Below are 72,089 nucleotides of genomic sequence, written 5' to 3'. Positions count from 1 at the left end.
TAGAAAAGAGGTAATTGGACTGAGTAATTCCCAAGTATCTTTTTTTGGATCCTTTGGCCTTGACCACGGTTTCCGGGTGGTTGGTGAACGTTTGTTGTCAGTCACCAGCAATGAACTTCCACGGGGCGCTGGTCGCCCTGGTGAGAACAAGGTGCCAGAGTCAGACTGAAGGGCTCAGATCCCGGTCTGATTGTTTACTAACTACGTGGCCTTACTCAAGTCACTCACCTTCTTTGCTTTCTCCATTCCTCTGTCTGTAAGAAGTGGGGAAAGTGATAAAGCCTCCCTCAAAGGGGTGCTAGGGAAACGGAAGGGGATGATGTGGGAAGGGCTTGACGAGGGTGAGTGTAGCAGTTGAAATGGCTCTTGCCTTTTCCGAGCGACATAGCGTATAACCTGGGGGCCGATCAGAGGCAGGGAGGAGGCTTCTGATAGAAAAAAAGACCTTCATGGTGCAGCCCCTTTGAAAGACAGTTCGACAGTGTCTTGCAAAACTAAGACATTCTTCCCACACCATCCAGCAGTTAGGCTCCTTGGTATTTGCCCAAAGCAGTAGAAAACTTGCGTCCACACAAAAACCAGCACATGGGCGTTGATAACAGCTTCGTTCATAATTGCCCCAACTTGGAAGCAACCAAGATGTCCTTCAAGGGGTCAGTGGATAAATAAACTGTGGTTCATCCAGACAATGGAGTGTTATTCAGAACTAAAGAGAAACGACCGCTCAAGTCATGGAGAGACAGGGAGGAAATCTTAAATGTGTCTTGCTAAGCGAAAGAAGCCGATCTGAAAAGGCTGCATGCTGTATGCTTCCAACTATATGCCAATCTGGAAAACCTAAAACAGTGGAGCCAGTAAAAAGATCAGTGGTTGCCAGGGGTCGGGGAGGGGTGTCAGTGGGTAGAGCTCAATAGGTAGAATTTTTAGGACAGTGAAAATACTCTGCAGGACACTTAAATGATGGATGCGTGATATTATGCATTTGTCCAACACCAAGAATGAATTATGGTCTTCGGGTGACTCTGATGGGTCAACGCAGGTACATCAGTTGCATCAAAAGTACCCCTCCATGAATATGACGGTCACGGGGAAGGCCATGCCCGTGAGGGATGGGGAACGCATGTAACCTCTTCACCGTCCCCTCAGTTTTGCTGCAAAAACTGCTCAAAAAAGGTCTTTAAAAATCTCCGGCATATGGCCGATTTAGCTTTGCATGGTCCTAAATAGAAAGGCACCCAAGGAAAGAGAATTCCTCCCCCATCAAACCCCACATGATTTGCTATTATTTTACTCTGTGTGCGTGCGTGTGCGTAATGGGACGGGGCAGGGGCGGGGGCGGGGAGGGCACTCTCCTCACCTCCTTCCTCAAAGCCTTTTCCCAACTAATCCAGAAGTTCTGTTGGTTCTGTACAACAGAGACATCGAGGAAACCAAGCCCAGGGGGTTGGAAGAAATTCCTACGTACGCAGTAATTTGTTCAATCCTATCTTCCTTCCTTCCCTCGTTGTCTGATTCATGATTAATGGATAACAACTTGGTGGCAGGTGTGGACCCTGGGCCTGGGCTTCCCAAGTGTGTCCATGTAGCTCACTGACCATATAACACACACACACACAGGACTGCTGGCTTGTCCCCTGTCATCACCCCCTGCTCAGTACCCCAGCCCTTCCAGACTCGACTTTGAACGTTATCTTGTGGGCGAGAGGAATCGCTATAGACTTTAGGCAGAGGGGTGATTTTGAAAGATTACGCTGGAAAGACAACAGCACTGAACCAGGGGGCAGGAAGACAGCTTGATCTCAGTTTCAAATTCTGGTTCTTTCTCTCCCCAGATGTGGAGACTTGGAGAAGTCACTCGGCCTTACTGACTCCCAGTTGCCTGATCTTTAAAATGGGGGGGGGGTGGGTAATTGACCCTATCTCCGATGATTATCACCTGACTTCAATGAGAAAACACACAAGACGGTGAATACAGTGCCCAGCCTGGATGGGGTGTTCAATAACGATTTCACAACTTCTTTCTTTTGCAACACTTTATGCTTTATTTAGGGTGAGTGACGAGAATTGAGACTCACCGTGGTCCAGATAAGAGCAAAATGACTGTATTGCAGGTAATCTTGCAATAAGACGGAATCAATCAATCATTTTCTCAGAGTTCACGATCCTTGATTTTTGTTGTTGTTGTCATTGGCGGTGGGGGGCGGAGGGGATGGCATGTGTGAGGGGATTTAGTCAGGACGCGGGATCTTGTTCATTTAGCATTTGGAAATTCCTCAAGACGGGTGCCGCTGGCCTGGGAAGCAGCCAGAGCCCTGAAAGGAGCTGGGGACTCTGAGCCCAGCATTTCCAAGGCACAGATGCCAGCGGAAGCCCTGTTCTTGGCCTGGCCCACCTGCCCACCTATAATTAAAGTCGTGTCTATGCTGAGACAGATTATAAGGAAAGAGAAGAAGCATGTCAACAAGTCATAATTTCCAGAATCAAAGCTCCTTTTCCCTCCCCTCTTTTTTCCCCTCCCTAGTTTGGATTTGGCATCAGGTTTCCTCAAAAGTAGGCCATGGTGTCCTTTCCTACAGTTCATTACAAGTGGGCAAGGAGGGCCCCGCAGCCTGCCAGGGCCTTCATTCCGGGTTTCACGGGCGGTGGGCAGGGAGTGTTTCCCGAATGCACACCTCCAGCCAAGGAGGCAAACACTGGTCATGGAAGACTTTTTCTTCTTCCCCAAACGAGGAGTTGTCATAAATGAGGAATCATTTGCAAACGTCTGAACAGCCAGCCCAATTTTATTTTTAATTGTACAGTGCGGGTAGGCTGCTGCGTGTTGGATGTAGGAAACTGTTACGAGATGTCAGGTTGGAAGGATCTTTTCTCTTGGGGTCTTGGGATTGGACGGTTGCGTTGGAACTGTCCGTCACAGCCCTTTGGTTACAGAGTTCATGAACGGAGAACTTTCCAGAGACAGAGTGCGTGAGAGGGATTGGATCGAGGCTGTGACTCCACTGTTACCTCACGGTCCTAAAAATAACCACGGAGCTGACCTGTTGCCGCGGGGACCCAGGATTATTTCCTTGACAGAGGAAGACAGAGGAAGTCTTGGACAAGGACTGAGATGTAAAAGTTATAAAACAGGTTTTGAGAGAAATTCGGGTGGGAAGGAGATGATCTAGGGATTGTGGAGGTCTCCTTTGTTAAATGACTGAGCCTCTTCCAAGAACTGGGAGTTGAGTTTTCTCCCATGTCCAGTCTGACTGGCCAGTAATGGCCGCCTGGGGGATCACCTCGCATGTCTGCTGTGGGGATGGCTGGGGGCCGAAATGGCCCATGTGCTGGGTGCCTGCCTGACAGGGTCCCACAGTTCAGGCCGGCGTGCTTCCTGACGCTCGTGGGGTCCTCCCTCCCACCAGGGGCAGCCTTCTGGCGGCTGCAAGCCCGCCATCTTCCCCTTCTCCTCTGCCTGCCCCTCCCCCACCCTCATTCCCCTTCCTCTCCCTTGTTTGCCCTAGAAAAGAAAATGCTTTAGTCCTTTCACGTATATGATCTTATTTAATCCTCAAGCAACCCTTATAATTAGAATCCCATTTTTAGAGGTCGGGGAGCAGGAGCGCAGAGAGACCTGTCAGGGCGACGCAGTGCCAGAGCCGGGAACGGGGCCCCTGGACCGTCGGAAGCTGAAGATTTTGCTCACCTCTGTGGTGTCTGTGCCCCCCACGCCCCAGCTGCCCTCTCCATACACCCGAGGCTGTTCCTCCCCCCACCGCTCCACAGCTGGCCTCAGTTCTTGACTCATGAAAGATTGGGCTGGCTAACGAACTCTGTGAATGGAGGCTTACTATTCCTTTTTTGATTAAAAAAGTTTTCCCTCTTGTGTCTTCTTTGCTCCTATTTAAACAGTCCTGTGAACGGTAGACTTGGGCCCAAATTAGCCCCGTGGTGGGAGCTTCCAAGAATATTCTGGAGCGGCCTCTGAGCATCTGACAATTCCCTGGGCAGCAGAGCTAGAGCACGACGCTGACCTGAACTGCCAGAGGTCGGACTTCCCAAGTCTAATCCTCTAGGGGACAGTTGGGGGTGGCGGCTGGTGGGGTAGAGAAGCCTGGCGGAAGCTGGCTCTGTGTCAGGGTGGACTTTGGGCCAGGGGTGGGCGGCTCTGGGCTCTGTCGGCTCGGAAGGAGGACAGCTTGGCTGAGCTCTGATCTGTAGAGGACTCACGGCAAGAGTGGTCCTATCACCCCCGATTCTGCCCAGCCCGTGGCCCTGGCCCCTCCACCTGGCAGCTGGATTCCCAGCTGCCTCCGGGGAGCTAAGTGACCGCCTAATTTTCCTTCAAGGCCGGAGAGAACAGACCGTGTCCTTCCTCTTGCCAGCATTCTGATCTGCAAGGGGCACTGGCCCAGCATCTGAGCCATGCACACGCCCATCTCTACTTTCCCAGTTGGCGGGACAGCTCAGTTCCTTGCCAGAGACATGGGAAGGGGCTGCAGGACAAGGGGGCGTGAAGGTTGTTAAGGCAACTTATCAGGATGTGCACCACCGAGACTGGTTGCTTCTTTGCTTGTTTGCGTGTTTGATTATTTTGATTTTCTGCCACAAATCAAGGCTCGTTGTTGCCAATAGTCTAGCTCCAAGAAGGTAGACTAACAGGGGAGAGAGCCATCACGGACCTGCTTTCTGAGCACATCTCCGCGGTTCTTAACCAGAAATGCGTATTGGAATCACTTAGGGAGCTCTAGGCAATGCGGATGCCTGGGTCCCAGCCCTGGAGATTCTGATCTGATTGTGAAGATCGAAGCTTTGGCAACACGGCATTTAAAAGCTCTGCAGGCGGTTCGAGGGCTCGACTAAATTTGACAACGGATGGTCTATTATGACACCTGATATTTGGAGTCAGGCAGAAAGCCTAGCAGCAAGTAGTCAGATGTTCTGCTGTTATAATGATATAACCTATCATTAGGTTATAACGAGAAGGTGAATAAATAACCTTTATTGAGTCTTTGGGTTCCAGATCCTGTATGAGGTGCTTTGCCTCTATTGTCTCGTTGAATTTTTGAACATATATCTGAGTCACCTGGAGGGCTTGTTAACACATGGGTGTCTGGTCCTCACCCCCAGAGTTTCTGATCCAATAGGGGTGATAGGCAGCCTCCAGGACGTCTCTCCCTCCTGTTATGCATGCTCTGGTGTGATTCCCTCCCCTTGAATGCCAACTGGTTTTATGGACTCGCTTCTAAAGAGAATAGAATATGGTAAGAGAGAAGGGATGTCACTTCTGAAATAAAGGTATAAAAAAAATGTCCGTCTCTCCTGCATCATTTGTCCTGAGGGAAGAAGCTGTTCATGACTCAGGTCTTCGGTGAGGTCCACACGGCGGGTGTGTCTAGATTTCTGATTCAGATAGGAGATAACACACGTTTGATGTTGTTGGCTGCTGAGTTTTGGGGTAATATATATGTATATTTTTTTTTTCCAGAGATAGATAATGAGTACAGTAGGTCTGGGACGGGGCCTGAGAATTTCCATCTTGAATACACTCTAAGGTGGTGTTGATGAGGCTGGCCTGGGGGAGGGGTCACACTTTGAGAACCACTGCCTTAGATCAATCAATACTAAGAAGATGCTATTACTATGCGATTATATCGATGGAAAGACAGTAGAGTTTTAAGTAACTCGCTCAAGGTCACATACAAGAGTGGTGTTGTAGGTGTTAAATGCAGGAAGTCTAACATCCATCCTCTTGCTCAGAACTATGCTATGCCACCCTCTCTCCTCACTGTGAGGCACGTCTGTCCCCTTCTGCATTGAATCGTGTTGATTGAATCGTACCTGATATCGGTGGTTTCCTGAGAAACTTTGACTTGGGTCTCTACTGGGGATCTGTAACTGCAGGGACTTTCCTTTAGGACATAATGTGCCCCCCAGATTAGGGTTTGGGCTGGAACGAGCTCAAGGACCGGTTTACCCTTTGATACCGAGGTTCTCAGACTTTAGGGTGCATCAGAATCATTTGGAAGGCTTGTTAAGAGACGAATTGGTGGGACCCATCCTTAGAGTTGCTGACACATTGCAAGTATGGGGGCGGGGGGGGGGGGAACTGGAGAATTTGCATTTCTAACAAGTTTCCAGTCAATGGATCCAGGGACCACCGGGGACCACACATAGAGAACCATGGCTTAAATCAAAGGGCCAAGACGCTTCCTGCCTGGCAGAAGTGCTCTTTCACTAAGTCCTCTGAGCTGTTTAGTGCAGAGAGAAGGGCAGGCAAACTCTGGGTTCTGTGCTTCTCCTCCTGCCCTCCCCATGCCTGTTTCTACCCCCACGAGCCTTTGTGCTCTGGCTGGGACTTACGGTTGGAGGAACCATCCTGCTGGGCTCCTTCTGCACGTCCCGTGCATTCCAGGGTGAGCTCAGATTCCATTCTAATTACGGAGGGCAGAGCGTGGTCACGGGCAGCCCACAGCACGGCTTCGAGGGAGGTGTTGGCATGTGGGTTAGGTCTTGAGAAACTGAAGGAGGAACTCCGACAGGCGACAGCTCAGGCATGCCTCTGCACGTTATCTGTTGCTACAGACAGAATGAGGGTGGGTCACCGCCCGGCCAGGTGGAGGTAATGAATGGCGGTGGCCGAAGCCAAGGTGGGCCAAAAGCCAAAGCACAGAAGAGCTCTTTTCACATTTTGGATGCCAAGCGGCGTTCGTTCCCCTTGCCAATGGGGCCTGTGGTTTTCTTTCTTTTCTCTCCATCTCTGATCACCTCCTTCACTCAACCTGAGGCTCTGCAGCCAATTCTAGCCCGGCCGGGACGGGGCCCAGGGTGCTGGCTTGTGGTGGTTGAGCCTTGGCCGTGTTGGAATGCAGAACCGTTTCAACACATGTGGGGAGGAGATCTTACCTTCCTTTGCACCAGCGGTGAACGTTTGTAAGAGCCACAGCTGGGGGACTCAGCTGGGGATGCCAAAGAAAGCTTGCCGTTTTGTACTGTATCAGCACTTCCCCTGGGCCCAGAGTGGCTAGAAAGCTCGATTTTTGAACCCTCTTTAATAAATACACCACCAGCCTTCTAGTTTGAAAGGAGCTGCTGTGAGAGAATATGTTATTTGTTTATAGTATTTCTTGGTCTTGTCACCTTTCTCTGCAGACAAAATATTCTCTCTCTCCTATTGACTCTGGAACTGTAATGTGACTGACCAGAGCCATTGAAAGTTTCCACCAACTTTCTTGTTCTACCCCTCGGCCACAAGGCCAGCACATGGCAACCAGGTAGAGATTGTGCCTTCAGCCTGGTCCCTAATGCACAGACCGGCAGATCCCCTACGGCTTGGGGCAGAGGCTCAGAGCCATGGCTGAACTACAGCTACTGTGTGATGTGAGTGAAAAACAAAGGTTAGTTTTGCAAACCAAGATTTGGACGCGGATTATTACACAGCAGAACCTAGGAAAAGCTCTCTAATGCAGAGGCAGAGCCGGATCCTGGTCTAGATCTTTCTCTGATTTCCCAAGCGTCAGGCGCTTCAAGTACAGAGCTGAACTTGCTCTGTTTCGTTAATTCAGAAACACTTAATGGAGTGACCGCTTTGAAATGTGACCTAAATATTAAAGACACGATTTTTCAGCCTTCAAGAGAAAATAGAGGAGAACATCCGTATGATCTAGCAGGAGGAAAAGTTTTCATAAATAAAACATAAAAGATTGGTAAGTCGAGTACAACGATAGGAGCTTTGGTATATGACAAAGGACATGTCAACAAAAAGCAAAGAAACATCAGAGATAGAGCAGGTATTTTATGTCTAATTATATGTTATATATGCACATGCTATTTACGTATTAAGGGTTTCGTATAGAATGAAATCAGATTATACAATGATGCAAAGAGTTCCTAGAGACCAATAAGAAGACAAAGCAAAAGGCCAAAGGACAATAGTTAGAAACTCATGGAAGCGATAAGAAGAATGGCCCCCCAAACATGTACAATATGTTTAGTAATTAGGAAAATGGTGAACCAAGCCGTAATGAGACATCATGTAACAACGAGCAGACTCGCAACCTGTAAAAAGTGTGACCATACCAACTGTTGGGGAACATGGACCCTGTGTCAGGACCAAGAATGGCTGTGATCCAGCCTTGATCTTGAAGGACGTAGCATGGACTAGAGGTAGAAGGATTGAATGTACATTATAAGCACAAAATAATTGATTTGGCAAAAACTCTTCTGTAGCACGAGGGCAAAAGACAAAGACGTCTGCATTAGCAGAGAGAAGGTCATGGCTGGGGAAGAAATCTTATAGGCTCATAACTGGTACTGCTGAATGAGAGAGCAGTGATGGGAATCACAAAAATAATGGAAGAAAATTTCAGGAGGTGAAGAAATATTCGAAGTATTGTCTAATTGGCAAATAGCATGAACAAGGTAAAAGGAAAACCAAAACCGATGGAAACCTAGACATTTTCCGCTTTTAAACAAATTCAAGGACTTTTTTTTTTACGCCAATTAGTGAATTTACTCTTATTTTTAAAATTTTAAAATACGTACTTATTTTTGAACATGAGAGAAATATACAATAAAAAACCCATTTTCACTACCGATAGGTATTACTATTATTATTTGTTGTGCCCTTTCAGTGTTTTTCTATGCTATTTATCTACACAGAACAGAGGTTACGTCGTGCACGTGAATATACATGCATACATGTGTGTATATGTATGTGTATATGCACACATGTGTGCATATGCATATATGTATTTGTACAAACAGTTCATTCTTTTTTTTACTTGTTTTTAGAGGTACATACAAGGACCAATAGAACAATGTTGAGAAAACAGAGGCATTTGAAATCTCACCACTTTTAGTTATATTTTCAAGTTTTATTATGCTGATTTTGTTATGACAATTTTCAAAATGTTCTGAATTTGCAGTTTTGATTTTCTTCTCAACCTAATCATTACTTTGGAGAGGTTTAGTATATTTCATATCCTCCTATGTTTCCTCCTGAGAGGGTTTTACATTCTCCCTTCGGGATTTAGGTCATATGTCCAAAGTGGCTGTTTTCTTGGTTCCTGTTCTAGAAACAAACCTCTGGTTTTCCTCCGCTGTGGTCGGAGAATAGGCTGTAGGAGACTTTTCCTCGTTGGAACGTTTTGAGGTTTTCATCAAAGCCTAATTATGTAATCATATTTTTGTAAATATTCGAGGACCCTGGGAAAGAAAGCCTTTTTTTTTTTTTTTTTTTTGGCTTGATTTTTACAGTATCTTCACTAACCTTTGGTATTATTAGACTTGATAAATTTGTGTATATCTGATGGTTTATTTCACGTCTCTTTCATTGCTTGAGATATTGATCACAACTCATGTGCTTTTTGGTCCCTCTTGCTTAGGCTTCCATGAATCTTTGATCAAAACCTCTGACCTTTCCTTATTGGTTTGTCTTTTTTTAATACTGATTTATAGGCATTCCTTATATGTTCTGGATTAGATTTTTTTCCTATTCTAAGAGTTAGAAATAACTTCCACATGTCTGCAGCTTCTCTTTTTGCTTATGTTGTCTTTTCTCATAAAAGTTTTTTATATTCATATAATTAGTCAATCTTTCATGTTTCGTGCTTTTTATCTTTTGCTTAAGAAGACCTTCCTTTCTGTTAGCTTGTAAATATTTGTTCCCATATTTCTCTTTCAAAGGTTTTCAACTTCTACCTTTCACAATTAGGTTTTTAATCCATAAGGAATTTATGCGTGTGTACGGCATGAAGCAGGGATTACATTAATTTTTTTTTTTTTCAATTTGGATGGCCGGTTGCTGCAATGTAGTGAAATAAATTCTTTCTTGTCAATTTTTTAATGCCGCCACATATCGGTAGATTTTTCTTGTATCAGTGCCACATTGTTTTAGGTACTGTGGCTCCATAGTGATAAATAGTAGGACAAATCACCCATCCCTATTCTTCAAAATTGTCTCAGTCCTCTACTCTTTCGTATAAATTTTAGCATCAGCTTATTGATTGCCATGGAAAGCCCCGTTGTGATTTTTATTGGAAACACGTGCTTATATATTAATTTAGAGGCTATTGCCTGCTTTATAATTTGAGTTCTTTTATTCAATGACATGGCGTATCTTTCTCTGCGTTTAGAATTCTTTTTATGTTCTTAAGCACAAATGCATAATTTCCTTCATAAATTTCTTAACTTTTTCATTTCCTTTGTTGAATTTATTCTTAGATATCCTGTAACTTTTGTTGTTCTTAAGAATGAGATTTTTAATTTTATTATAGTTTCTAATTATCGATCGAGGAATGATATTAATTTTAATATATGGCCATATGGTTGGCAGTAATGCTAAATATTTTCAAAGAGTTCTAATATTATTTTCCTCTATTGTCTTATATAGTCAGTGTTCTCTATGTGACTAACAGAAATGTTTCTTAGGTTTCTTTCTGATCCTTCATACTTCTTCCTGCTTCTCCTCTCCCGCCTGCATTGACGAGGACCTTCTACATAATGCTGAGTAGGTACAATGATCAGAGAATTTCTTTCCCTTTGTCCTGACTTTAAAGGAAATGTTGCTAAATGCTTAGCAACATAGGATGTGTGTTGGAACTTGTATCGAGATAGGCTGTAGAGGCTGTTATCAGGAGGTCCCCTTTCCCTCTCCTGCCTCTGGTTTACTAAGACTACTTAAAAAAAATCAGGGACCGTCATTAAATTTTATCAGATGCTTTTTGGGCATCTTTTGAGATGCTCGTATGAGTTTTCTCCTTTAATATGCTAATGAGGTGAATTTCATTATAGGGCTTTCCTAATGTTTAATCATGCGGGCATTCCTGGCCTCACTCCAACTTGATCATCATTATATATTATATGCATCATAATAATTACATTATTGCAGTCGGTTCACTAATATTTTAACGAAGAGGCTACTTGACAATTCGTTGTATTTTTAAATTCGAGAAGTCAAATTCTAATTTAGTCTGGAAGTTAGTCTTTTCCAAATTTGCTTCTTTTTTTCATCTGTTTCATTCGTTACTGTTTCTTTTAATCATTTGTAATATATTTCATTGGATCATCTCCTTTAGATAACAAGCTACGACTTCCGAATTGTTCTGTTTGCTGTGCCCGGTAGCTTTCTGTAGCTGTGCTCCCTTTTTCCCATCTGGTTTGTGATTCTGGATTCTGAGCTCGTCTTCTGCAACGATTGGCTTTTCTGTCAGAATCCACTGGGTCTGTGTTGTGGAAACTTCCTTGCCGACTCTTCATGGTGATGCTCGGGGTTTCTCTGGTCCCCGTCAGAATTTTGAACAGCTCTTTGAGGATCTCGGTTTTACATACACGGCTGATTCCACTCCATGCCTTGGGTGGACCTTGAACTGTGTATAGACGGTCCCTGACAATGTGAATTGTGTATAGACGGTCCCTTACCTTCACAATGGTGCAAAAGTGATACGCATCCGGGAGGAACTTGGCATTTCAAATCTGGATCTTTTCCCCAGTCGGCCTACCTAGATGGGTAGGATACTTTCTTGTCTTGCTACACACTGGCAGTGAGCCTAGCTCCCAGTCAACCACGTGATCACAGGGTAAACAACCCATACACTTATGGCCGTTCTGTGCCTGTACAGTCGTTCTGTTTTTCACTTTCAGTTCTGTATTCAATACACTGCATGAGATATTCAACACTTTAGTATAGAACAGGCTTTGTGTTAGATGGTTTTGCCCAACTGTAGGCCAGCGTAAGTGTTCCCAGCACCTGCAAGGCGGGCTAGGCGAAGGTTGGGTAGGTTATGTGCATCGAGTGCGTTTTTGACTTACTATATTTTCAACTTACAACAGGTTCATCAGGATGCAACCCCATCATAAGTTGAGAAAGACCTCTGTTCTGTGGACAGTGAAACCCCTGGGATCCTGAGGCCTGTTACCTAAACCTGAACGTGTCCTGGTATGGGTCAGGACCCTGGTATGGTTGACCCTGAACGTGACCCTGGTATGAGCAGGGTCAGCTCATATACTCCCCTCCCCTATTTCACTCTTGGGATTTATTTTTCTTTTCTCCGAGGACTTTCATGCACTTTTTAAAAATCGGGTAATTTATCCAGGATTTCTATCAGTCTGTAATGGGAAGGAGTAGCTTTTTGTCACCCTTAGACTGTCATTGTTCTAGAAGTTCAAAATCTTTTCATTTGATTTCAAAATTCTGTAATCCTTGTTTATCTGTGCATTTTTTTATCTCAAATTATCTTTGTGTCTGACTGCAATACTTTGATAAATCCAATGTCTTTTCAATTCTTCTTCGAATAAGAACACTTCTTTTTTCTGATTCTTTTCAACGTCCATCTTTTTTTGAAGCAGACTTAATTTTCTTAGCATCAGGGTCTTTTCACTCTTTATAAAACCTCTTGGCCTTTAGAACAATGCTTCTCGAATGTTGGTCACAGGCTACCCGCTTTAGAATGATCTCAATTCTCTCTTAAAATTGACAATTTGTCAACCTTCCTCTTCTTCCACTTAATCAAGATCTCAGGGGACAGGTTCCTGGAATCTACATGTTAAACAAAGATTCTACATACTTGGAGAGCTGCTATTAAAAAACATCAAGGCTTATCTAGCATTAGCTCCTTGTTAAGCAAGATATGTTAAAAGTTTCTTTGTATAAGTTTGCCCTCAGTGTTCACGAAATTCTTGAGGCTGAAATGAAATCCTTGGGTGTGCTCTCAATCGCCGTCTCTGACTCTGACAACCCAGAGGCATCCAGCGATTCAGGAAGGAGGTGGAGTTAGAAACATGAGTGGACGTGGGGGTGGCCTTTGTGGGCGGGCCGTGGCTGATGGGACCAGAAGATGTGAGACCACCAAGTGCGGTGGGGGAACCCAGATGTTGCTAACCCCCAGGGGTGAGAGGGACCCCACTGGCCTGTGGCTTGCCTTGTCTGTGGCTCTCAGCCCAGTGATGGATTTCTTTTCGGTGTCCTCCCTTCTGTCTCCCTGCTGCTGTTTCATAGACGAAGTTGGGGCCTGCCATCCTTCTTTGTCTCCCCTGCCGTCTAGGACATTTCTGATGCTGGTGCAGACTTTAGTACATGTTTACGGTCTTTTGGGCATTCCATTGGGAATCTGAGAAGGCAGAGGCTTTATCAGATGCCTTTACGTCTGTTAATGAGTTTCTGGGAATATTTTCTTCGTTGTTTTATCCTATGGCTATGAGGAGGAGCTCCGAGAATTCTTTCTTTTTCTAAAACAAGCAGTTTTACTATGCAGTTGTGAAACACCGAAAGTATAGATTTATCTTTGATATGGGACACGCTAAATGTATTTTGCATGGCATCCGTTTAAAAGGTGCCTTATTGGGGCACCCGGGTGGTTCAGTCAGTTAAGTGCCTGACTCTTGATTTGGGCTCAGGTCATGATCCCAGGGTTGCGGGATCGCACCTCGAATTGGGCTCTGCACTGAGCATGGTGCCTGCTTAGGATTCTCTCTCTCCCTCTCTCCCTTTCTGTTCCTGCCCCATGCTTGCGTGCACTGTCTCTCTCTCTAAGAAAATAAAACTAACTAAATAAAAGGTGCCTTATCAAGTAAACCATTAACTGCTTTGCCCGCTATATAGATTACATCCCATGAATCATTTTACGTAAATAACCTTGTTTTCATATATGTCAGTGATGTGTTTTGAGATACTCTCCCTGGACTGTATTGTGTATCAGAGATCACATGTCTTGTGAGACTTTATGCCAATAAATTGGTGTACGTACATATATTCCTGAGATGTGTATTTCAGCTCCCAGAAACCTAGTGTAGAACCCAGGGCAGGTAAATGAGCATCGACTCTTTTGTGTAGATAGAGAAGTTACGTACAAACCTACTTACGCTGAAGGGTGGTTGATTCAGAGTTGAGTGGCTTTTGAAGCTGAGTCTGACAACAATTTGAAAATGTGTTCTCTGCCTATGTTTATAGCCTCTCAAGTATTAAGAAATCTAAAGTACGGGGGCGCCTGGGTGGCTCAGTCAGTTGAGCGTCCGACTTCAGCTCAGGTCACGATCTCACGGTTCCTGAGTTCGAGCCCCGCGTCGGGCTCTGGGCTGATGGCCCAGAGCCTGCAGCCTGCTTCTGATGCTGTGTCTCCCTCTCTCTCTGCCCCTCCCCCATTCATGCTCTGTCTCTCTCTGTCTCAAAAATAAATAAACATAAAAAAAATTAAAAAAAAAAAGAAATCTAAAGTACGTAGATCCTTCCAATTTTAGCAAGGCTTAATTTAATGCGCAGAGCAACTTAAAATTTTTAGAAAGGCATTCGGTTAGTAAATTTGTACTTATTTTCTGGGGAATATAGTAAATGATAATATTGAAGGATCAAATAGCAATTTTCCAGTTGTTTCTAAAATAATAAAATGGCTTTTGCCTTGAAATAGAAGATATTAGAGTTTCAAGAGACTCCGGGGAAAATTTCACCCACAGAGGGGTCAAAAAATAAATATTGCCAGTACTTTGATTTCTCAAAGTTTTCTGTATTTTTACTGCTTTTCTCATGGCGTCAAAATTTCTGGGCCTTTTGCTGCAAGTTGTCGAAAAGCCGTTTGGCTTTTCAGCTCACATCACAAACCCCAAACTCTCACTTCCTTTAGGATGCAATTTGAGCGCCCGTGAACGTGGCCAACTAAAAGCCAGAGTGCAAATGTTTTCTTTCATCCCTTTGACTTTGTCCCAAGTTACACGGCTGCAAGAGGGCACATGTCAGATTGAGGTGAACGCCCCGTGTGGGTCTGATCTCCGAGCCATATTCCCTGCTACGGATGGGAAGCTTGGAAAGGAGGGGTGATAACTCAGCCGTTTCTAAAAGAGGAAAATGATGACAGCCGTAAGAGGGCCAGCCATAGAAAATGGCCTCATTGGTGTATGTCAAACCAGTCAATCTGCTTCTGCTTAGGGGGTGTCTAGGGCCTGGTTCAAAGGAAGGCCAGCTCTGTGTGTGCCTGCAAAAGCCAGAGTGGGTGGAAACTAGAGACTGTGTTCAGTCTTCAGTGTTTATTTAACAAGAGCGCGGCCTCCCAGAGAAACACGGACAGGGCACAGAACCCCACAGACCTGTGTTGGCTCCTCTCTCCGGCCCGGGGACTTTTAGTTCACTTGTGTGACTACGGTGGTTCCTTGAGACACCCCTCCCCCACCCCCCGCCCCCCAAGGCTTCCCCGGCTCAGTCCCCTTCTTCCCCATTCCCGCTGCTTCCGTACTTTTGATCAGCATGTTTGCAAGGGCTTGAGACAGGGATTACAATGCCCCTTTTGGAAAGGAAGAAAGTTCAGCTCAATCTGGTGAGGCTTAAGGCCACAAAGTTTGTAAATCCTGAGTCTGGATTAAAATCTCGGCCTGACTGGTGCGAAATAGCATAACTTTGGCCAAACCACCGATTTTCTCTGGCTCTTACTTTCCTCCCTGAAGCGAGCTATTGTTCAGGCCAAATGGCATTCATTCGTTCGTTCCTTCATTCAGCAAATATTCGTTGCACATTAATTCTGTGCCAGAAACTCTTCCAGGTGCTACAAATACAATGAACATCCTGTTTTCATGGAGAGAAGATAGACAGTAAATGTTGTATTAGTATTTCGGGGGGTGCTAGGTACTAAATGGGAGTAGGTAGGTAGGGGGCCATAAAGAATGCTGGGAGCAGGGGTAAAAATTTTAGCTGCGATGTTTAAGGGAAGTATCCTGGAGACAACAACTTTGGAACAAGGAGGTGGGGAGTGAGCCACATGGATAATTAGGGGAAAGGCATTCCAGGCAGAGCAAACGTGAGTAAGGTCTCTGAAGCAGAAGCAAGTCTGGAAAGTGCAAGGAAAAGCGAGAAGGTGCTGTGGCCAAGTAGACGCAGTGAAAGAGAGAGTCAGAGGAAATGATGTCATAGAGGTGATGCTGGGTGGGTGGGGGAGTCACGAGACAATAGAGCTCTCGAGGCCTTTATCGGACACGATGTACAGAGAAATGCTTTTTGGTGAGCAAATAGCTGTCCAAATGTATTTGCTATAATGCAAACAAAACATAGCAGTTCTGGAAGTTGGGTTCTAAAACCAGTCTAGACTGTAGATTTTAGAGTCTCAGTCTTAGTTCTGAAATCTTGGCTCATGTAGAACCGTAGTCCTCAAAAGGATCCCATGATTCGTGGGTGTAGTCTAGCCCGCTGCGGGCAATATTGTCAAATTCTTGATCAGCATGTAACAGTTGGTGAGTATTATGGCTGTGCGTGAATTTTTAATTTCTTTTTTTTTTTTTTAGTATTTATTTTTGAGACAGAGAGAGACAGAGCATGAACAGGGGAGGGGCAGAGAGAGAGGGAGACACAGAATCCGAAGCAGGCTCCAGGGTCTGAGCCGTCAGCACAGAGCCCGACGCGGGGCTCGAACTCACGGACTGTGAGATCGTGACCTGAGCCGAAGTCGGACGCTCAACCGACTGAGCCACCCAGGCGCCCCTCTGTGCGTGGATTTTTAGATTGAATGGGATGGTGATGGGGTGTGATGTTTTATGATTAAGAGCGAGGAGTTGTAGCTTAATGCCAAGCCAGCAGCAAGGAAAGACCTCCTTCCTCTGACACGCATGAGAACAGTACCTTGTCAGGATGGTGAGCTGCGTTACCCCAGCAGCATCACGGAGATGGAGGGAGACCAAAGGCACAATCCAGCCACTGGAGGCTTTTATAGACCCTGTGAGACATTTTTATAACTCAGTAGTGACAGCGCTGTGGTCATGGCTGACTTGTTAAAACCTGCTATTCAGAGATTTTAATTCCGCTAAGCATTCTGCTAAAATTTCAAAAAATCAAAAGGGTGGTGCAAAAACGTACAGAAAGAAAATGAGGGCTGGGGATCACTATTTTAGAAGCCAGAGAGTTGCATGATGGTATCTGGTGTGCAGCTTCTGGGCGAACCACTTTGGGCCAATTATGCAGTTTAGACGCATAGACTGATAAGTTGGGTTTGGCCATTGCACTACATGGATGTTTCCCTTTTTTTGTTAGTGGGGCACTTGGTAAATAGAATACTCTCCCCTTCATTATCCCGTCTTGTCCTCCCAACACTTGTGTGGAATTAGCATGAGGAATGTTCCCTTCCTATTATGAGTGAGAAACGTGAGAAACCAGGGGAATGTCGTGACTTGCCCAAGGTCACACTGCTATTAAGTGGCAGCAGAGGTGGGACATGAACCCAAATGATCAACAAACTCATGCTTCCTTCCTTTTCTAGACTGACTTCCAAATGATGACAACGCGATAGAGGGAGACAATCAGGCCAAACCCATGATTTGTTGTTATCTAGAAAAATAGCGTTCCACGGAGTAGCTGCTTTCAATTTTAACCAGTTACTAGCCCCCCATCCAGTGAAAGGCCCAAAGCAGCTCCAAAAATGTCTTCTTTTAATGCAACTGAACAACCGAGAGAGTAACCAGGTTTCATGATCATCAATATGCTGGTAACTTCTGGGTTCCCTTGTGTGACAGCAGGCTGAACTCTGCAGGCCTGATCAGACAGGGAGGTGTGGGTTGAGAGCCCTGGTCAGTAGGAATTATCTGGGTTCTCTTCATTATCACTGAGAAATTGTCATTTCTGCTTTATCGTTTAGTTTTCTCAACTCGCTTGTCTGGTATTGTTTTATTTGAGAAACCTTTCACTACTGCCCATTCTCCAGTGTAGCATCATCTAGCAGAACTTTCTAGGATGACAGACATGTTTTATATGGTTACCGTCCAATATGGCCGCCGCTCACCACGTGGCCGTGGCTATGGAGTAGTTGAAATGCGGTTGGTGCAACCCAGGGACTGATTTTAGGTTTTATTTAACGTTCCTAATTTAAATGTAAAAAAGCCACATGGGGCTAAGCCTAGGGCAGGAAGAGGTTAAGAAGGAGAGAGTGAATCAGGGGTGGGTATTGTGTGGATGGGAAGCTGGAGGCCCATGGGATGGCTGAGGGTGCTGGGGGGTGAGGGAGGGGGCTTGGGTTACCTGGTGGGCTCGTATATGGTGTGTGGTATGTGAGAGCCAAGTGGAAGCGGCTGGGGCAGGGGAGTCACTGTGGAAGCTGTGAACAATGGGACTTTTGGAAGTGGGGCTGGGAGGCAGGGTGGGCCCCGGGGTGGCGACGGTCACAGTAATGTGGATAATAGTAATAATAACAGTGGAGGGTCAAAGGAGCTTCCTCTGAGACTGGCAAGATGAGGGAGGGGCCTAGTGGCCGGCTCCTGTCACACTGTGGGCCGCAAGTCCTGAAAACCCAGGAGAGCACTGCCAAGGGGGAAAGGAAGGTGGGGGCCGAAAGGGAAGATTTTCCGAACTGGGGGAACCAACGTAAATACAGGAAGTGGAACATTAACGCTATTTGGACTCAAACAAAGGAGAGTTCCCCTTGTCCTTTCAGCTGGCTGGGAATCCTACCCAGGAGGTCTCCGCTGTAAGCCTGAGGCTGAGAATGTCCTGAGGTTCGAATGAGGCCTTGGTCCTGAGAGCTCAGGGGGCCCCTCTGGCTCCCTGACCAAACGTGCACTTCCATTTTGAGAGATCGACGTGGGAAAGTTATTTACCATTTGCACGGCAAGGACAGGGACATACAACAGAGCAATTCTGTAACACGGTTCAAGTCACCAAAAGCACCGGGGGAGACTTTTTGGGGGTCCTTTAGGTGACAGTGTTGGGGAGGACAGAAGCCCGGTATGGAGGGCATCCTGAAGAGGAGCTTGTGTGGAGGATGTTAAGGAGGTCTGACCCCTTCTTAATCTCCCCCACGCCGAGATGAGATAACATTCTTACGAAGTAGCAGCCGATAACACTGTGCCATTTAATCCTCCCTGGCAAAACTCCCCTCACTCAAAACAAATATTAGCCCCATTCATTGTACAGATGAAGAAACCGATGCCAAGAGGAGGCGGAACTACCTGAATGGCCGGTTCAAGCTGGAGTAGGGGAGCTTGGGGAATTTGGCCCTTGAGTGTCACCCAGGAAGCCTGGGGAGTTGGGACAGCATCTTCTTGGAGGTATCTCAGTTGACCGCAATGCTCTTTGTCTGCCCTACTCTTGACTCTCTCCTTTTCACCCTTATGTGTCCTTCCCAGAGTGGCCTTCCCTGATATCCCAGCACCTTGTGTCTTTCAAAGCACTGATTACAATTGTCCCCCTCCCTTCATTCTACCAGTCTTCTCCAGGAAGCTGTGACTTCTGTGCAGTTGAGGACTCTGTCTGTATCGCTCGCCCTTAGGTCCTGACATTAAGTGAAGTGCTTGGTTCATAATATGAATGGTGACTATTTTGTGGAGCGAAGGATCCTCTGAGCTTCTAGAAATGGGGCCTGACCAGAGGACGGGGGCTCCTCCAGGAGGGCCAGGAGGACAGAGTCCTTTGAGGGTGCTAGTTTCAAGGGCCATGGGGTAGAAATGACAGCTGGGTTTGTGCCAGTGAGAGGAAAATGTCCCACTTGTCCATCTTTACTGTGTTTCAATAGGTAGGAGCATGGCCGGGGCCGGGTCTGAGCAGGTGTCAGAGAACTGGAAAAGCCCTTGCACTGTGTGAGGAACAGAGCCAGGGTGGGGCAGGTACGTGCCTCTTTGAGGGCTCGGGCTTCACGGACTTGGTCTCATTTGCTTCTGTCGACAGTACTTCGAGGCAAGGGTTCCTACTGCCATTTCCATCTTGCCGGTGATGAAACAGACTCTCTAAGAGGGTAAATCCAACACCATGCAGGCGAGATGGTGGAGGGGGGATGCCCACTCAGGTGTGTCCAGCGTTCTGACTCCTTTGTCTAGTGATTATGACTGTGCTTTTGAGTCAGAATGCCTGGGTTCGCATCCCTCTTCCTTCACTTACTAGCGGTGTGCTTTTAGGAAAATGATGGCACTCTTCTGTGCCTTAGCTTCCTCATCTAAAAAATTAGGATAATATGAGGGTCTACCTTATAAGGTTGTATAAGGACTAAATAGGTCAATACCTACAGGTAAATAGGCAGAGACTCAGAACAGTACCAGGCACTATCATCCTTTTCCTCATCACCATCACCATTTATTTATTGGATTTCCTTCCTCCGTTGCTGAGGGTGTCCACAGGCTCTGAATGGCTAGGAAGGGAAACCACCTAGGAAGATCTGAGAGAAGATTCTGATGTAGGGAAGCTCTGGAAGCGGCGAGAAATCGCTCAGATCTGGCTCTTACGACAACGATCTCTTTCTCCTGCACCTGCTTCTTTCAACGACTAAGACATTTCGCGGCAGGTTACGTGAGTTTCCATACAGTAATTGCGATCTTTCTTTCCTTTCATCCATTATTTCTGGTGGGAGAGGAGAGCAATGACTCTGTCCCGACTTTGTCGGGAAATGAACACATCAAAATAACACTTTTTGCGATGGTGCGTCAGCGAGGGTCGCAGGGATGCCCCCAAGGGATGTGAAAGGCCAGGCTGAAGCTCTGCCCTGTGTTCAAATACAGGAGTCTCAGGCTGATCCTTGAGCAGAGCCCGTGGCCTTTCCAGGCGTAATCAGAGGAGAGAGAGGAGGTGCACAAGAGAGGGAAATCCCAGACACCCCTCCGAAAGGTGTCTTGACATAGTAATACTTACAGGGCACCATGGGTATTCACGACTGGCGACACAGGATTGTTCTTCCTTCTGTTAATGGACTGTTCCCGTATGTTTCCCATTTGGGGCATAATTAAGAAATTCCACAGAACTGGCCAAGGAATGGTATGGGAAGTAGAGTTATCTCCCAGATTTCTTTTTTTTCTTTTAATTTTTTAAATGTTTATTTTTGAGAGAGAGACAGAGTGCGAGTGGGGGAGGGGCAGAGGGAGAGGGAGACACAGAATCTGAAGCAGGCTTCAGGCTCTGAGCTGTCAGCACAGAGCTGGACGTGGGGCTCGAACTCACGGACCGCGAGATCATGACCTGAGCCGAAGTCGGAAGCTTACTGACAGAGCCACCCAGGTGCCGCTCTCCCAGATTTCTCATCTGGCTTTGGACCCCGCACTCCCCCAAGCTCAGGACATCCTAAAAGCGTCCTCTCTGGAACACCCAGGTGGGCAAATGATGAGAGAACCCTGGTGTCCCTGCAACACTGCTTGGCCTCTTCTAGAACCTTCAAGAGCCCAGAATACAAGTTCCACTGTGATCCGTTAATGCAGGAAAGAATTGTGTGGTTTGTTTAAGGAGAAGCAAACCCTCAGTGGAAACACACATCTGCTGGGATTTTGGAGAGATTTTCTCTCATCAACCTAGCAAGTCAGCAGTGGAAAACGCGTCTGTCCATAGGTGGCAGAACCCAGGTGAGTGTTGCAGAAAACAGATTGGATGTGGTAAGAGATACAGCCGTGGATTTGACAGTGAAACAATGAAAATCCTGAACCTGGACCTGGTGGCTCTAGGAAGATATTCTCTTCCTGATTTCCACACTTTCTTTCCACTGGGGACAAGGGGGCTAAAAAGTCCTCAAGAAAATAGAGGAGATATCCCGACCTTTTATTCTGGCATAAATGGTTCATTTTACCAAATTCAAAAAGTTGATTAAGTTCATATTAGAAAGAAGGATTTTTGTTGTTGTTGTTGCTGTTCAGTAACCAACTTGCTAAAAAACAGTTCTGGAAAGAATTTATGTTCAGGTGAGAGAAATAACAAGAGATTCTCAGTGCTAGCTTTGAGTTTGAGATCTGAGTGGAAAGAATTACTTCCCACTGCCTCTTGTTTTTATGGGATAAATATATAGATGTGGTTTAACTTGCTTAGGCATTTATATAGCAGATCACAGAAAGAAAGGAAATGGATGTTTATTGAGGGGTTACTATGTGCCCGTCACTTTCTCATCTAGTGAATACCGACAGCTCACGTTTATTGAGTGTTTAAGTAGGGCCCAGCACTGCACCACACACATTACAGTCAGTTCTATTTTAATGCAACACATGGCACATGCATTCTTTTTCTCAAGATGTTTTTAATGTTTATTTATTTTTGAGAGAACACAAGCGGGGGGCAGAGAGAGAGGGGGAAGACACAGAATCCGAAGCAGGCTCCAGGCTCTGAGCTGTCAGCACAGAGCCCGACACGGGGCTCGAACTCACAAACTGTGAGATCATGACCTGAGCCGAAGTCCGATGCTTAACCGAGGGGAATGCAGTCTGGGAGAGAGTAAGGTTAAGGTCATGACTACATTAGGGTTCTATTCCTTTCCTAGGGCTGCCACAATAAATCATAAAACTGGTGGCCTAAAACCCAGAAATTTATTCTCTCCCAGGCCTGGAGGCCATCAGCCGAGAACTGAGGTACAGGCAGGGCCGTGCTCCCTCCAGAGATTCCAGCAGGGAATCCGTCCTTGCCTCTTCCAGCTTCTGATGGCTCCTGGCCTTCCTTGGCTGTGGCCACATCCCTCCAGTCTTTGTCTCTGTCTCCACATGGCCTTCGTCCCTGGGTCTCTCTCTTGAATCTCCCTCCCTCTTGTAAGGATGTCAGTCATCAGATTTAGGCTCTACTCTAAATCCAAGATGACCTCAAGACCTTAATTCCATCTGCAAAGATGCTATTTCTAAGTCAAGTTTGCATTTGCAGGCACGAGAGGTGACGACGTGGACGCATCGTGCGGGGGGAGGGCGGGGGAGACCTCATTCAACCCGGTACAGTCACAACAGGGATTTGAAAGAAACGTACAGAGTTTCTGGCCCGTCCGTAGAGCCACGATGTTTTTTAATGGCCGGGAAGCTCACTCCATCCGCAAAGATGCAGAAGGGTTTTTGGAACCTCAAAGCTGGTAAGTTCATCTCTCGGCAGAGCCTAGTGTCTGACAAATTACAAATTATTTCCTCCCTTGGGGGCATCTGTAGCGAGGACCTTGCAGGATAACAGAGAGGGAGGCCCGATGGGAAGGGGGAGGGCGTCCTACAGGCTCTGGGGCACTCTGGATGCCGGCAAGAGCTTTGTTTTGCGGGCGGGCACACCTGGGGCCCGTTGATATGTTCGGAGGATGGAATTCAAGACTTCTGGAAGCGGCCCTTCTCCCTGGACTCAGGGATGAAGCTGGCAGAGGCTCCGGAAAGGCCACCAAATCACCTAGGCCAGTGGTTCTTTCATTTTTAATGTCTGGAGGCATCACCCGGACAGCTCGTTCAAACACAGATACCTGGACGTCACCGCCACCCTCCACTACCAGCACCACCGAGATTCTCACTCAGCAGGTCAGGGCTGGGGCCCGAGATTTTGCATTTCCAGCAAGCTGCTGCTTGGCCAGGGGTGGGGGCACCGTGTGAGTAGCACTGAGTAGGGAGGTTGTACACACAGCCAAGTGGGGCAATCTGTGCATCACGTTCAAGGACCGTCCAGAGGAAGGCCGCTCAAAGTCGTCTCGCTTGGATCCCTATGTCCCGAAGAACAAGGGACGTTGCAGAGCTGGGTCCACGATCCAGAGTTCTGAAAAGTCTTTCTGTTCCTTCTTTTTTTTTTTTTTTTTAACGTTTATTTATTTTTGAGACAGAGGGAGACAGAGATGAACGGGGGAGGGTCAGAGAGAGGGAGACACAGAATCCGAAACAGGCTCCAGGCTCTGAGCGGTCAGCACAGAGCCCGACGCGGGGCTCGAACTCACGGACCGCGAGATCGTGACCTGAGCCGAAGTCGGCCGCTTAACCGACTGAGCCACCCAGGCGCCCCTCTGTTCCTTCTTAATTCTCTCTTCTGCGGCACAGCTGGGGTTCTCATCTCCATGCTTCCCCACCCCGCTCGCGGAGCTCTGGCCTGCCCTCTTCTTCTGACTCTTCCTTCTTCTCTCCTTTCGCTCGGACGCTGCTTCCCACTCTGCTAGGATCTGGGTGGTCAAAGAGAGAATCCTCCCAGAGGGCGAGGCGAAGGGCGGAGCCCGGGGAGGCAGATACCGATAAATCTTGTCTCTCTCAAGCGTATTAATATTTCACGTCTCAACTCCAGAGGGAAAACCTTCACTGACCCAGAGTGACCCGCAACCACTCAGGAGAATGTTTCTTTTTTAAATAATTTAACTTTATATGGTAGAAAAGCCAGGGCGGGGGTGTCCTGAGTGCTTCCATTAGCCTGTACTTTCCCTGTAACGCCGCTGAAATTGCCAGGGTTGTGACGGCCACAAGTCCACTTGGTGCAAACTTGTTGATTGTGTTATTTGTATCTCTTCATCCAAGTTTTATTTTCCATCTTGACCAGAAGGAGGTGTATTAATAGATGAAATATTATAGGTAAATATACCTGTATAGCTATGTAAAGGTTTCTTCTCCTTCTTACTTAAGTTTATTTGGTTTTGAGAGAGAGAGTGTGAGTGTGGGAGGGGCAGAAAGAGAAGGAGAGTGAGAGAATCCCAAGCGGGCTCCGCACTGTCGGTGTGGAGCCTGACACGGGGCTCGATCCCACGAACCGTGAGATCATGACCTGAGCTGAAGTCGGATGCTTAACTGAGCCACCCAAGTGCCCCCAACATATCTTTATATATTTTTATAAGTATATAGTAACATGCTACTATATACATAAAGCAGTCTGTAGAGTTTAAACATTCTAAACGTACCTTTTAATTTGGTACTGGAGTTGAGAGGCGGGGAGTGTAGCAGAGCAGAATCTGGGATCCGAAGGCAGGAACCAAGCGGGGTGAAGTCTGGTGGTTGGATGATGGAAGGCCGCTCCCTGCCCAGGAGGGTCTGCCTCAAAGTGCCTCACCTCTCTCTCTTCGTCGTCCCACCCCTGCACCGGCCAGCCTGCTGCTCCCCGGGCCCTGACTGAAAGCACTCGGCCAGGCTGGGCTGGGCGGGACAGGCACAGGATTCTCTTACTGAGGTCCGCAGCCATGGTGAACGTCACAGCGGCCACGGCCACGTCTGCCTGCCGCAGCCAGGCCAGTCCTGCTGGTGCACGAGCCCATTGTCCCAGCAGCCTCTTCCCTAGATGACCTATATTCTATAGAATATATGCCTGGAATGTATATAGCGTTCCCCATATACTTCTGAGTACTGCACGCACATTCTCTAGAATGCACACATGTACACCCTAGAGGTAATATATACACACTAACTGGGTAATGGACATGCTAAAGTGGTCGAAGACACAAACCATCCCCTGTGCGCCCGTGTCTCCCTGCCTGGGGACTTTGGCCGCAGGCAAGGCTGTGCCTGGGAGCGGTTCTGGGATCTTTAGAACCAGTGCTGAGCAGAAAACGGTAGAAAAATACCACAGTTTCTCCCCTCAGTGGAACAAGTCTGAGATGCGTGCAACCCATTTATTATCAGACCCTGCACTGGCCTTTCTCCCTTCCCCACTCCCTCATTGTGCTGCCTGGATTCCCAAATGATGGAGCCCGCCCGTCCTCAGAGTCTGCTACTGGGGGGAATTTAAACGAAGGCAATACACCACAGATAGTCCCCGCGCAGATCTTCGAAATTTGGCAAAAATCCACCCGAGCGTGTTTTTGTTTGTTTGTTTTGTTTAATCTTGCCATTCAGAGAGCTGCTTCTCTTTCTCCAGGTATAACTTTCCTATCTGTGTAAGTGTCATTCTCTTTATCTACATCTACTAAGTGCCCTTGCAGTAACCAAACTGAAAAATAACTTCTGTACTCACTTCCTATTTTTCAGTTAATCTACAACTTTCTGGAGGCTTTGACTCTAATACATTTTTAGTCACTTTGTGTGAAATCTCACTTTCTTTTCCTTTTAAGTTTCTATTTGGCTCAAGACTCTGCCTGTCCCATATGGTGAGTGCAGGCAAAGTCCCACTGGTGGCAAGTGATTCTTTTTATTTGAGTTGTTTCCCCTGAAAATTTATTGTCAGAACGTTTCTTTGGAGTACGCGTCATTCCTCTGGGGGGCTAAACGGGGGTGGCGACCTGTTTCGAGAAATCCTACTTGCGGCCCATGCTGGGCACGGATATTCTCCTACATATACATAGCAGCCTGGCTTCAAGTACATAGTTGATGCTAAACAAATGCTAATTAATAATAACCTAATAGAAAATGGAATTAGGGCAAACACATGCAGTGCATAACGACATCCTAGATTTTTCAAGTAACATTCATCGCATTTATTTTAGTCTTCTCAAACTCAAGCCAATCTTTCAAGTCAGCTCTGATGAAAAGAGGAGATTAGGGTTGGGTAGGTTTTTCGGTTTGTTTTGTTTTGTTTTTTGTTTTCCAGAACGTTCCATCCTGTAGATGCCTGTATTTCCCGGGCCGAGGCAGAGGTAGCTGTGGGCCATGAGGATGTATGGGATGTGGTGGAAAGTTGGTCTGTAAGGAGGGGGTCCTTTCTTCTTCCAGAGAGGATTCTCACTGGGATTTAGTACACCATGCAGGAAATTGTCATTCGAAAAGATAAAGGTTTTATTTAATTAATAGTTTGGGTGAAGTCACAGACTCCCTCCCTGGTTTATAACCTGGATTGGGGCCAAGACCGGGGTCAATGAGAAGGGGGCGAGTGTGACGTCCACACCTTCTTTCCTTCAGTAACTCTTTTTCATTTTTCACTGATTCTCATCCTTCCACGGAGACCTTTTAGACCTGGTCATCGCACGTCCTGCAACCACCCCGGCCTTCAGCCTCTGGACCTGCCCCCTCCCTCCGCCACCGGACCTCCGAGGAAACGTGGTCTCCACACACAACGGAGTATAATTCAGCAATAAAAAGGAGGCAAGCCCTTCTGCAGGCGACAATGTGGAAGAACCTGGAGGACATTGTACTAAGTGACATAAGGCAGACACAGAAAGACAAATACTGCCCGATTCCACATAACGGGAGGCACTCAAAATGGTCAGACGCAGGCAAACAGGAGGTGGGACGCTGGTTGCCCCGGGGCTGGCAGGAAAGGGAAAATGGGGAGTCACCGTTTAGTGCATCTCAAGTTTAGGTTGTGCAAGGTTAATAAGTTCTAGACATCTGTGCGCTGCTGTGCGTATAGCCAACAGCACTGTACGTGCTCTTAAAAATCTGTTACAGGGTATAGATTTCACATGAAGGGTTCTTACCACGATAATTAAAAAAAAAAAAAAAAAAAGAGGGGCACCTGGGTGGCTCAGCCCGTCAAGCTTCCAACTTTTGATTTCCGCTCAGGTCGTGATCTCACGGTTTGGTAGTTCGAGCCCCACGTCGGGCTCTGCGCTGACAGCGCAGAACCAGCTTGGGATTCTCTCTCCCTCCCTCCCTCCCTCTCTCTCTGCCCCTCCCCTGCTGTCTCTCTCACTCGCGCTCTCTTTCTCTCCCAAAATAAATAAATCAACATTAAAAAGAAAAGCTAAATCTCACCAAGTTGCCTAAGCCTCAGCTCACGTGCCTGGAAATAGATAATGCCAACTTGGTGTCACTGGGAGAACGACACGTGATAATGTTTTCTGGATGTCTGGCACGTCCCTGGCGATGAATGAATGTCGGTCGTATACCCCTCAGAGCAGTGCATGTAGCACAATGGGGAACGCAGGCTCGGAAGCCTGCCTTTGCCATTTGCTACTTGGGAGATTCAGGGGGACGTTATTTCATCTCTCTGTGCCTCAGTTTCCCCATCAATTAAATGGGGGCCACGATGGTGTCTAATATATAGGGTTGTCAAGGATTAAGCAAGGCAGTGCATGCAAATAATAGACGCCTCCTGATTATTATTCTTAGTTTCCCCGGGGAAATAAACAGTCCCTCTTTATCCTCTCTAATGCAGTTCTATTATTCTAGGATTCTTCCTTCCCAGGTGGGAAAATGGGTCCTCATTGCTAAACTTGCTAAAGAAAATGCTGATCTCCCAAAATAGCTATTGAGCAGTAATTTTCAAAATACATAGTAAACCCAAGCCATACATGAAAGGCTCTTAAAGTAGGTCATTGCCACGGGGCTGCTTAGAGAGGGTGCCGCTGGGGTGATTTATGTCTGGGGGGATTATTAATTAAACAAAAGAGGGTCTGTGTTTTTGAAAAATGCCTCTGCCACAAAAGAACCGTGCATGAAGAGGCATAAAGGAATAGCTGTGATTAAAGAGTGTATCTCTATCTATATCTATATATTCAAAAGATTATGCATTAAACAGATTTTTTTTTCTCTGTATTTAATGCTTTGGGAGTTTTCACAGATCTCTGTGTTGAGTTTGGACTACTTTGGCAAACTTGTTGCAGAGGAAATTGTTTGTGCACATGACCGCTGCGTCAATAAGGGATCAGTTCTTGTTTCTAAGAAGGAGCAGAGAGGGGACACTGATGTGTGTGTGTGTGTGTGTGTGTGTGTGTGATACGCGTGTGTGTGTGATACGCGTGTGCTGGTTTTCCAGGCGTGTTTCTCTACAGGTGCATGACCACTATATGTTTCCCAAAGAGGTTTTATTCTGGAGAGCTTGATAAGGACGGGGATTTAGAGGTGTATCTTTCAGGAGGGGAAATTTCTCTTGTAGGAATGCTGAAGGGGGGCCCCCTCAGAGGTCCCCCCCCCTCTCGCGTCCCCCTCCCTACAGCAGGCGGCTCTTCTGTGTCTGCAATATCTTTTTCTCCTGACTCCATGAAGCTCAAACATTGTCCTTCTTAATTTTACCCTTTATCAAAGATTAAAAAAAATCTTTCTGAATATTTTTCTCACTATAAAAGCAAGGCGTCATTCTTGGGGTTCCTTATCTATTTGGGTGGATTGACCCCTTATCACATACATAGTTTGCAAATACTTTCTCACGTCCTATCGGTTGACTTTTCACTCCACTGACGGTCCCTTTGCTGTGCGGAGTCTTAGTCGGATGTAGCACCACTTGCCTCTTTGTGGTTCTGCCTGGGCTACATAAAAAAAACTTGAATGGATGTTTCTCCAAAGACCTACAGATGGCCAACAGGTATATGAAAGGATGCCCCACATCGCTAATTATCGGGGAAAAGCAAATTAAAACCACAGGGAGACGTCACCTCACACCCGTCAGGATGGCTGTTACCAAAATAAAGAAAACACGCACGAAAAGCAAAAAGCAATAAGCTTTGGCAAGGATGTGGAGAAACCAAAACCCTGGCTGGCACGCCATGGGTGGGAATGCGAAATGTTGCAGCTGCCGTGGAAAACATTATGGAGGTGCCTCAAAAATTAGAAGCAGAGGTCCTGGGGCTCCTGGGTGGCTCGGTCGGTTAATCGCCCAACTTTGGCTCAGGCCATCATATTATGGCTCGTGAGTTCGAGCCCTGCGTCGGGCTCTGTGCTGACATCTCAGAGCCCGGAACCTGCTTCAGATTCTGTGTCTCCCTCTCTCTCTGCTCCCTCCCCCGCTTGCACTCTGTCCCTCTCAAAAATAAATAATAATTTAAAAATTTAAAAAAAATAAAGAGCAGAAGTACTGTGTGATCCAGCAATCCCACTTCTGGGTACTCATCCAAAAGAATTGAAATCAGGATCTGGAAGCCATATTAGTACTCTTATGTTTGTTGCAGTATTACTCACAGCAATCAAGAAGTGAAAGGGACTTAATGTCCGTGGACAGGTGAATAAATACAGAAAATGTGGTAGTTTCATCCAGTGGAATATTCTTCGGTCACAAAAAGAAGAAAACCGTAGTCTGCAGCGATGTGGAGAGATCTTAAGAATATTCTGTTAGGTGTAATAAGTCTAGCGCAGAGATGGACAAATACTGCATGATTCTACTTCTGCAAGGCATCTGAAACAGTGAAATTGATACAATCCAAGAGTGGATTGGTGGCTGCCAGGGGCTGGTGGAAAGGGGGCAAGAGGGGATTACTGATCAATGAACATAAAGCTTCAGTTATGCAAGACGGATAAATTGTGGAGACGTGCTGTGCACTTGGCCAACAGTCAACAGTACGGTACACTTAGACGTTTGTTGAGTGTAGATCTCATGCTGAGTTCTTACCGCAACAAAATACAATTTTTTAAACCCCGAAACAAATAAGGCATAGTTGTAAACATTTAAATAATACAGATATGTGAAGAATAATCACATCCAACAGCACTCAGTACCGTTAATATTTTGGGAATATAGCCTCCCAGATTGTTCCTGTGCATGGATGCACATGTAACTCACACATACAGAATTTTGTGACTTGCCCCGATCGCTTTGCAGTACAGTCTTGCTAGATCTTCATGTCAACATGTATAGCTCTATTGTTTTTGTTTGAAAAGCTTCACAGTATTTTCTTTGAATGCTGTTATTTATTTAGCAGTCTTGTAGGTAAACCTCCAGGCTTTTCCCAATTTTGTGGCTATGAGAAACCCTCAAACGAGTATCCACGTGCATACGTCTTTACGCCATTGCCTGATTCTGTCCTTAGAATGAGGTCTTGGAAGGTTAATGGGTGGAGTATAGTTAATTTTGGTTCATATTGGCAATTGCCCTTCAGAAAGATTGTCTGAGGTCCTATTTCCACAATAGTGTGAGTACATCTTTCCCTCCATTTGCCACAGTAATGGATAGTATTGGCCTTTCTGCTTTTTGACAGTTTGATGAGCACAAAAAAAGGGTGTTGATTTTTCAATTTGCTTTTCTCCGGCCCTCACCTAGATGGGCATGTCTTTCCTCTGTGCATTGCAGTTGCATAGAGCTTTTGTGAATTGCCTGTTCATGCTCTTTTCCGTGTTTTCTATCATCATTAATGTTCATTATAAATTGATTTGAATGATCTCTTTATTAAGAATATCAATCATGGGGCACCCGGGTGGCTCAGTTGGTTGGGCGTCTGACTTCGGCTCAGGTCACGATCTCACGGTCTGTGGGTTCGAGCCCCGCGTCGGGCTCTGTGCTGGCGGCTCAGAGCCTGGAGCCTGCTTCGGATTCTGTGTCTCCCTCTCTGTCTGCCCCTCCCCTGCTCATGCTCTGTATCTCTCTATCTCAAAAATAAATAAAAACATTTAAATAAAAAAAGACTATTAATCATTTTTATGCCATAGATCTTGTAAATACTTCCCTAGGTTTTATTTAATATTTTATTTCTTTAAAAAATCTTTTTTAATGTTTATTTATTTTTGAGACAGAGAGAGACAAAGCTCCAGCAGGGGAGGGGCAGAGAGAGAGGGAGACACAGAATGTGAAACAGGCTCCAGGCTCTGAGATGTCAGCACAGAGCCTGATGTGAGGCTCGAACCCATGAACCGTGAGATCATGACCTGAGCCGAAGTTGGACGCTTAACCGACTGAGCCACCCAGGCGCCCCTTTAATATTTTATTTCTGATGACAGAGCCTTGTCCATATGGTTTACATTTTTATGAACAAATTTGTTAATCTTTCCTTTAAGACTTTTGGCTTTGATACAAAGCTAATCGTGGTCATCCCCACTCTGCGATGGTGAAACTAAATGTACATAAATCCAATATTTCACCTATTGGGGAAATATACAACTTATGGAAAAAATCAGAGACTGGGATGCCTGGGAGAGGGGCATGTGAATGGATATACAGCAGTTGGCACAAGGTCAAAGATTTTTCTATCACATGTAAATGTTCATATTTGTCAAAAACATTCACCATGGAGTAAACCTTGAACAACCAAGTAGACAAAATGACTTGCCCAGTTGATATTAGTCAGCCTTCCTCATCGGCCACCCCGGACCTGGCTCATCTGTGAATGACAGACTGTAGTGGCAGAGAAAGAGGCTACAAGTGGGCTTAACAGGATGAACTCCCACTTACTAAGACTTATCTGCCAGATCTGACCGCCCAGCTTCTCAGTAGCGGAGATGAACGCTGAGCCTTTATTATGTCACTATTCTTCATGGAGACTAACACCTCAGGGCAAGAGCGCTCCCATGACCATGTGATCTATCGTATCACATACCACACCATCCAGAATCTGTAACTATATGGAGCCTCTTTCATCCTAGAAGAGACAAAGGTTTCTCCTCATAAAGATAGATATTCTAGGTATCTTAGACATGAGATGATGTCTGATCGGCAAGCAGGATATTATCTTCCCCATGAAACTAAGGCTTAGAAAGTTTGCATGACTTGCCCAAGCTTGCACATCCAGAATGTTTGAGAACTGCAATTTAAAGACAAATCTTGGGTCCCCACCGCCCTTTCTTTCTCTAGTCCAGCAGGACCAGTGTAGTTTCCTGCAGAAGACACATTGACTCAGGTCTAGGGGGCTTGGCCTGGCCACTCTGTAACCAAAACTGAGCCCGGAGCCCCTCTTAAATGCTTCCTATGCGACCTGGGAGAACCTTGGGTAAAGCTTCCATGATTGCTTCATTCAATACAAAACAGAACAATAAACGGACATTCATTCCCTTTTACTACATCGCGTAACGAGAACTTCAACATGGTGTTGGTGGCTCTTTCTTCAACTGCTCCAGGGATTGGTGGATAATGTGGAAAAAATCTATACTGGAGTCAAGTTCAGTCTAGCTCCTAAGCTTCTGACCTCTTTTTTCAGGACCAATCCTCATCTGAAAAAAGAAGTTGCAATTTCAACAGGACCAAGGTGACATGTGTCGGGAGTGGGGGGGGGGGGGGTCTGGCTCCTGATCTTACTTGGTGTCTCTTCTTTCTGACCTCTGATGCCCGTATCTTAGAAGTTGCCTCCTGTAATGGGCCCTCTTTCTGAGTCCTATTGGGTCAACTGTCCTCCATCTTGTGATAGGCTTGTATTCAACTTGTATCAACACACTGTTAGTACCACTTCGGGTGGTAAGTGACTGAAACCCAGTTGAAACCATAGCAAGACTTATCAACCTGTGAAAGTAAGTCTTCAGCTTGACCTAGGGCCAGTCAAGGGTGTCTTCGATGCCACCAGGACTCCATTTCTTCATCTCTCTTCTATGCTCCCTTTAGCCTGTCTGTTTTCTCCTTTCATTTGGCCCGAGTCACAGTTGGTGGTGACCCACATGCCTCCCAGCTTATATCTGCATTGCTGCCAGTTTGGGTCTGAAAAATCTCCAGGATGGCGCCGATTGGGTGCGTTTTGGTTAGGTGTCCGCCCCAGGACCAAAGAAAGGTGGCATACTTCGGTTGGCAGCTTCCTACAATCAGTGGTTGGAATGTGGGAAGCAGTAAGTCGTTCTCCAAAAGAAGGAAGATGACGATGTTGGCATCCTAGAGAAAAGAATATAGAGCGAAGAAAACAATGGTACCCGCAATGGTGTCCTAGTGACCTGCAGCAAGTAAGCCAAATCAACAACGCGATGAGCGCCTATTAAATAATTATATTTTTTTCTCTTCTAGGAAACATTAATTTTTGAACACAATAGAAGATGCCTTTGCTCACCTTTGTACCTTCCACAATGATTAACACAGTGCCTCAAACTGAAGACACAGGAGGGGGGAAAACAGCAGGTGATAGGTTCCTCTCCTGGGATAATGACATTTTTTCCCAGCCATCAACTCCTTACTGGACATCTTTAGGTTTTCCTTTGGTTGCATTCGCCTTCTCTTGCTCTGTCAAGAAAAAGCAAAAGGGATTTTTCACATTTAGCCTTTGGTTTCTGAAGCTGCTTAGGCACTGCATCACGGGTAAAATTTGGGTTAAAGATAATTGTAAATATGGTATTGATATTAACTGATGTTTTCCCAACATTGCAATAATGCTTGTTTTGTTTGTTGGAGAGTTTATTACTTTTTGATCAATAGAATGTGAGATTTGTGGGGGAAATTAGCATAGTGAATAACAATTAGGCAAAAAATCAATGGCATTCAGACAAATACGGGGTTTGGAAAAGTCCCATAGGCACATGAACCTTCACACACACACATACTCACACACACACTCTTAAAACTGTAATGTGTCTCATTTACAATTCTGAAGCATGGGGTGGGGGTGGGGGTGTGCGCAGCTTCTATGAACAGAAAAGGGATAGATCCAGAGAAGCTGTCCGTGGATTTTGCGTTGAGGAAACTCAAGATCTCTGCATTCGGAAAAACCCAGAACATCAATATCTCCTAATTCTCTTTGTGCTTTCTTTACTTTTGGCTTAAGAGTCACTGAATGCCTGCTTTTCACTGGCTGCCTGGGGGTCAAGGGGGGAGCAGATAGAACCATAGTTCTCCCTTAGTTCTTTCCTTCCTTCAACGTATTCCATGGTGGCCGGAGCAAAACATTTCTATCCTTTGTCATGGAACCAGAGTGAAATAAGGTAGGAGAGACCCAAACAGGCATCTGATCCAATACGCTCCTAAACACAGGACAGAAATCCTTGAAACTATGGTGGGTCCTCACCCTTTACTTGAACACTTCCAGGGACAGGGAGCAAAATTCCTCTCAGTGCCACCCACTGGGATGTAGCATGGCTCTGGTGGGTAGACTGTGCTTTCTGACAGTGCACATTCTCCCACTGGTCCTGGTTGTACCTCTGGAGTCCGAAGGAACAAGAGAGGAAGGAAGGAAGCCATGATTCATTCGTCACCTTGTAAGGTTATAGGTCATTCAATATGTGAATTTGGATTAAAAGTATCCTGCTTTCCTCCGGCTGTTTGACATGGTGTAGATAACCTTGAAGAGAGCCACGCTGAAGTATTTCCTAATTCCCTTCTCTCCTGCTTGGTGGGAAGGAGCCATAGGGATTTGGAGAACGGGAAGAAGAATTTCCGTTTAACAGATTTATTTTTCTTTGGGGCTCAGAGAGATTCATGCCATGCTTTCTAGCCTGATGCACCTTGTGTGTTACTGAATAGATACTCTACATTTCTGTGAAAGTCTTTCATTGGATGTATGACTCTTTGTTGAAATATAGAAACCTATCGGGGGAAGGAGAATCTTCTGAAACAGTAGCCACATTCCAAGTATCCATCCTTTTTGAGTGGAGGGCATTTCCAAGCTTCCTTAAGGAACACAACATATTGGCTCTGAGCTCTTTGAAGGTAGAGGCCGTGTTTCCTTCTTGTCTCCTGGACCTTCAGCAAATATAAAATATAGTTCAGGGAAGTTACTAAGCATATATTTGTTGGATTAAATACAGTGATTGGCATACAATACAGTTCTCAGCTCTTACATTTTATGGTGCATCTAAGAAGTATTCCCTAGGAACATTGCTAAAGTGTATTCACAGCAATACACTGTGTATTCACAGTCTCCCTGTGGGCTCTGACATCTGTATATCACGGTATTTGAGGATTCCAGGGGGTTCATTGCCTTGTCTGAGAATCCTCGCTATATATCATCCTATCTGATAATTCCTTATGGAATATCTCTGTAGCTGAGAATTTCCTTCCCCTGCATGCCTGTTCAGAAATCAATGTTTAGAATAATGGTCCTGCTTGGCTCTGAATTGGGCTGGTTAATAACCATTGCCAGGGAAATCAATCAAATCTATGATATCTTATTACTTACACTAATTTAATCACAGGGAACAGATCACTGTTCCAGTTCAAAGGGCAAAATGTGTGTGTGTGTGTGTGTGTGTGTGTGTGTGTATGAGACAGAGAGAGAGAGAGAGAGAGAGAGAGAGACCTTTTAAGCAAAGAAGGTAGTGAACCCTGAAGGAAGTGACCTATTACTATAAATCTCTACGCTGCGTTATTGCAGGCAATATTCAGCTGAACTTTAATTTATACCTAAAAGCATGCCACTTTTATTCCAATTTCGTTCTGAGAATATTTTGTGTTTTGAATAATCTTTGAGATCAGGGAAGGCAATTGCTAATTCCCTAATCATACAAATGAACGGGGTGTGGTCTTTAGCAAAATTGCTCATATGTGATGACTGCAGCCAACCCAGCTGGCTCAGTCCCAGGCAGCTGGTTAGATTATAGATGGACAGGACACAGTCTGTGGATGCGGGGAATCGAAGATGCTTCCGTCTCTTCATGTACGTCACTTAGTCTGTGTCAACCTCTTACCCTCCCTCCCATCTTGGAGCTGGGAAGTGGTGCCTTTCTATCCACCCTTGATCTCAGATGTTTCAACCTCCACAAAGCCTTTTCTAAGGACCCCCGTCAAGTGAGGGCTTCCTTCTCCCACCTTTGTCACACTCCTTTTGTGTCTCTGGAGTAGGCGCTAATGATCTGATCTACCCCATGTCTTTTTCTCTTGGGCAATGCCCCTCTCCTATTTCATGGGCATTCTGATGGGGTTTATAATCAAGGACCATGCTCCTTTGCCCCAGGCTGGCCAATAGAGGATGCCACCCTCCCCTGGACAGAGAGCTTGATGCAGCCTGAGGCTCTTTCTCAAGCGGCACAAGAAGAATCATCCTTTGGTGATCTTGTGGACTTTGGGACAGGAAACACTCTGGAGATCGCAAAGAGCATGGTTTCCATCCTCCCTGGCCTCTCTCTATTTTGTATAGCTTTGCCTTAGTCTTCTGATTCGTGAAGTTTCCTATTCTCTGATCACTGGATTAATGCAGAGATGACAAATTTTGTCTCAGGTCCCAAACCTAATTGATCAGCAGTGGCTGTGGCAGGCTGTGCTAAAAACCTAAAGTCATGCCCGGGGTCAGCAGGAAAAGAGATCTGTGATCAATTAGTTATGTCTGGCACGGGAACGGATATGGCTGTAAACGAACCAGGTGTTTGCCATCCTTTATCTAGTGATGTGTCTTGTTTCTTCTCAGTGATTTGGTGTGAGTCTTTGATTTAGGCAGCATCCTATTTCTATCATGTGTCACATTTGTCACCAGGAAAGCCACAGCGACCACTTCATGAGCCAGGCCAACCAGAGTTTTGCCCTTCAGATTTTGACATTCATTCTTTGGATCCTCAAAGCTTAAAGTCAGTTAGCAGGAGAAATGATGTTAAAGAGTATAAATCCAAGTGGGGCAGGAACATAAAAGACGAGAAGGGAAAACAACTCAAGCCATTCTGACAAATTTAAGGAGTGTGCAGCAGAGGCAGGGAAGCCTAGGGTTGTAGGGTCAGCAGTGCATGAAGCAAATTCAGTTACATTAGCTTTCCAGTGCAAATTTTAATTGATTGATTTGTGGCACCAAGGCCCTTGGGGGATTTTGTGTGTAAAAATGTGGCCACAGGCCACGCGCGTCTTCTTTGTCATTACATCTCCAGTGCCTCGTACATAGTATGTGCTCAGTAACATCCTATTGAGTGAGGGAAATCATAAGTTAGCATATTAATGTACAATCTTTCCAGCTCATATCAGAAGTCAAAACTGATAGATATTTGGAATACTGTCTGAACTGAAGCAGAAGCATCTAGAAAACACATTCTGTTTTTGAGAGACATTTAGGAGCCAGAATACACAGGATCTGGTGGTAGATAGGAGCCTGGGAAGATGGAGGAGATAGAGGGCAAAAAGCCTTTCAGATTTATGACCGGATGAACTGGGTTGGTGCTACCAGAGTTCGCCGAGAGGCTTGTCTGAAGCACCTGGGTGGATCTTAGCAAACAGACTTCTCATACTCCATTTTTATTGGCTCGTTGTTTGTCTGACTTCCTCCCAACCCAGGAAGCGCATTGAGGGAAGCATTGTGCCTGTCTTGTTAATGTTGCATCCCCGCGTCTAGCACAGTGCCAGCACATAGTAGGCCTGCCATAAATACTAAGTGCATGGGTGAACTGGCACCCCATATCCACTGATGATGACAAACTAAGTAGTCAGTATGCAGGATGACACTGCATTTCTCTTTACTGTGCCATGGGAACATGCTATGGGCCATGGGAACACGTTACGTGCCATGGGAACACGCTACGGGCCATGGGAACACGATACGGGCCATAGGAACACGCTACACACCATGGAAACACACTATGGGCCATGGGAACATGCTACGGGCCATGGGAACATGTTACGCAAAAGCAACTTCCAGCCATGTATGATGGAGAACAGAAGGCAAACCTTGTTTCACACAGCTCAGAACTGCGTTCTGGTCTACCGGAGGCCTGCCAATCTTACTGTGGTAGTAAAATGCAAGTTTTGCATGAACTTCAATTACTGAAAGTCTATATGGAGTTTATGAGGCTTAACCCATAGCCGGTTCCTGTTCACAGTCAAAGGCCAATGAATGGTCGATAAAAGCTGCAAACAGTTTTCCATTATTCCTGATGGATTTCTCTGTAAGATGACAGAGTGTAACAATGGTCAATAGTGGAACAGCCATTCCTGAAGGCCTTTGTGCCAGATATAATATACTGATAAAAAGGAGGGCGGCATGAAGTTTTGTTGGTACATTGGCCTGTGGTTTTTGGTGAAACGGGAAAGCTCTTCTTGAAAGTAGGGTAGACTATGCTTGAATCCTTCCAATAAAAGCTGCCCCGTGGTTGGGGCTCAACGACCGTGTGGCTGTGATGATCACATCAGAAGAGCTGGTTGAAAAGGAGTGTATTAGTGAGCCCAGGAGCCCAGGAATTAGATTAGTTCTTGGGGAAAAAGTTCCTCACCTGGTGTTTTATTAAATTTTAAGGTTTGAAATCAGATGAGCTAAATGAACAGGCAGAGGTAGGTGGGAAGGAACTGTGACTTAGAACAGAACCTTATTATTTTTACCTTAGATAACTCTCAGCAGCATGGAAATGGTTAAACATTTTGGAAAAGCTCACCCCAGATGATTTCCATAACACCTGTTATGGGTTGAAGTGTGTCCCCTTCAAATGTATACATTTCGCGGAGACACCTAGTCCTTCCCTCCTGTGTTCTCCAAACTGAGGAACCTCATTGCCATTGATGCAATTGCTCTAGCCAGAAAGCTAGAGGATTTTCTTTCTTCCTCCTCAGCCTCAAATGCATTCATCACCAAATCCCACCACTTTCACTTCTTCAATCTTTTCTCCCCCAAACTTGTCTGGCAGCTCCCTTATTTCAGGATACTTGATCGCTTGCTAAAGTGACTTCAATAACCATCTGTCTGTGCCCCAGCTCCAGCTCTCTTTACCAACTCCTCCAGTCTCCAGACTAGAGCCTGATGATCTTTGTAAAATAAAAAAAAATGTGATCATGTCACATCCTGCCCCAATTAAAACCCATCAATGTCATCTCCTTGCCCTCAGAATGAAATGGAACATCCATTCCAAGGCCTTTCTTCATTTGGCCCCAACCTACCTGACTCATTTATCACCCGGTCTTCTTCCTGCCCAGGAGGAAAATGGAGGGGGTGGGGGGGGTGGGGAAAGCATGTTCAGGATACTGCTAGTGATGCATGAGGGGTGTGAAGAGCTTCACTAATCCAAGAGGCCACCCAACCTCATCTGGGGGTACCAATCAGCTAACTCGTTCGCGTCTTTAAGATTTTCCGAAGGCGCTAAGGTTTGGATATCCAGGTTTTCATGCTCATGGGAAGAAAAGAAGAAGTAACAGCCTGTTTATAGATAGGAGAGATCTGTCCTTTGCAGAGGTAGTAAATGTGGCAGGGTCACCATTCAGGAAAGTTAGGATCAGTCAGAGAGTCGTGCACAGTCCCGGATGCACGTGAGGATCAGTTGGGTATCTTGACCAATGTCAATGTGGGAACTTCGCCCCAGAAGAAGATCTGGGCGGGTGAGGCTGGGAATGAGGATTTTTCTTCCTAGGTGATTGTGACACACAGAATGTGGGCTGAAAACCACTCATTTCACTCAGTAGAGAAATAGTTAAATACATCAGACATTTCTGTGGAGAAAATCCATTAGACTTGATAGTTAACTGAGCAGTGAATTTTTTAAAAAATGGATTCGGGGGGGTGGGAGGGAGGGGAGGGTGGGTGATGGGTATTGAGGAGGGCACCCTTTGGGGTGCGCACTGGGTGTTGTATGGAAACCAACTTGACAATAAACTTCATATATAAAAAAAATGGATTCGGAGTATTTTTGGAATTAGATATTGTTAGCTAAATAATACCTTGACGTTGGGATAGCTGGTTTCATGTTGTATATGCCTCAGGAAGGGAAACACACGAACATTTATCTTACCTCTGGTCTAGACACTGGTGTCAATGGTTGCGTAGAATATCCAAACTTTGAGAAAGGCAGATGAGCATATGGTGACTAACTGGGAGGTTCTGTATCTATTGAGAGGGTCTTCCACGTCTGCATTCTCTCAGGGAATCTTGACTTTCAACTAAGGCAGACCCAGGGCAAGGCTGTTCTCCCTGTGGGAACAAGGAGGACAAGTTGGCTTTAGGGGTTCAGACTTCAGAATGCAACCGGAGGGGCAGCTTCAAAAGTTCCCACCTCTTCCAGGGGCACCTGGGTGGCTCAGTCGGTTAAGTGTCCGACTTCGGCTCAGGTCATGATCAAGCGGTTTGTGAGTTGGAGCCCCGTGTCGGGCTCTGTGCTGACAACTTGGAGTCTGCTCTGAATTCTGTGTCTCCCTCTCTCTCTGCCCCTCCCCTGCTCATACTCTGTCGCTCTCTGTCTCTCAAAAATAAATAAATGTTAAAAAAAAGTTCCCGCCTCTTCTGAATCAAAAAGAGAAACGGTGGATGCTAAGAAATGGTCTTTGCTGTTTGGTGAGCACATTTTGTCACATTCTGACCCAGTGGCTGACTCTTTAAGTGGACATTGCCAGTGAAACTGCCCTGGGAAGGCAGTAGCCCTGATTTGGTACTGTGGATGGCCGTCAAAGAGGTGGCCTTCAGGGCTTTGCTGTGGGACAAGGGTTGACTCACCTCCCCAAACCTGGGTACAAAAGGGGAGCCATATGCAAAAGCTGACTAAAGCAGCACAAAGAGGGGCTTTACTTGCTAAAGAGGGAAATAAAATTTTCCTAAGCATTCTGAGACCACAAATCAAAAAAAAAAATCCTAATGGATCTGAGATTTTTTTTTTCCTCTTGGTTTCAGACTTATTATTATTAATGAGTATGTTGGGAACTGGACTTGTTTCATTATTTTAAGTAATCAACTGACCTATAATAAAGAGATATTGCCAAGCAAGTGTTGTTCAGTAAAGGAAAGGATTGTATTTCTGTTAAAAACATGAGCCCGTATATCTGTGACCTTGTATATCTGGCTGGGGTTATGCCTTTCCAGGCCTATCTGAATGGGTTAGTTCGTCCTCCTCGTTTGACTAATGAGTCTACTGAGACTTGGTAGAAGTTGCCAGAGAGCTATTAAATAATGTGGAAATTGAGCTGCCTTTTTCCCTGGAGGCTGCTTTGCGAGGAAGACGAGCGAAGGCAGAATCTCGCTGCTAAGGGGAACCTCCATGAGGATGGTTGATGATGGCTCTCCACAGGATGGAAAAGAGTAATAAACAGAAGGGTTGTCACTGTCTCCTCTGCCTTCCATGTTCCTGAGACCTCAGCTCTGTAGCCAGGTCCTCCCTCAATGCCTGTCTCTCTGTGTGGATGGAGAGACGACAGAATGCACATCCATGGAGCATGCCAGAAGTCATGAAGGTGGGGCCTAGAGAGTGTCCAGAATGGCGTCAACTCATGGCTTGACGGCCTGTGTGTAGTTGGATGGAAGCCAGAGAGCCATCCAGAGTGCTTTTCCAGGGAGTCAGACTGCCTGGCCTCAAACGTGTTCTGCCAATTTTTGACGGTGTAATATTGACTCTCGGTTTCCTCATCTGGATAATGGGGTGATGATAACAATACTCAACCTCTTGGGTCTATTTTGAGAGTGAAATGAAATATCGCTTGTACGTGCTTAGAATAGTTCCAGGCATAGTGTAAGTGCTCAGTATAATGATTATGACAGACTTTTAGAAAATAAGTAGGGAAATTTGACACTTGTCTTTCTCAGATGGATGGTCATTCACTCATTCATTAATTCAACAAGTATTTGCTGAGTAGCTTTTTGTGTTAGGTCTAATTCCAGGTGCTCACAAATGAATTACAAATAACCTCTCTTTCAAGGAGCTGGGAGGGCTAGTTGGTTGTTTATATCCCAAGAACAGACAATCAAAAAAAAAAAAAGCAAAAACAGTAGAACTGTCTGCCAGCCCAAGGACACACAGAGACGTCTTGTATCCTAGAGGGATCAAGTCATGGGCTGGAGCTTCCCTGGGAAGACTTACCACCAGAATGTAGCCCACGTAAGGCAGGGGGGATGGAAGAACACGACACCAGGCCTTTCTCTCTCTTCCCATTTAGATGTAAGGCTTATAAAGTCATTTCCTAAAAAACAATCTATTGAACTCAAGTTCTCCATCTCAGTGTCAGAAAAGTGGGCAATAGGGCTTGGCTGCCTCCTTTCACGGTCTTCCGGGGCAAGAAGTTGCCCATCCTCATGCAACAAACAGCCAGTTTCTTCGGGCCCCTTAGAAGCTTCTGCTGTTGAGTGGTGCTGGTCTTGGATGATGGTCTTGGATGGAAGGAAACCTTCTCTATAAGGCTTCCTGGTGCCTGGGCCAAGGGCTTTGCATAACAAGTAGCTTTCTGGGGGCAGGACTGCTGTGTTCTCAGTCTGCTTTAGATTATAATTATTGATAGACTCTTGGTTTGGCAGAACTGGGTTGGATCTTGGAGATAATTTTATTCAATCCTAACATTTTGCAAAGGAAATCCCTTAAACCTGAGGGCCAAATTCTCCTTCCCGGCTGCCCGGTTCTGTTCCCTTCACAGCAGAAATCTCATCTCGCCACTGATTGCCTCTAGGGATTCTGCCAGATGCATTTTCACATGCTTCGTATCCTAGAAACTTTGTACCAAATATAAAGTCTAAAATATTTGAACTACAATAGATTTCGTCAATAGCAACCCAACTGTAACATGGAGCATACTAGGAGGTTTTCTTAAGTTATGCAAAACACATTTATTTTTTACTTTATTGTTTGTGTAAAATTGGAGTCCCTTACAGCAATCATCACCATCATCACCATCACCATCATCACCATCACTATCATCATCATCACCATCATCATCATCAACTTCATCACCATCATCATCATCGTCACCATCATCATCACCATCATCACCTTCATCACCATCATCATCATCACCATCATCATCACCACCATCAACATCACCATCAACATCATCAACATCACCACCTTCATCACCATCATCACCACCATCAACATCACCATCAACATCATCAACATCATCACCTTCATCACCATCATCTTCATATCATCATCATCATCATCATCATCCTCACAATGGATGAAAACTATGCAAGACTAGTTGTTCTCAAAGTGTGGTCCCAGATCAGCAGCATCCCCCATGCCCGGTACTTGTCAGACATGCAAAACCTCAGAGCCCATCTGAAACCTAACAAATTAGAAACCCCTGGAGTCAGACACCCAGGAATCTGTGTTTTAACAACCCTACCAATGAACCGGATGTGTGCTGAAGTTTGAGAACCACTGTGCTAAACGGTGTCAAGGACTTTTAATGCATTATCTCAGTTCTTCCTCAAAATGACCCCCTGTGAGAAGCACCACTGTTATCTCACATTGAGGAAACTGAGACGTGATGAGGTTAAGTAACTTGCCGAAGGTCCCACAGCTTGTGAGGGTTGCGGCTAGACCCTGGGCTGCCATTACTTGGTTGTACCATATCACAGCTTCAGTGAAGTCAATACCTGTGTCTCTGCTTATCCTGACCAATTCTCTGAACTAAAAAAGGAAAAGCGTATGAAATTCTTCAGCAGTCAGCCCCCACCTCGGGTGCGGGATTGTGATTTATTTTTACTGAGCCTCATCCCTTTTTAGTCCGTAACTAGCATGTGGGGCTCGAATTGGTGGCATGACTCCCAACCTCGTCTTCCCTTGATGTAATGCCAGAGGTGGTTTCCTGGGCAGGTCTGCAGCCACTGAGGTCTGTGGCAGCAAGAAGGATGATGGGGCAGAGGAGGTCGAGGCCAGGGCCAGCTGCAAATATTTGCTGAGTAGAGAAAGAGAGGTGGAGAAGACAGGCCGCAAGAGAAAGTACTTCTCAGTTACTAGTAAGCAGAGCCTACTGGTCTGTGAACCAAGGGCGATGATGTCAACGTAACCAGCGAGCAAAATGGAGACCGAGGGAGGTTATGTGATACATGTGGTACCACGATCCGGGCAACAGAGGTCCTGGGATTTGCCTCTAAGTCCTGTGCTTATTCCGCCAGAGTGCAGCTAGAGCATAACCGTGTAAAAAACCAGCAGTATTGGCCTACAAAGAAACAGAGACTCCTGTCTTGGGTTCACCCTGACCTTCAGGGGATTGAAGGACTCACTGAAATTCAGTGCAACGTTATAGTGGCACAGTGTGTGTGCGTGTGTTTATGAGGTATATATTCATATGCACATATACACATACCTGTGTGTGTGCATGCATATAGATACATATACACACACATATATAAATCTGGATTATTGGGGTTCTCCAGAGAAACAGAACCAATAGGAGATGTCTCCCTCTCTTCTATCTATCTATCTATTGATCTATCAATCTATCGATTGATGGATCGATCTAGCTCGTAGCTATCTAGCTATCTCATCTATCATCTGTCTCATGTATGTACCTATCGATCTTTCTACCTCTGTCACATGTCTATCTCTCCATCTATGTCATATGGAACTGGCTCACAGAAGTCCAGTGCTCTCCCCTCTGTGAGCAGGAGACTCAGGAGAGCTGGTATAGTTTCAGTCTGAGCCCCAAGGCCCGATCCTCAGGAGAACCGATGATGTAAGTTCCTATCTGAGTGCCGGAGAAGACCAGTGTCCCAATGCGAAGACAGGCAGAGAGTGAATTTTCCTTTGCCCTGCCTTTTGTTCTGTGTAGGGCTCCCCCACGGTTTAGCTGAGCAACATGCCAGAGTCTACCAATTCAAATGTTAATGTCACCCAGAGACACCCTCACAGATATATCCAGAATAATGCTGAACCAAATAGCTGGGCACTTGGTGGCCTAGTCAAAATTCTCTCTCCCTCCCTCTCTCTCTCTCTATGTGTGTGTGTGTGTGTGTGTGTGTATACATGGCAAGGTTTGAATTTTTTTGCCTTGTATTTATTTTTTATTTTATTTATTTTATTTTTATTTTTATAAATTAAAAAAAAATTTAACATTTATTTATTTTTGAGAGACAGAGAGAGACTGAGCACGCGAAGGGGAGGGGCAGAGAGAGAGACACAGTATCTGAAGCAGGCTCCAAGGCTCTGAGCTGTCAGCACAGAGCCCGACACAGGGCTGGAACCCACAAACTGTGATATCATGACCTGAGCCGAAGCCAGCTGCTTAATTGACTGAGCCTCCCAGGCACCCCTATAAATTTTTTAATGTTTATTTATTTTTGAGAGAGACAGAGCATGAGCAGGGGAGGGGCAGAGAGAGAGGGAGACGAAGAATCTGAAGCAGCCTCCAGGCTCTTGAGCTGTCAGCACAGAGCCCGATGCGGGGCTCGAACTCACGAACCCTGAGATCATGACCTGAGCCCAAGTCGGACGCTTAACTGACTGAGCCACTCAGGCACCCTGCCTGTGTTTATTTTTAAAAATGAATCTCTTGTTTCCTCTATGTGTGTGTGTGTGTGTGTGTGTGTGTGTGTGTGTATTATATATACTGGAGACAGAGAGAGAGATTGAGAGGAAATAATAAATAATTTGCAGTAGGGGGCTCTGTAGCATATTGCATTTTCCAAAGATGGCTGCACATATACCCCCACATACACTCTTCCACTGAGTGGCTGGAACTGTGTTCCCTACCCCCTCAATCTGGGCAGGGGTTTGGGACCGCTTCAGCCAATATAATGGGGCAAGTGATGTCATGTGACAGCCAAGGCTAGGTCATAAAAGGGTATAGCTCCCATCCCCTGGAATCCCAGCCACAGCGCCATGAGGAAGCTTAAACTAGCCTGCTTGGAGGGACCCAGGAGAGGAGCTGAGGTCCCCAAGTGGACATCCGGCATTGAGCCACCAGATGCGACCAGACGTGTGTGTGAGGGAACCTTCAAAGCGGTAACAGCCTCCAGCTTCGAGTCTGAGACCCCCGAGCCTGTGGAACAGAATCAAACTGCCCTTGCTGCGTCCTGTTTGAATCCTGACTCCCAGAATCGAAGAGCATAATCCATGATCATTTTATGTCTGCCCCCTACCTGGGCTTGTGGAACTGCTGAAGGTTCCCTGATGCCATTGGTTCCCCAAACCCACATCTAAGCAATAGCGCACCTGGCTGTGAAGAGGGTTCAGAGGCTCGTAGTTAAAAAAGGTGAAAAAGTAGACTTCGTGCAGAAGGCTTTCTTCAAGGTGAATCTACTACATTTTCTGAACCAAACGCCCCCTCCCCCTCCACCCCCCCAGTCCCCTGTTTCTTAAACTAAAATTGATATTCTTTCTGCTTTTGGGGGATAAAAATGTTCTTTCTTTAATGAAATAATGAGAGTAGCTTGTTGTGTTGTTTCTGCTGCCGCTGTGCTTTGTGGTAAAGCCCTTACTAGGCAAAATAAAAAGTTGGTCAGTAAACGCTATCCCCCGATTCTTTAAAAAAAAAAAAATTCTGATGCTTGAAGTAAAAGCCTGGGAACCGCTGCCCCACATAATAAAGTCCAAGCCACTTAGCATGGCATTAAAATCTTGCCGCTGTGTGAGCCGAATCCTATTCTAATTGTGTGATTATCACGCCCCACCCCAGCACGATTCAACACCATACCCCTCAGGTAAGTTATGGACTTGCAAGAACATCAGAGGCATACGGTGGAGCATTATTTCTTCGGGGGAAAATGTGTTTCGAGGCACAAACTATCGACTTAGGTTAATTTTTAAAACACAGCCTCCTCCAAAGCTAGGCATTGCTAGTTGGTAAATAACGAACGCGAGCCGTGCATCCCCTCCGACATACAAGGGACACACGGTCTCAACTCACACGCGGTGGCCTTCCCACGCCGAAGTGCGTGCGCACACAGGCACACGTGGCCGCTGGAAAAAGGCAGAAGGCAAGCAAGCGATCCGGCGAGGCCCCCTAAGCCGAGCCGTGTACCAGTTCCTGTCCGACTGCGCGGTGCTCCATTAATCTCGGCATATCCGCTTTCAGGAGCTCTTTTCCCCAAAGTCCCTGAAATAAATCTGTGGCCTGATATTTGAGAAAGGGCCGGTACGGGCCCTGCTGACATAACTCATCCATGCCCTTGACATTCCCCACCCCCACCCGCCCTGGATTTGTCCACGAACAGCTGCCCATCCCCAGCGCCCGGCCACGACCACCAGCCCAGGCACACCCGGTGGAGAAAGCATTTGCATTTTCTCCGGACAGGCAGCCCCTCGGACTTGCTTCAGGTCACCGGCTGCCGGGATCGTAGTTCATTTCAGGTTTGTTGGCCTCTGTCTCCCCCGGCTGCCCGGTGTTTGGTGATTTCAAAGAGCGATAAATAAACACAGGACTGATTCGTAATCACGGCACGCGTGATTAGGAACACTTTCTGAACATTTCAATTCAATTTGCATTTAGGTCTGGTTAACCTGAGGGGCAGGCATGTTAATCTTCACACAATACAGATTGATTACTGGCTTCTCTAATTTTTCTGCCTTCAGATGACAAGCCCCAGCAGCCTGGAATTTGTCAATTTAGGATAGCACCCAAGGAGCCCAACCGGCCGACTTTAGGAAAAAAAAAATTAACTTGGAATAAATACATTACTTCCGCACGGAGCAGGAACGTAAAATTATACCCCAAGGAAAGGCGCAGCCTATAACCTACTGCACTCCTGAGATATCTCGGTGCCGCTATTAAATTTATTAATGAGAGTTGGGAGGTCTTGGCGGCAAGGCTGGCCCATCAGTTCCACCCAGTCCTATTGTTTAATAGGATCAGTGGACATTTACCAGCACAGATGATTAATTAGAGACCGGCTTTATCAGTGTAAGGGTTGGGACTGGGGAAGCAGGTGGAGATATTTCCCCTTGACCTCATAATCCTTCATCTGTCTTCCTTGTGGCGAGGTTTTATTACTCAAAGTGCACAAGGATCCACTCCTCACCCTTGAAAATGTCTAGGAATGTGGGAGCGTCTCTGTGATGCCCGTGGAAAACCTGGAGAATTCCATCCAGGTGTGTGGGTTTCCCTGGTCTGGCCCACGCCCAACAACGCAACTCCAGAAAGAGGCAAATCTGAGGAGGGTTGATTGTATCATAAGTTACGTGCATTTTGCAAGGCAGAAATTAGACTTTATGTCTCTCCAAGATCTTAGTAACTGGCGTAATTTATGACGCACAGCAGATTCTTAGGAAACGTTTATTGAATGAATGGGCTTTTGGCCTGCTTGACAGTTGACGGTCTCCTCGCTGTTGCTTGAATAAAGGTGGAAGAAGAAATTTTACGCAAGAAGAGGAACCTGAATGGTCTCTGTAAGATTGTTTCCCTCACTGCGCCTCCCTGTCACAATTCAGTCCTCGTTAATCTGGTCTATGACAACAGATTCTTGGCTGTTCTGTCCATCCAGGGGAGCTCATATCCCTCCTTACCGTTTTGATTTTCTATATGATGTTTACACTCCTGGGTGTGACTGCCCTTGGCACTTGGGTCATCGTCAAAAGTGCAACACAGGGTAACTTCCTCACAAGCGCCAAGCCCCAAGAGGTATCGCTTTCTGGGAGGGTCCGCAATCCACCTCTTCTTCAAATATTCTAAGATTTTCCTCGGAATAAAGTAGGCCAACAGAAAGCTGGGCATCTTGGACATTTTGCTAGGTCCCTATAGATCTGCTTTTAATGAATGGCTTTTTGATGATCTGTATTGAGGGTCTGATAAGAAACAGACCTATGAAGCTTATGGTTCTATCCATTTTAATGACCCTGTAAAATGGTGTTTATTATATCATACATTGTCTTCTTTATGAAGGCTCCTGGGAGGAATTTTCATCTGGTCCCCAGGAAGGGATGGATAATTAGCAAAGACTGGAGCTTTTACCTTTATGAGATACATAAACTTTCATATGAGTTTAGTGTGTGTGTGTGTGTGTGTGTGTGTGCATGCACGTGCCCATGCTGACTTCAGGAAGTATCTAAAAGCAGTGTGAAGACGGGATTCTTGTGGGAAAGGAACAGGATCCTATCCACCCTTTAAGATTTATCTCAAACGTATGTCCTTTGAGGAGCCCTTCTCAACTGATCAGGGGTAGTTAAAAACCCCTTCCTCTGGTCCCCCAGATCACTTCATTCTTTAGCTTTGTCATCTGCGGTGTGGTGGCATTTGTGTGTCTGTGGCTGTTGCCTCCACTCACCTGAGCCTGTAACAGACCAAGACAAGGCTTTCTTTGTAGCCCCTGAACCCAGCATGTGCAGCTCGGGACTTTGTCACTCAGAAGTTTTACCTACGCCTCTTGAAATCCATCTGACGGGTGGACTCTCGGGGGTCTTTTGTCTACGTGCACCTTTATAATGGAGTGTTGGAAAGGAAAAGGATGGGCCTTTTTGGATACAGGTGGGTTCATCTTTTATTCAAGACCTTGTAAATTCTATTTCCTGTTTCTGCCACCCAGAATTATGAAATGTCTTCTCCAGCAGGGTGTGTGTGTGTGTGTGTGTGTGTGTGTGTGTGTAAGCACGTGTGTGTGCACGCAGGAGAGAGAAAGAAAGACACAAGAGAGGGAGAGACAGACAGACACACACACACACACACACAGAGTGAGTTTGAATGATGATTCAAGACATACTCAAGACTGAATGGGAAGACGACCAGTAGTCTTTTGACTTACGAGTTTCATCCGACCCACACAATTGTAGTGCTTCTGCCTTGTGGAGCAAGGTGCTTTTTTGCATTCTTTTCTTAATAAATCTGTGACCGGGCCATTCTCATGTTTGGATTTTGGAGCAGGTCTATTGAAGATAAAAACTGTGCCTCTGAGGTTTGCTTTCTAAACCACAGCTGTTTCATTTTTTATTTTTATTTTTATTGTTTTTCTGCTGATTTGCTTTTGATTCCATCCTTTCTTCACCCACGTCCTTTTTCCTTTCTACGAGCAATATAAAGCTTAGACATGTTCTGAGTTTGCGTTTTGGTGACTTTAGCAGGAGGTCATCAGGAAGCTGACGGTCGGCGATGAAAGCTGATGGGAGGTGATGATGTCCACGTTCCCAGTCCTCCCTCTGCACCCTCACTGCACCACCACGGAGTGGACCGTCCACATCCTGGGAATGTGGATGCCCTTCAGCTTTCGACAGATCACCGAGAGGCCATGGCGAGAAGTGGGCATCGTGGACCGGCCTTGTGCTGTGGGATCCTTTGGACTGCTTGAGCCCCAGGTGTTTTAAAAATTAGGAAAAGGGAGGGGCGCCTGGGTGGCTCAGTTGGTTAAGCGGCCGACTTCAGCTCAGGTCATGATCTCACGGTCCGTGAGTTCGAGCCCCGCGTCGGGCTCTGTGCTGACAGCTCAGAGCCTGGAGCCCGTTTTGGATTCTGTGTCTCCCTCTCTCTCTGACCCTCCCCTGCGCATGCTCTGTCTCTCTCTGTCTCAAAAATAAATAAACGTTAAAAAAAAAATTAAAAAAAAAATTAAAAAAAAAATTAGGAAAAGGGAAAGAGGAAAGCCCCAAGAGGAAAACATTGGGTTTCTTGCCAATGTATTAAAGGGAGCTCAAGACTTTAATTTGAGCTGAAAACTTTTATAAAAGGTATGCTTTTTTGAGCTTCTAAAAATGAAACGAGTCATTATGGTTACACAATTTTTTTTTTAAACCGGGGTAATTGCTATGAACTGAGTGTTTATGTCCCACCAGATTCACACATCGAAATCCTAATCCCAGTGCGGCTGGATTTGGAGATGGGGGCTTTACAGAAGTAATTAATGTTAAATGAGGGCATAAGTGTGGGGCCTTAATCCCATGAGATTAGTGTCCTGTTAAGAGGAGGCGGAAGACAGCTTGCCCTCCCTGCATACAAAGAGATCAGGTGAGCACATGGGAAGGTGGCCTACAAGGCAAGAGAGGAAGACTGGTCATAAAACCTATCTCACTGGCAACTTGATACAGAGAAGCAAAACGTACCCAGGCTTGGTAGTCAGAAAGACCAAGGCTTAAGTCCCAAGTACACCATTTGTTTGCTGTGAATTTTAGGTGGGTTTCTTTGCCTCTAAGCTTGTGTTCTATCACCTATAAATTATCACGCAATCCTCAGTATAAAGGTTAAATGTGATAATGCATAAAAATACAAATCTAAATGCAGGACTAACACAATGAATTGTCTAGCAGGTATCATTTACCAAATATCTACTTGACTATAGTATTGCTACCTAAGTCTGCCTCTGATTCCCTTCTCTCCACAAACTGAAACCAAAAAGATTTTTAAACATTTCTTCTAAGTAGTTACCTTACTACCTTAAGGCAACAAGCTTAGTGGTCCAGCAGGATTGGCGGAGAAGAGATATGTTATCTTCGAAGGCCCCTGAATAAAAGAAACGACACCCTCAAATGGGATAAGAGAAGTTTGGGGAGAGTTTGGCAAAGGGACTAGTTCCAAAAGCATCGATTTAAGGAAACAACAAGGGATAAGGCAGTGTCCTGGGGCTAGCAACAGTGGGTGGCTAGCTCATACCGCCTCTAGGTCTAAAGGGGCAAAGGGAGGGACCAGTCACCAGAGTAACTGCACGGAGTTGGATAACAGCACGCTAAGGGGGGTCTGGCAAGGTTTCTGGCTGGTGATAGAGGAACACAGCCCTCTTGGGATACCTCGGCAGTGAGGGAGCTATGTGGACATACACCCAACCTCACTCTCCTCCAATCTGCTGCTCTCTGGCTGCCCACCAAGTGGCTGAACCCAACCAGAAGCCAAGGACAAGGGGATCGGTTGATGGATCCCATAGGAGTTAGTCCCCTGGGGTACAGAACAGAGGTAGAGAGTGAACTTGGCAGGGTAAATGGAAGCTATCCAAGGCAGAAATCCCCTGAACATTTCTCGCCTTCTCACCAGAGGAGCCGCCCTACATCTGATTCCTCTAGGTTTGATTCTGGAGATGTTAAAAGGATATAGAACATCTGCTGTCTTGCCCAAACTTACATTTCAAGTTTAATGTCTGCCCTGGCATGATAAATTCCCACCTTAGAGCAGAAGACAGCAAGGACACATGATTTAAGGGAAGAATTAAAACGAACAGGCTTAATGTTTGAAAAATACTTTCGCCATTACACTGACTCATGCTGTGAGTTCATCCATGGCTGTGGGTCCTTTAATCATTGTGTTCAGGGGCCACCTGTATGTCCATATCTCTTTGTCACTGGCAGTAAAAATCTATTTCTTTGGGCCTTCCCTCCACCCCTTTTTATTTAAACTTTTTAGTTTGAGATACTTGTATATTCACATGCAAGTATAAGAAATAATTCTGAGAGATCCCACATACTCTTTACTCAGCTTCCTTATTGATAATATGCTGCAAAACCATACTACAATGTCACAGCCAAGATTTTGGCATAAATACAATTCACGGATCTTCATTAAGATGGCCTCAGTTTTACTTATACTCGTGTGTGTGTGTGTGTGTGTGTGTGTACAGTTTTACCACATGTACAGGTTTGTGTACACACCACCCAGTCACGACACAGAACAGGGATATTGTTGCCCATTTATAGTCATATCTATTTCCTTCCTGCTCCCAACCCCACCCATGTCCTGTCCTTAATCCTTAGTGATTACTGGTCTGTCCTCCTTTTCTCTACAGGCATACCTTGTTTTATTGCACTTTGCAGATGCTATGTTTTTTTGCAAATGACATATCAGATGAAGGGCTACTATCCAAAATCTACAAAGAACTCACCAAACTCCACCCCCAAAAACAAATAATCCAGTGAAGAAATGGGCAAAAGACATGAACAGACACTTTTCCAAAGAATACATTCAGATGGCCAACAGACACGTGAAAAGATGCTCAACGTTGCTCCTCACCAGGGAAATACAAGTCAAAACCACACTGAGATACCGCCTCACGCCAGTCAGAGTGGCTAAAATGAGCAAATCAGGAGACTATAGACGCCCGCGAGGATGTGGAGAAGCGGGAACCCTCTTGCACTGTTGGTGGGAATGCAAACTGGTGCAGCCGCTCTGGAGAACAGTGTGGAGGTTCCTCAAAGAATTAAAAATAGACCTACCCTATGACCCAGCAATAGCACTGCTAGGAATTTACCCAAGGGATACAGGAGAGCTGATGCATAGGGGCACTTATACCCCAATGTTTATAGCAGCACTTTCAACAATAGCCAAATTATGGAAAGAGCTTAAATGTCCATCAACTGACGAATGGATAAAGAAGATGTGGTTTATATATACAATGGAATACTACTTGGCAATGACAAAGAATAAAATCTGGCCATTTGCGGCAATGTGGATGGAATTGGAGGGTATTATGCTGAGTGAAATAAGTCAGTCAGAGAAGGACAGATATCATATGTTTTCACTCATATGTGGAACTTGAGAAACTTACCAGAAGACCATGGGGGAAGGGAAGGGGAAAAAATAGTTTCAAACAGAGAGGGAGGGAGGCAAACCATAAGAGCCTCTTAAATACAGAGAACAAACTGAGGGTTGATGGGGGGCTGTGGGGGAGAGGGGAAAATGGGTGATGGGCATTGAAGAGGGCACTTGTGGGGATGAGCACTGGGTGTCGTATGGAAACCAGTTTGACAATAAATTATATTTAATATAAAAAATTTATTTAAAGGTATAAAACATTTAAATAGAGCTCTGGGATTTGTCTTTAAACTGACATGTTAAATTTTGTAGAGACACTACGTTTTCCAATTAAAGAAGGGAAATTAAAAAAAAAAGAAGTTTGAGACAACCCTGTTTTGAGCAAGTCTGTCAGTGTGATTTTTCCAACAGTTTGTGTCTCTGTGTCACATTTGGGTAATTCTTGCAATATTTCAAACTTGATCATTCCTATTATATTTGCTATGGTGGTCTGTGATCAGTGATTACAACTTGCTGAGAGTTCAGATGGTGGTTAGCATTGTTTTGAGCAATAAAGTATTTTTTAATTAAGGTATACACACTTGGTGTCTTTTTTCTACATAAGTGCTATTGGGCACTTAAGAGATTAAAATATATAGGGTAAACATAACTTATATATTCACTGGAAAGCCAAAAAATCCATTTGAGTCACTCTACTAGGCTCTTTGCTTTATTGTCGTGGTCTGGAACTGGAGCCGCCATACCTCTGAGGTATGCCTATAATTTTGTCATGTCCAGAATTTTCCATGAATGGAATCTTACCGTTTGTGACCATTCGGATGTTTTCTCACTCGGCATGATTCTGTGAGAATTAATCAGAATTGCCGCATTTATCACCAGGCCCTTCCTTTTTCCTGCTGAGCAGTATTCCGTGGTCTGGATGTACCAGTTTGTCTCGCTAGTCACCCGTTAAAGGTCATCTGGTTTGTTTCCAGATTTTAATTATTATGATAAAAGCTGTTATACATAGTCATGTGCAGGTTTCTGTGAGAACACGAGTTTTCATTTCTCTGGGATAAATGCTCAAGAGTGCAGTCGATGGGATCTATGACCATTTCCTGTTTCGCTTTATAGGAAACCGCCATACTGTTTTCCAGAGTGGCGGTGCCATTTCACATTCCCTCCAGCGAAGCAGAAGTGATCCGTTTTCTCTGCGTCTTAACAGCATCTGGTCTTAGAACGATTCAAAAAAACCCACCTTTTACCCATTCTGACAGGTGTGTGTGAATATCGCATCGTGGGTTGAGTCTGCATCTGCCAGAATGGCACGTGAAGTTCAACGTCTCTGAACGTGCTTCTTGGCCATATGTCCACCCTTTTCAAGGAAGTTTCTGTTCATGTCCTTTGCTTATTTTCTAACCGATTGCTGTTTTTGAGACCTTTGAGAGTACTTTATATATTATAGTTGCTAATCCTTTGTCAGATGTATGAGTTTCAAATATTTTCTCTCCGTCCATAACTTATTTCCCCAACCTCTTAACAGGATATGTCACAGAGCTGAAGTTTCTAATTTTGATGAGCTCCAAAGTATGTTTTTTTCCCCTTTTCACTGATTATACTTTTGGTGTTGAAACTACAGCCCTCCACTTGCCACTTGCTTTTGTACCTAAAGCTTTATTGGAACACAAGTATGCTTGCTTGTTTACATATTGTGTTTGGCTGGTTTTCTGCTACAACAGCAGAGCTGAGTATTTGTTACCGAGACCACAGGGCCCACAAAACCTAAAACACTTGCGAAGCAGCTCTTTGAGGGGCTCCTGGGTGGCTCAGTCAGTTAATTATCCACTTCGGTTCAGGTCATGATCTCACAATTTGTGAGTTCGAGCCCCGCGTCGGGCTGGGTGCTGACAGCTCGGAGCCTGGAGCCTGCTTCCGATTCTGTGTCTCCCTCTTTCTCTGTCCCTCTCCCCCTCAGGCTCTCTTTCTCTCAAAAATAAACAAATATTAAAAAAAATCTTAACTAAAGAGCTCTTTGAAAAACGTTTACAGACACCTGACTTAGTCCATTGTAATTATTTCACAATTAAAAGAACTATTTGTAGACAACGGCAAATCGAAACAAACCTAGGTTAGATTTTTAGCGGGAAAGTAACCTACGCCTATACATAACCATATTGTATAGTTAAAACTATGCTAACTTACAACCATGTAAGATAAGAGCATGAAAGAAAGAGAAAGTCAAATTCATTTGTTAGATGTGGGGCATTCTGAGATTTTCCTTCCCCAAATCTCTTATATTTAAAAAAAAAACGAGGCGTACAATACTCATTATCATCTAAAAAGTATGTCATCTCTTAAAGAGTTCAGGAATTCAAGCCCTCACTGGGTGGGGCCAAGCGTCTAGGGAAACCTCCTCCAGGTGGTTACCAAGGGTCCTGCCTGCGTAGGTGTTCTCAAAGTTAAGACAGGTACTGACGGATGGATGAAGGGAAAATGAAGCCTTCCCTTTCCTTCCCTTCCAGTCTCCCCGCAGGCAGAGTGAAAGCAGTTCTGGCTGCGGGGCTTCTTAGAAATGCATATGCACATTGTGTGTGTGTGTGTGTGTGTGTGTGTGTGTGTGTGTGTGTGTGTATATATTCCCCTTCGGGAAAAATATGTATATATATATATTGAAAATAATACATATGTATTTTTTTCAAAGGACATTTTTAAGTGTGTGCCACACTACACAACCTTATGAACTATGAAGGCCAACCAGAATTTCTGGGGACTGAATACGTCCCTCAGACTGAAAGTCTTTAACCTTTGCTCTAGAAAATGGTTTGGAATAAAACTTCCAATGTGACCACCTAACAGACAAATTACGTCTTTGAATTAAATGCAATAGTTTTATTTTATTTTATTTTATTTTATTTTATTTATTTATTTAATTTATTTATTTTTGCTACTAAATCTATTTAACATCATATAAGCCACTCTTGGGACACAACACTGAATCCATGCTAATTAGGAAACTTGGTCCGTGTGTACCAGGTGATGTGTAGATACAGGGCAGTAACTCTTTATTTGTGAGTTCACATAATTTTGGAATTTGAAGGAGCCTGAACATTCTTTTTTATTTAAAAAAATTTTTTTTAATGTTTATTTTTGAGAAAGAGAGAGACGGGGGAGAGAGAGAGAGAGAGAGAGAGAGAGAGAGTATATGAGCAGGGGAGGGGCAGAGAGAGAGGGAGACACAGAATCGGAAGCAGGCTCCAGGCTCCGAGCTGTCAGCACCCAGCCTGACGTGGGGCTCGAACCCACAAACCGCGAGATCATGACCCAAGCGGAAGTTGGACGCTTAACTGACCGAGCCACCCAGGCGCCCCCTGAACAGACATTCTTAGAGCTCTCTTCTGGGTGCACCTTTTCACCCATAACATCTTGGGTGATTGGCAATCCATCTTCAAATGCATAGCAAATGAGGAAGATCTCAGCACCTTGTAAGGGGGTTTAGTTCATTACAAAGCACTTCGCTTATCTGAGAGGCTTTCATTATATTAAACAAACCCAATTTCCCTGTTAAGTATCCTTATTGACCCTTTGGAATCCTATAACCATATCTAATTCCTCTCCTGCTTGATGGTGCTAATTATTTCAATAAGGCTACCAAAAGGTCCTACGTCTTATGAACCCCCTGGAAAAACAGCAGCCGTTCCTTCATGGCTTCCAGCTGCTTCATCTACCCCAAAGTGATGCTGGGTGTTAGCAAAGCCTATTTTGAAATGTCTGTCAGAGAATGCTCCAGAGTCCTCTGGCCAGCACGGGACGCTCGTATCAAAGGAGTAAACCACCGTGGAGCTGTAGACACTGCAGAAGAAAGGTTGAATCTCTTGCTCATCTTCCTCATTACATGAGCGTCTCCTAGAGCTTACCATCCACTTCAGTTCCTCTTTTTGTCGCAGCCATGTTTTCCGGTCCTATCCTTGCACAGCTGACTTACAGACTTAGGTGTGGTGATTTACATTCTATCATCTTATTCTGTTGTAGAAGCTCTGAGATAATCTGCTTATGACCATTACTACTGCTAAGAGAGACGAATAGTGCTGCTGAATATGAAATCAATGTTTCCATAGATCATAAACAATTAGAAAATATAATATAAACTGCGTGTTATTTTTAACAGCAAATGGGGGCTACAAATGACTTAGGAATACGATGTGCTGTACGTTAGGGAAAAATGGCAGCACTTTACCAAAGGTTATAAAAGAAAACCATAGAAAGCGATCTATTTATGTTCATGGACAGTGAGATCCGTAATGTAAAGATGTCAGTACCAAAGGACTCCAGCTTGTGGGAGAAGTAGAGCATGAGCGGCATCGGAATTGGATAATGGTTTAGTCCAGCCAAGCACGGCATCATGGTCCGAAGACATCAGCTCTTGGGACCTTACATGATGAGATGCTACGCTGGAATCTATCCACCGCAATTTGGTGGATGAAGGGAACAGAGTTGGCATATAAGGTAAAGTTCTACTCCCAGTAGAGAATCGGTAGAACTCAAAAGAATCTGGGGTAATGTGGGCTGTGTGAGTAGGATGGAATGAAAAATAAAGGCTACAACTCTGTGGCTCCACTGTGTCTAGTCCGGGTCCTCAGAGGAAACAGATGGCATGCTAGGGTGGGAGACAGTTGGGGAGAGTGTTAAGGAACTATAGGTAGGAATGTGATTAGGGTCAAGACGACCAAAAATGATGGACAAGTGGAAAACAGTAGTAGATGGAAGCATTGTAACCCCGAGGCTGAAGAGACAAGGGGAATGGGCTGCTAGTGGAAATTAGGGCGCTGTAACTGTAGGAGGGTGGCTGTGGTTTTTGGTAAAGGGACACAGCCACGGCTACACAGTGGCCCAGCAGAGAGGGATCTGGGGGAATAAATATCATAATCTCGCTTTCCTATCACTCTCCAGTCATCTGCTGTGCCTTCCATTGACCCATTTCCACTGGAAGCCAGGGAGTAAGAGAGCCCAATGGTGTAGTCCCCAGAGACCAGCGTCCGGAGTACAGAGAAGGGTGGAGAAGGGCAAATCATGGATTTGGAGAAGCAAAGGGAGAATGTGCGGCTCACAGAAGTAGCTCCCCACCATACTTTCATGGTAGCGAGTCTATTTCCAGACGCCATTCAACAGTAAGAACCAATGTTGAAGAATGGATGGTTTTTGTACCTGAATTAGATGAGGACTGGACCGAACAGAGCCTTCTGGAAAAGAGTCTCAGTGTCTGTCGCTGAACTGGGATGGGGGAAGCAGGATCTGATCTAAGAATAAGTCCTGTGGTGAACAGAAACGAGGACCCGAGCATTTGGCTTGTTAGCATAGCTGTGTACTCTGAACAACCAGGTACGATCTTTTGAAATCTCCTTTCACTACATAAGCAATGTATCCAGGTAACTCCAATTAGTAGGAGTCGCTGAAGTGGACGTGTGCTCTACCCTCATTCCACTCTCCTTCCTACCGCTGCTTCACCACTGGGCGAAACAGAGCTTTCTGCATGAATTGGCTTCATTTGGAGCTCAGCTCCATCATTAAACAAATATTTATTGAGTGCCTGCTGTGTGCGAGCCACTATGCAGGCACAGTGGGAATCCGGCAATGAACAAGACAGTCCTTGCCCTCTAGACCTTCCAGCACGGTGAGAGAAAGAAAACAAGTCCGTGAGAAGCTGCGACGCGAGGCTGGGTTTGTTATCGGCTCCCCCCCCCCCCTTGTTTTTTGCCCAAGCTGCTTCTCTCTGTGGACACCATGATTGCTGTCCATTTGGGTTGTGCTTGAGGTCTTGAATCCCCCGGCAAACTCTACCTTAGAGGGACAAGGGCTCTGTGTTTCAGGGAACGGGAAGCGAGAGGGGGCTCAAATTACAGCAATGTTGGTGTTTAGCAGGAGACCTTTCCTAACTAAGTCCTGATTTTGCTGAAGGGAGAGCGAGGGTCAGCATGGGGGTTTACTTCCTGGTGTCTCATACTGAGTAGGCTCCCACCGGGAGAAGCGCCAGGGAACTGTGCAGGTTTGTAAAGTGTGATCAGTGTAGTTCAATGCGCATTAGCTTGAAGACGTGTGGCTTGTGGCATTTAACTCTTACGGTTCCAGACTGATGCAGTGACCTCAGCCGGAGGCTGCAGTTTTGCCTTCAACTGTACCTTCATAGCAACAGAATCCAGCCATTCACCCAGGGAGTGCAAAGGGGGAGAGTAAGTTTGGGGGGAAGCGGCCCCCTTCCGGCGAGTTCCGCCCTGTTGTCTTCTTTCTCGTGGGAGGCTCATTCTTGGTAAGCTTGAGTGCTGTGGACATGGTGTGTGGATTCTCCTGTCTTAGAATCCCATGGCCGTGGTCAAGTACCCTGAGCCACCTCTGTTTTCCCCAGAATTCTCTGGTCCTCCCGGCTGTGGTCACCAACTGAGGACTCCAGCAGAAACAAAAAATCCCAACTGGCTGCCGGCTCATCCCAAGCTGAGCAAGCGATGTGTAGGAGCCCTGGCGCACACAGAAGAGAATCCTAAGCAGGCTCGGTGCGGAACCCAACGTGGGGCTCAGTCTCACAAACCTCGAGGCCATGACCTGAGCTGAGATCGAGTCAGGCGCTTAACCGACTGAGCCACCCCGGGGGGCCCCTGTATGTTCGACGCTTTGAGAAGTCTTATAATTACCAAGAAGAAAGAAACACGAGCCCGTATTCATCAAAGTCACATTTTACACGTTTGTTTGCTTAGATATCCTCCCCAAACCTCTCCCCCCGCCACTGCTTTAGGGACATTCATGATGCGCTAGGGATGTTAAGCAGTAACTACTCAATAGATCCTGGTTGCTGCTGGCTATTGAAGTTGTGCAGCGAACCCTAAAGTTTTCAGGAATAGGCGCTCCAGAAGCTTCCTGCAGGACTCTGCCCCTCAGCCGGTCCCCATACCTGCCAGCGGCAGCTCTTCGGGGACAACCCTATAAGTGCCAGCATTGGGCTAGGCACCGTAAGTGGGCACTGCAGCCGGGTACAGCAGGCATGAAGCGAACTTGAGGCAATACCTCAAGGGGTGATTTCCACGAACACCCCCCAGACCACGGACCCCAGATCCCAGAGGCGCACGTAGGCATCTGCATATATTTTTTCCACTTTGCTTGCTCTTTCAGGCCCGGTCCGGGGTCCGGGAATTCCCATCTGGGCTCTGCCGTTAATAGGTTGTGTGACCTCAGGGCAGTTACTTAACCTTGGGGTCCTGTTTCCTGAGCTGTAAAATGAGGGGGTTGCATGGGGTGGTCCCAACGGGCCTTCTGGCTCGGCCACTCTGCGAATTTGGCCAGCACGAAACGGTGTGTCCCCTCCTCCCCTTGTCTTTGGAACAAGCAGAGCGTGAGCTTCAGGAAAACGGATGGTCTGTAGAACGGATGGGGTGGGGTGTCTTGGGCTGGGGCTCCAATTCATGCCTGCACTTGTATCTTGCTTCACTGTAAAGCCGAGGTCTGTCGTCGAACATCTGGAAAAAGCACACAGCGAACAGAATCACAAGATCCGAATGAGGAGCTGGCCACAGGGAACCCCAGCTGGTATAAAATGAAGAATCGAGATGCTTCCAGGAAAGCAAAAGAGCAAGGTCTAGGTTGAGTCCTGGCAGTGGCCGCCTCCCCCCACCCACTGGGTTGTCCTGAGATTGAAGGAGAAGCAAGACAGACAACCTGAGGGACAGCCCTGCTCTGCTGCTCACTCACCATGACCTTGACCTTAGGCCCTTAAGCGGCAGGCGCCTGTGCTTCCCCTTTTAGGGTTTTGGGACCCTTGAAGAGGTAGTGCAAGGTCAAGTTCCTACCTCGTGGGAAGCGATCGCCAGTACTATGTGCCCAGTGGTGGATTCGCTGCCGCCGCCATGTTGGTTGTAGAGAAGTCTCGGTGAACACTGGGCTCCCCACCAACCTCTATTCTGTTCTAGGCTTTTCCAGCTTCATAGAGCATCAGAGCATCCCGTTTTTGGTCCTAACGGAAAGGTTGGCCAGATGCAAAGGGAGGTCTTGACATAAACGGATACATAACCTGATTTCCTGATCCACTTAAAAGCTTTCCTTTAGGAGCAAACCCATGTCTCGAGTCGGCTTTGGCTCCGTTTAATGTGGTATTTATTTGCCCGCGTGTTTTAGTCTCAGCTGGTAAACCACGAAGGGGACGTGAGGTCAAGAAGTACTGGGCGTCTGCCTGAGTCCAGGGCACAGAGGGCTGAGCGCCCTGGGGGCACGGGCAGAGGGGTCCCCAAATCTGGTATGGAATGGAGGTGGCGTTCTCCAGACTCTTCTGCCCCAGCGAGCAGGTGCGCCCCGCCCATGTCTCTCAGCAAAGACCTGCCAAGGGACTATTGACACATTGTGTGGGAATAAAAGCAGTGGGCGAGTAGCTGCTGTTTCTAATGGCAGCGTGGGTAGTGGGGGCGGGCCAGCCCTGGCAGAGTGACAGCAGTGGTACCCAACATTGTCAGCGCAGATGCTGACGGCCTCCATTCCCTGTGCCTGCCCACATTTGTGCACCCTGTCACGGCAGGGTGACAAGCCCAAACACAAGGGGCCTCCCTTTCTTATGCTAATGCTCCGTGATGACAGCTTTACCAGTTGTGACAGCCACCACAGACGCCTCCGCCCCTCTTCTGGGGTTTGCACCCCAGGCCCCGGTGGTCCAGGACAGAGCCAGCTGGGGGGCAGACACCCCTTCCGCCAGCCATGAAGGTCCAGGTGCACAAGCAGGTGACCCTGGTAGGCTGGATCTTGCCTTGTTTCCCCCGACAATGTCATCTTGTTGCTGTCCTTCTCTGTCTGCATCTCCTTTCCTCTTGCCGCCTTACTATCCTACCCTCAGCAGTCTTCTTGTTCTCGCCTTATTTCTGAGCCTTTTCCTCTGTTGTCCCTTCCACCTGGACACCTCTGACCCGTGCTCTTTCATTCGTTGGCTCAGGGCTCCGGTTCATGTCACCTCCTCCTCTGATTGCCCTGTCCCGTATTGATAGCCCTACATCCTCTCCTCCATATCACTCTGTTTCCTGGATCAGATCGATTTCAGTCTTTAATTATCTTGTCTGCTAATGTCTTCACTTGCTTCCGTGTCTCCTCGACCCGAACAGAAACCCCATAAAGGCAGGAACCTCGTCTGTCTTTTTCAGAGATCCATCCTCAGAGCCTGGCACATGTAGTGGCTGCTCAATAAACACAAGTTAAGTCAATCGATGAATGAAGATATGCGCAAGTGAAAACGCTCCCATATGTAACTGTGGTTCACCAAGCAATGATTTTCAGATGGGGAGCCATGACCTCAGGGGCACCCTCCCTTTTAGAAAAGGCTCCAGCCTTTCCTCTAAGAGCAAGTAAACTTTCCTGCAATTGATGGGTCTGCAGCCCTGTGCTCCTTCTGCTTTTCAAAATGAATCTCATCTGTTGGAGTCCTTTAGCCCCGTTGTCTGCCAACGAAGGCTTCGGTGGGTTACATGTTCAACATTTGCTCCCCCCAAGCTACTAGCCTGAACGCTAGGGGTAAACATTGCTGGAAAATCTTGTTTTCTTTCTGAAAACTTGTAAGGATCTCTCTTTACCTTCGAAGTCTGGGGGATTTCAAGAGATACCCTGAGTGTCTGTCTTTTCTCATTAGTCCTGCCTGCCGCTCAGCCAACCTTTTCCATCCAAAGACTAGACCCGCAGGTGCTGCACTTTGTGTTACTTTTTCCCTATTTCCCATTCTCCTTTCGGTTCTCCTGCTAATTACTCGTTAAGACTCTTGTATCTGTTCTCTAATTTGTCTTGTTTCCCCCGAGAACCTCCTTCAAAAATTGTAATTCTCCTGTGTTTATGTTTGCACCCATGCCTCTTCTAAATTGTCTTTCCAAACACTAATTCGAATCTCAGCAGTGACTCCTCACTTTTTCAAATCTTTGATTCCATTTTTAAGCTCTGAAACAATTTCCCCTAAAAAACCTGACTCCCGCTTCAATGGCATCTCTTGGAGAGAGAATGTTTCTTTCCTCCTAAACTTGTTTTTCCTGCTTATTTCAGTTCTGGTGCCTCAGTAGGAACCAGTACATCAACTTCTTCAGCGAGGTCCTCTCTCTCAAATTACTAAGTCTCTTTGGGATGTCGCTTGTATTTTAATTTTTCCTCAGTTGTACTTTTTCGTATGGTAAGTATTGATAGATATAACCCACAGAGATATCGGGGTCTCCGTTACCTTTTAAAGATAGTGAAATCCTGAAGTCCCCCCAAATTTGATGGACTTTGATATATTCATTCGCTCAAGAAATATTAACTGAGTGCCTGTTGTGTACCAGGCACTGTTTAGGTGTGGATTTTCTGGAACATCAGCAAACGGGGCAAAGCCATTGCTTTTATGACATTCTAGCTGGGTAGGCAGATGCTAACAAGCCAGCAACTTAAAATAGAAAATGATTTCAGGTGCTGTGCAATGGAGGAAACAGAGGTGAGGGGGGAGAGCAAGTGTCAGGGGTTGCGATTTTAGTTGTGGGACCCGGAGAGGCTGCCTTGGGAAGGGCACACTGAGTCAGGGACCTGAACGGGCGTAACTCTTTCGTGCCGTTTCTCCCAGGAGGCCCAGAGACTCGATGTGCGTACAGACTCACGGTGGCTCACTAGACCGTGACCGAGGTCCTGGCGAGTGCACAAAAATAGCAAGACCCTTGTCATTCCTGGAAGACACCACTTCTTTAAACAGATTCATCTGAAGCTTGGTTCAAAATATGGATGACAGGGGCGCCTGGGTGGCGCAGTCGGTTAAGCGTCCGACTTCAGCCAGGTCACGATCTCGCGGTCTGTGAGTTCGAGCCCCGCGTCAGGCTCTGGGCTGATGGCTCGGAGCCTGGAGACTGTTTCTGATTCTGTGTCTCCCTCTCTCTCTGCCCCTCCCCCGTTCATGCTCTGTCTCTCTCTGTCCCAAAAATAAAAACAAAAAAAACCAAAAACAAAACAAAACAAAAAAAAAAACCAAAATATGGACGACAATTTTAAGAAGAAGAACCATTTATTGAATATTTGATGTCCACCATGTTCCAGGGACTGTGCGAATTATACTGCCTGTATTTCTCATTGAACCCTTCTAGTAACACGGTGAGCACAGTTCCATGCATGACTCCACTCTACATAAGAGGAATCTGAAGCCGAGAGGTGCAAAACCCCTTTGACGTGGCTAGTGAGTCGCAGGACCCAAATCCACGTCCTGGTTTTCCCGGTTGCAAAATTCGTGCTCTTGGCTATGAGGCCATTATGCGAGGCCTGGAGATCTAAAAATAAATTCATATTCTTTGCTCTGCAAATCTCATTGAATTTTGACAATAAGAGAGCTATATCTCTATCTGTCTATCTATCTATCTATCTATCTAGAGAAAAAATTATTATGCCACGTGTTGGATGTTAGGATTCAGCAAAGCATAGAATGGTAATGGGAGATCAGAGAAGGGTCATTCAATTTAACTGGTAGGAAGGCACTAGGAAGAGGGGATTTACACCTGGACATGAAAGATCTGGAGGAAAAGGAGAGAAGAGTGTTCCTGGTAAAGAAATGAACATACACAGGGATGCTGAGTAACGCACCTTGTGAAGCATCCAGGGAACTGTGGGAAGTTCAGGAGTGTCGACGCATGAAAACAGGGGCGGCCATAAGCAAGAGCTTGTACAGTTTGAAGACATGTGCCCATGGCGCGGTGGACCCCAGGGAGGGAAGCTTGGGAATCTGTTTTGTCGAAAAAATAAGCAGTTGGACGTTTTCAAACAAATATCAAGGTAAAGACTTACTTCAGGTAAAATGCCACGGTGACCATTTTGAGGATGGATTCGAGGGGGAAGGACAGGACCCGCGTCAGGACCAACTGCGCTGGTCCACGGGAGAGATGGTGGTCGTGTCCTCCAAAGTCATGGCGACAAAGGTGGAAAAGAGGAGGAAGCTTGGGGATGTCGAGGACAAATCAGCAGGGTGTGGTACCTAACAGGAGGCTGAGATTGGGTGAAGGGGAAAATCAGGGTGATCCTCAGATTTTTGGCTCAAGTGACTAGGTAAATATCGGTTCCTTCAGCTGATTCAGACCACCAAGGGGGAGGGACCGCGCAAGAGGGAGTCGGGCAGAATGCGAGGCCAGGGTACATTTGTGGTGCGTTTGGGACACCAGCTGGCGCTCACAGGGTGTCTGCAGCTCGCCGCAGAGATCTGTGCTGGAGATAGGGACCTGGGATTCTCAGCAACTCACTGAATGTGAAAACAATAAGAGAGGATGAGGTCATCGAGGCAGCAGCTGGTAGAACGGTGGTGGGTAAACAAAAAAGAATAGGGAAAGCATAACATTTAAGCATATTCAAGCGATAGAGTAATGTTTATAAAACAAGTTAAAGAAACTGGAGCTGACAAGATCTTAGCTGGTGAGGCTAGGGAGAAAATGGTGTGTGAAAGACTTGAGGAGACGAGGAAGGACGCAGTTGAGTGGGCAACACCAGTGAGACCCAGCGGGCCGAAGGGGACGAGTCATGAGTCATGGGGCCGGGAAAGACCGATGGAGGGAGCGGACCAGGAAGTGGACGGGGCAAGGCAGGGTTGGGTGGCTGATCCTCCCAGAGCCTTTACATTTTAAAGAAGAGTATCTTCTCCATGCAAATCATGTCAGGCCAGGTATCCAACAAAGACAAAATTGGGAGCCTCCAGAGCTACACCACAGCAGGTTTTGTTCCTGCTTTTCCTTGGAGACCAACTTTAACCGTCTCCGCGCCATAATTCAGTAACCGAGGTCTCGGGATCGGAGGGATTAATCTGGGTCAAATGACAAGGGGCAACGTTAACCTTGTAACCCAAATCGTCCCGTTGCTTCATGGTTCCTTGGGAAGGTACGTGGATGAAGAAGTGTAGGTCTATGTCTGATTTTAGTTGTCTTTCTCCTTCCCCTGGAAATTTCATTTGGCCATCGGAAAGCTGTGGAATGCCTAGCATCCTGTGGAGACAGCCTCTTTTTGGGGCTTGTAATTAGAATGAAGCATTTCTTTGTTACTCCGTAAACTTTTAGTGGCAAAAATAACATTAATATGACAGGTTAGACAAGAGTTTTATTGAAAGATCAGTGACAAGGACTGGCTCCAGAAAGATAAATAATCTTCATTTCACATGACAACCCAATGACAGACGAGGACAGATGGCGACAACCCTCAACCTGGAAATCTGCTTGAATCAATCAATCAATCAATCAATCACCAACTATTTATTGATCTCCTGTTTTGGCTAAGAACACCTTGGAATCAGATGCCAGAATTGAAAACCCAATTTTTTCCACATACCAGTGACTTACCCTTGGGAGAATTTCAAAACCTCTCTGAGCTTCAATTTCTCTAAGTAGTGAGCAAAATAATGATATTTAGCCCAACGAGTTGTTGCAGGGACCAGATGAGATGTAAGGACTCTATAAATGCCAGTCACTCCTGCTGCTGCTGTTGATATGATTGTTGTCACTTCTGGGTGCCCTGGCTCGTTGCACAGGCTCCCTTTCTTTCCAGGGTGATTTTGTTGTATTTCCCAGAAATGGACAAGGGGAGTTTCAGAGAAATGCCCAAGGTGGTGCCCCGGATCTCTTAAGTATCCTGGGAACTTAGGGTTTATAGTTTGCCAGTCACTCAGAGGAGCGCATCCTTCTTTGCCTGTTGAAGACCCTATGGGGAGAAAAGGGTTGAAGAAGAGAACAATGAGGTGAAAAAACTGAGAAAAGCAGCAGAGACAGAGACAGAGACAGAGAGAGAGACAGAGAGAGAGAGAGAGAGAAAGGGAGGGATGGAGGGAGAGAGAGGGAGAATGGGAAAGGAAGAGGGAAGGGAAGAACTTTATTGCGAAAAAAAAATAGGTTATGGAATATCCATAGGATTGCCTCAATTTTTGTTGGGCTTCATTCATTCACTCAGCAGATGTTTCTAGAATGCCTACCAGTTGTCAGGCATTCTTCTACGTGTGGGAGACACCATAATGACTAGGAGATCTGAAGTCCCGACGTTTATGAGTTTTATATTCTGTGGGGGAAGGCAGAGGAAAGACAATGAAATAGCCTCAAATATGTATTTTCCCCAATAGCAGTAAATGTTCTGAAGCAAAGAGAGCTGGGGATCCGCTGAAGATTGGTTTAGGGACAGTGAGAGGATCACGTGGTCAAAAAGGGCATTTTTGAAAAAAAATTTTTTTAATGCTTATTTATTTTTGAGAGAGAGAGAGAGACAGAGAGAGAGACAGAGCATGAGTGGGGGAGGGGCAGAGAGAGAGGGAGACACAGAATCTGAAACAGGCTCCAGACTGAGCCGTCAGCACAGAGCCCGACGCGGGGCTTGAACTCAGGGACTGTGAGATCGTGACCTGAGCCGAAGTCGGTCGCTCAACTGACTGAGCCACCCAGGCGCCCCAAGAAGGGCATTTTTGATTGCTAAAGAGAGGCCCCGCTTGTGTGGGGACAGTTCTCCAGCACTGAAGTGTCATTGAATGTGGTGTCAGACTGGCTTGTCCTCTCTCTCTCTCTCTCTCTCTCTCTCTCTCGTCACTAGCTCCCCTCCTCCCCATACGAGCCTCACAGCCTCTTCTGCTGGTGAAACTGGGAGCAAGGCTTGGTGGCAAACAAGTTCCGCTGGTTTCCTCTCCCTTTCAAGGCAGAGTGAGGTGCAAAGGACACTGATTCCACTCTGCTTCTTCGTACTTTAAGTGTCACAAGGGCCGCACCCCATGTTCTCCCTGATCCTGGGGTTCGGTATCAGGAGGGCCTCGTGCCTTCATACACCAGCCTCCGAGTTCGGAGGCAGTGATTCTGAAAGTGTGGTGGTGGACCGGCAGTGGTTCGAAACCCAAGTTTCCGGGCCCCGTGACTCGGCATCTCCGGGAGGGAGGCCCGGCGATGTGTCCCAACCGTTGTTCCCAGGGACTCTGATGAGTGGTGGAGCTGGAAGCCACCGCTCACATACAGTTTTGCTCTCTGTCATAGACCGGGCTCCGGGTGTCCGGACGGTTTGCAATTCCAATCCGCTTGCAGTCAGCGACAAAGAGCCTAGAACCCGGTGCCAGAAGGTTTCACGGTTCTTTGGTCCACCTCGGGGTTTTACCGGGGGGCGGGGGGCTGGCTAATTCTTTGTTGTAGGGATCGGTCTTGTGCGTCATAGGACGTTGAGCATCATCTCTGGCCATCACCCGCTGGATGCCAGGGACACTGCACCCCAGCAATGACCCACCCCGGCTGTGACAATCAAAGTGTCTGCAGACATCACCAAATACCCGCTGGGTGCAAATCGTCCCTGGGGAAGGACCACTGGTCGATCAGCCTTGGTTCACAGTATGGCGTCACTGACTCTTCTCAGTGACCACTCGGTAGATGGTCTCCCTTAGAGAAAGAACACCACTCGCCTCCTAAACTGTTGGCAGGATTCCATGTAAATATCTGGCAACCCTTAAGACAATATGTGTCATCCGGGCTGTCCTGTGACAACCTGATATTATTATGATGATGATGAGGGATTATTACTATTATTTCCGTTCCGATCACTGAATTATATAGGGATCATGAAAGCTCTCTATAGGGGCGCCTGGATGGCGCAGTCGGTTAAGCGTCCGACTTCAGCCAGGTCACGATCTCACGGTCCGTGAGTTCGAGCCCCGCGTCGGGCTCTGGGCTGATGGCTCGGAGCCTGGAGCCTGTTTCCGATTCTGTGTCTCCCTCTCTCTCTGCCCCTCCCCCGTTCATGCTCTGTCTCTCTCTGTCCCAAAAATAAATAAAAAAAAAAGCTCTCTATAAAAGTTAGAAGTTGTTAATATTGTTATTATTACTCTGATTATTATTAGTCTCCGGCCCTTATTAAATGCCTATGGAAGTTAGTTGTTCATTTAGTATTATTCCGTCATCTCATGGAGGACCTGTGGGTGCCTTTATGTCATACATGGCAATCCCCAGGAGGAGGAAGGATGATAAAGACCTTTATTCTCACTGGTTTTGCCTTGCCACCTATTCCTTCCACCTGGAAGAGTGTATCAGACATATCTTTAACCCCCTCCTCTACTTTCCCCCCTCTCTCTCGAGGAGTGCCCCCGACCCATTTGGACAGCGGCTTTTCTGAGCCCTCCACACCTCGCAACTTGCTCAACACAACCTGCTTTGAAAAAGAGGAACAAGTTCTTTCCTTACCGTCACCCCATCCCGTGAACGCTTTGATCCACACACGGACAGAGAGGCTCTTGTAAAATCACCTCCTCCTAGCGTGCCAGGATTGACAGCTGTCGCCCACATCCCGGACTCCGTAAAGGCAAACGTCTGAAGGGGGGGTGGGCGGGTGGGGAAGAGAGCGCACCAGCCGGGGTGTTTCGTGGGTGCCTTGCCACGCATTGGAAATTATGCAACATCTGGATGACGCCCCAGTATTTTGGCTTGCCATTGGGCTGCTTGGGTCTTGTGTAGACACGGGCTTTATCTTAACGTGGTCATAATTTACGAGTTCGGTATTTTAAATTCAATCCAAATCCTTTGGAGCCTGAATCCATTCACCCTTGGCAAAACGTGAGTATGTGTTTTTAAAGCAATAGGACTTGGAAAGTTTATTAAAAAGTCTCAAAAGGCATTTGGACATCAAATAACTCTCAAAACCCAATGTTTTTGTGATTTAAATGAATCAGAAACATATGGATTAAATTTCCTTTAAATTGCTCGCAAGATTAAAAATCAAGGGAAACAGTGCTCAGGGCCAAATGTGTTTTGGGTTTTCTAGGACAAAGTATGGTTGAGACTGAGCTGGAGGCTGCAATGGCACCCACAGTGCTGCTGGGGTACCCGCTCCTCAAACCGGTGTAAGGACCAGTTTTATGCACAGAGCATTTGTTCTCACCCTGCCCAGCAACCACACAGACCGCCAAACACAATCTTAATAGCAAACAACAATTAAAATGTCTGCTAATTTGCAGTGGGCCAAAAGCAAACAACATACTTCAAAGTCAGACTAAAGATGTCTCTTTTTAAGGTTCCCTTGCAGAATCTGAAAGTGATTAAAAGAGAAATTATGTCTGAAAAAGGAGCTATTTCAAGCATTATTTAAAAGTGGGCAGAGATGGGGCTTCTCCCAGCAAAGCAACCTCAGGCGGCTGCCAGCTCTGGGCTTGTCATCCTTAGGCTCCGATATCAACCTAAATTCACCTCTGAGGGCTCTAAACTAAGCCAGAGAAAACCAACCTGGAAAACACGGTGGGGAAGAGTATGGGCCCCTAGCCTCCAAAGGGGCTTTCATTTGTTTATTTATTTCTACCCCCCATCCCCTCCCCTGCCCCGCCCCCGGCTCTCTACTCCTGCCGACCAAAGAGCAGAATCAGTTCAGTCTTGTCGGTGACCGAAATACATCTCAAAACAGAAAACATATGTTTTAATCTGATTGCCTCTTTCCTATCACTTTTTTTTGGATCAAATTATTTGACCTTCCAGCTCTGCTTCTTCAGATTAAAATAACAGACTTCTTTCCCCAAGCTCATCATTCTTTTTTTTTTTTTTTAATTTTTAAATGTCTTATTTATTTTGAGAAAGAGAGAGAGAGAGAGAGAGAGAGAGAGGGCATGAGCAGGGGACGGGCAGAGAGACAGGGAGACAGAGAATCCGAAGCAAGCTCCAGGCTCCGAGCTGTCAGCACAGAGCCCCACGCAGGACTCGAACTCATGAACCAAGACATCATGACCCGAGCCGAAGTCAGACACCTAACTGACTGAGCCACCCAGGTGCCCCAGCCAAGTTTACCGTTCTTGACTTTGACCTGCCCCTGGAGGCAAAGAGATCTTTGAAGGAAAGAACACACAGTCTGACTTTGCTCACTGTTCCTAATTGGGTCTCCTGAAGACATTGCCTACACCACCTCCCCTTTCCTTCCTGTTTCCCCCCTTCCCGTCCCAGTTTCTATTTTATGGCTCATATTTAGGAATTTTATGACCGTTCAGGGTGATATTTCTTATCTCTATCAACTTTTCCCTCAGATCTCTGAAACTGTTATACATTTTGGAAAGCCATTTATTTGTTCAACGAATAGGTGTTAAGCTCGTGCTACGTGCCAGGTACATATTTACTGTAGATACATCTGTCAACAGGACGATTCATAGTAGATGAGTAAATAAATGGGTAAATAAGTTAATTGGAGATGGTGACAAGGGTTACTGGGAATATAAAATATGTGGATGTGAGTACTTGAGGAGAGAGAGAGAGAGAGAGAAATGAAGATGTGTGGTCGGGAGGGATGCTCTGGGTAGGTTCTATTGGGTTGGAGCCTTGCATGGAGAGAAGCAGCGAGCCCGTGACAAGCTGGCGAAGAGTGCTCCTGGCAGAGGGGACGGCAAGAGCAGAGACCATGAGGCTGGGACCACCCTGGTCCACTGAAGAGGCTGGATGGGGACCTCGTGATGGAGTCTATGGCATGGGTGAGACAGGATAGTAGGAGATCGGAAAGGTAAGCAGGTGCCAGATCTGCAGGCTCCTGTAGACCGCAGGTCAGCTTTGCATTTTTATGGTGAGATGGGGACTTTTCAGTTGAGGCAAGGATGATCTAGTCAAATCTAAAAATATTCTCTGGGCTGATATTTATAGAATGGACTGTAGGGAGCAAGAGTCTATGACAAAGGAGACCTGTAGTTTCAATTCGTGCCCCACCCCCTGTCCCTTCTTTTCGCTGAGACATTTTGGACGTCGCCGATTGCTTTCTTTTCTCCACCCACAGGTGAGAAGTTGAGTTCCCTTGGCCAGCTTCGATTTTCTGCCATGACAGGGGTGCAGACTCTTCCGAAATCCTTTCTCAGCTGCCGGGCATTAGGATAATGGAATTTGATTGACTGCTTCACGACTGTTCGGCCTTTGCGCTATATAGACGTGCCTTAAACTGCGTTAGTAGCGGAATCGACTCGTGGTATATTTCAGATGCAGGAAAACAACCTAAGCCTTGGATTCAATGCAGAGTGGGAAGCTCTTACAGACAGGCTGGTGTGTGGTGAAGGATTCCACAGTGTGCATTAGCTACAACAGATTTTTACCTCCAACAGGCTAAAATGATC

The 72,089-nt window shown here is 46.1% G+C and overlaps 1 long non-coding RNA gene across 2 annotated transcripts; it reads left to right on the top strand.

Moving 5' to 3' along the window:
- The first annotated feature begins 15,647 nt into the window (after positions 1–15,647).
- Positions 15,648–27,234, top strand: LOC125936605 (uncharacterized). Of its 2 annotated transcripts, none has more exons than XR_007462074.1 (4): positions 15,648–16,188; positions 20,039–20,218; positions 22,532–22,730; positions 26,483–27,234. It is a non-coding gene; the product is annotated as an uncharacterized LOC125936605 (long non-coding RNA). The 2 variants fall into 2 exon arrangements; XR_007462075.1 differs by having other exon boundaries at positions 26,474–27,234.
- The last annotated feature ends 44,855 nt before the right edge of the window (positions 27,235–72,089 follow it).

Source organism: Panthera uncia (assembly GCF_023721935.1).
Source record: "Panthera uncia isolate 11264 chromosome A3 unlocalized genomic scaffold, Puncia_PCG_1.0 HiC_scaffold_11, whole genome shotgun sequence".
Classification (NCBI taxonomy): domain Eukaryota; kingdom Metazoa; phylum Chordata; class Mammalia; order Carnivora; family Felidae; genus Panthera; species Panthera uncia.
The sequence above is the reverse complement of the archived record's forward strand: the minus strand, read 5'-3'. Positions and strand labels throughout refer to the sequence as shown.